The 70,277-nt window shown below is 51.6% G+C and overlaps 2 protein-coding genes across 8 annotated transcripts in view; one reads left to right on the forward strand and one right to left on the reverse strand.

Annotated features, from left to right (window-relative positions):
• Positions 1–16,718: 16,718 nt before the first annotated feature.
• On the forward strand, positions 16,719–37,459 carry CD5 (CD5 molecule). 3 transcript variants are annotated; one of them, XM_082477528.1, is made up of 11 exons: positions 16,719–16,832; positions 27,654–27,701; positions 29,441–29,752; positions 30,211–30,273; positions 30,521–30,853; positions 32,861–33,154; positions 33,822–33,947; positions 34,662–34,715; positions 35,647–35,766; positions 36,302–36,393; positions 36,836–37,459. In XM_082477528.1, exons 1-10 carry the CDS (start codon positions 16,781–16,783, stop codon positions 36,388–36,390), a joined length of 1,491 nt encoding a protein of 496 aa, XP_082333654.1. In that variant the 5' UTR covers positions 16,719–16,780; the 3' UTR covers positions 36,391–36,393; positions 36,836–37,459. The 3 variants fall into 3 exon arrangements, with proteins under 3 accessions (XP_082333654.1, XP_082333655.1, XP_082333656.1); XM_082477529.1 differs by having other exon boundaries at positions 36,994–37,459; XM_082477530.1 differs by lacking the exon at positions 34,662–34,715.
• Positions 37,460–41,984: 4,525 nt separating this feature from the next.
• The window catches only part of VPS37C (VPS37C subunit of ESCRT-I), a 29,821-nt gene continuing 1,528 nt past the window's right edge, over positions 41,985–70,277 (reverse strand). The window contains exons 1-5 of one of the 5 annotated variants that reach the window (XM_082477717.1): positions 50,714–51,444; positions 49,577–49,675; positions 45,938–46,109; positions 45,111–45,193; positions 41,985–44,310 (exon numbers count right to left, since the gene is read on the reverse strand). In XM_082477717.1, the coding sequence (XP_082333843.1) occupies positions 43,618–44,310; positions 45,111–45,193; positions 45,938–46,109; positions 49,577–49,669 (1,041 nt within the window). In that variant the 5' untranslated portion in view covers positions 49,670–49,675; positions 50,714–51,444 and the 3' untranslated portion in view covers positions 41,985–43,617. Of the gene's footprint in view, positions 44,311–45,110; positions 45,194–45,737; positions 45,918–45,937; positions 46,110–49,345; positions 49,386–49,576; positions 49,677–50,713; positions 51,445–70,277 lie in introns of those variants that run through there. The other 4 variants (XM_082477718.1, XM_082477716.1, XM_082477719.1 and 1 more) reach the window with 4 other exon arrangements.

Below are 70,277 nucleotides of genomic sequence, written 5' to 3' on the forward strand. Positions count from 1 at the left end.
GCAACACGTGTAATAAACAAAGAATTAATATCCGTGATATATAAAGAGTTTCTGTAAGTCAACCAGGAAGAGAAAGACAACCTAAAAGAAAAACAGGCAAAAAATATGAATAGATAATTAACCAATGAAGAAATACAAATATCCAGAAAACATATGAAAAAAAATGTCAACTTCCCTGACTATTAAAGAAATAAAAATTTAAAACACAATTAGATATTTTATACCTATCATACTGGTAAAACTTAAAACTATTGGTAACATCCAGCTTTGAGGAGGTGGGGGACAATCAAAGCATTCCTACCATGACAGTAATCACATCCACTGATTCAACTGTCTTAAAAGAACCACTTCGGCATCAGCAATATCTTTCAAACTTTTAAATGTTCATACACGCAAAGCGACGCGACACCTGGAAAACCATCCTAAAAGACAGTAAACACACATGCCTAAAGACGTGTTTGCTGTGCTGTCCTTATAACAGAGGGAGCAGATTAAACATTGATGAAGAGAAGGATAAATCATGGCACACATATATTTTAGACAATTGGGCAGACATTAAAGAGAATGACATAATCCACATATACTATCATGGAAAGTCACTCACAATTTATTGGGAGGTGAAAAAAGGGAAGCAATTGTACAGTATATATATATCCCATTTTGTAAATAAATAAGTAAATACAGATTCAGACCAATTCTGGAGAAGGACATCCAATGGGTGACCCACTGCAAGTCCCAGGATGTCTTCCACCGGAGCAGCTCCAGAATAGCCCAGGTCAGAGGCAGTACCAGTCTCGACACCTAGGTATACGTCCTGGCTCTGCAACCTGACGGCCAAGAGACCTCAGTCAAGTCACTAACCTCTCTGTACCTTGCATTTCCTGACCTGTAAAATACGGGCACTCATAGTACCTATACTTCATATGACTGATACAAGCACTGAGTTAATACCTATAAATATTTAAAATTGTTCCTGGCACACAGCAAGCCCTCAATAAATGTTACCCTCCTTTTAAAAAAAAAAAAATTAAGACCAAACTTTTAGCCGTGATTACATCTGGTGGAGAATGATAGAGATGAAGGAATGTTGCTTTTTAAAAAGTTTATGTTGGTGTTCTTTGAATATGTTTCAATGTATAATATTGCACATATATACTGTGTTTGTGTGTGTAATTAACAACAAAACAATGTATCCTCACAGGCCCACACACAAAGTCATTATTATTTTTATTTTAGAGATGAGAAAACTGCCCCAGGTTATATCACTTGAGACAGTCAAATGCTGTGAGCTGAGAAGGAAGTCTAGTCCCAGCTTGCCCGAACCGAAAGGCAGGTAGGACCCTTCCCCACCATGGCCCACCTGCCTTCAACCCAGAACTTGGCCATGTGAATTGCTGACTTGGCCAATGATGGCTTGGGAAGCTAGAAGTATCAAGTGATCATGCACTGTTTCTTCAAGTGCTGTATTTAACATTTCTGATCATCAAAGTACTGTAGGCAACTGGGGAAGTATAGAAATATTAAGCAGGAAAAAAAAAAGCCAACCACCCAGAGACAATTACTATTAATATTTTGGAATATTTCTTCCAATATTTTCACTGCAATTTTAAAACATAGTTGATATTACATTGTAGGTATGATTTTGTATCTTTCCTTGAAAATAACATTGTATCAGAATCCTTTTCTTACATTATTAAAATCTTTATAAACATCACAATTTAAAAATATATCAATGTTTTAAGTAGTGGTATTTTATGCTCTATTTAATTTCACCGGACTTACCCACTCCTCCCCACCCACCCACCTAATCTGCAGGCACCAAAGTGTCTCATCTGAGATAAAATGTATTGAGTACATATTCTACGCCAGGCACAGAGATGACTAAGACATACTGTACCTCATACCACACAGCAAAATTAATTCTGGGTAGATTAAAGGGCTAAAGAAAAAAAAAATCACAGAAAAGACTTGAATAAAGTTGATAAGCATATTTATCAAACCTTGGTGAGGGGGAGGACTTTCTAAGCCTAAAGCTATGGGAGAAACCACAAAAGTAAAGATTATGAGATCTGGCAACCGAACATTTTGATGCTCTGTAAACAATGAGAACAAAAAAGTAAAGGTCAGATTGCAACCTGGGGGAAATATCTGCAACAAATATGACAAAAGATTAATACCCGTAATATATAAAGAGCTCATACAAATCAATACAAAACACCCACTGAGACTCCAATACATAATCAGGGAAAGGCTTAGACTTGTGTTTTCCAATATGGTGGCCACCAGACACATGTGGCTATTTAAATTTAGATTTGAATGAATTTAGATTTAAAGACAAATAAATAAATTCAATCTAAATTTAAATCAAGCTAAAAATTCTGTTTCTCACTCAAACTAGCCACATTTCAAGGGCTCAAGGGCCACATTTGGCTGATTGGAATCCCATTAAACAGTGTAGATACAGACCATTTCTACCATCACAAAAAGTTTGATTGGAAAGGGCTTAGACCCTCCACAAAAGAAGACATACAAGTGACTAACCAACACATTTTGAAAAATTCAGCTTCATTAGGAATAAAGAGAATGCACATTAAACCAGGGTAGCATTTTATATTCATCTAATTAGAAGGAAAGCAGATGCTGCATATTGAGGAGCACAGAGTGACTGACCGACTGCAAAATAATTTGGCAACAGGAAATAAGAGCTGTAAAAACCCTTGGTCCAGTAATTCAGTTTTGGGAACAGACCCTAAAGAAATCATCAGAAATACAGAAAGAGCTTTACGCAGAAAGTTATCTATCCCTGAGTGATTTATATATTCAGAAAGAGAACCCAGCCTCTGGGAAGTGATTACACTCACTCTAACTGATAAACTATCAATAAAAATTACGTTTTTCCTAAAAGGTCTACTTGGGAAATACCTATAAGATTAGATTTTTAAAAAAAATCTTTCAAAACTGACCGGTGAGGATGACATCGACTATAAAAATACAGGGCCTATACATGCACAAAATGCTGTCAAATGTCTGAAATAAATATCACGGGATTCTTCATATTTTTTATGCTGTTCGGCAAGTTCTGAATATTTAACAATGGTCGTTTGCTGCTTTTATACAGAACTATAGAATAGAAAAGTTATTAAAATTTCGGAGGAAGAGAGATAACCTAGTGATTAAGAGCACGGACCTTGGAGCCAAAGCGGGGCCAGCTCTCCGACCTCAGACAAGGTCGCCTCAGTGTCCTCACCTGCGAAATTAACACCAGCCCTGCCTCATAAGGTGGTGAGAAAATTAAGCGAGATGTCGCCTGCAAAGAGCTGGGCGAAGTCTGAGCGCACGCAGACCATACACAAGAGCTACTGCTTTTATTAACATGGGAAATGCTTATTCACACTAGTGCAGGTCAGACCAAGACCTAGAGTCCTCTACTTAATATGCTCTCAACTGTGGAAACATGCTTTCAACATCTGCTTTTTTAGAAGTCTAAAAAGATAAAAAGAAGCTATTCCAAACTACAAGTGGTCACCTCGGGGAGATGGGATGACGAGTTTCCTTTCTTTGTTTAAAGAAGCAAGAAAATAACTTACTGTGCTTTCCAAATTTTCTCCAGTGAGCACGGAGAAAATTGTATTTCTCTTAACAATAATAAAAACGCTTTAAAAACAAAAAACAAAGCTGAAATAAATAAGCTTAACTGGGTGTGCTAAAGAGGTCAGGTTTAAGCCAGGCGGTCAGGGACACATAAGTGAAGCATTTAGCAGGGTGGCCACAGCCAGATGGCACCATGGGGATCTCAGGGTGATGAGATTATGTGGTGATTTAAATTTTTTCTATATATTTTAGGTATCTTCCGATTTTTGTACAAAGGGTAGTAAACGAGTATTATTTTTTTCTAATCCGAAAAAAGGTAGTTAAGAAAAGAAAACTAAGCTCTCTGACCTTGGGTTGGGGAGGGAAACTGGGTCAGACAGAGACAAATACTAAGGGGTAGGGGTTGAGGGTTAGGAGGAGGGCGGCACAGCAAACACGGATACCCAGAGAGGGGCACCCCACTGGGCCTGCGGGTGGGGGCTGGATGAAGAAGGCCTCCTTTCCCCTCACCCACCCAGGGATTCAGGCCCAGCACGGCAAACACACCGGGGTAACAGCAGCAGGTTACCTGGACTGGAAAGCGGTCCCTTTTGGTTTACTAAGTTTCCCATAAAATACCTGTGAATTTTTTCACTATCACAGCAAATAGGAGAGGAACTTGTGTTTCACAGTTCACGTAGCTGATAACCAATCTATCACATTTCTGTCACTTAGAGATTTTTTTCCCTCTGAAAACCTGGGAGTGGCCTTCCCCGCCTTGTCCCCATGAGTCCCCCCAAAGTGGGGCCTCTGTCATTCCAAGAGCTCCCAAACCCACAGGTCCCAGGCCACACACCTGGGGAACAAAAGAGAAACATTTAACATAGAAAAAGGGCCAGGATGTAAGGGGGAACAAACACCTTCTCCCCACATGAGGTTGGGCCATTCCTCTCTCCCAGGTCCAGCTCTGTTGTGTCTGATTCCCTCCCCTGATTTCCAAGCTCCCCAAATTCCCCAGGACCTCAGACAAAGCCTGAGAAGACTCTTTGTCAACCAGAAGGAGGGGACCGCTGGGGCTCGGTGTCAGATCTGCTCAGGCCAGCACGTTTCTGAGGCTCTGAATTTAGAATTTTGCTTGAAATGAGTGGGCTGTCGACTAGAGTGTGAGAAGCCCGTGGTGATGCAGAGCGAAGCTGTGAAAATGCAGGGGCTCTGGGGTCTGCCAGCTTATCTGTCCCCAGGCAGCAGCCATAGAGTGGGGACAAGATCCTGGGCTTGCCATTTGCGGCAACATGGATGGACCTCAAGATGATCATACTAAGTGAAGTCAGACGGAGAAGGACCAATATCATATGATATCCCTTATATGTGGAATCTAAAATAGGATACAAGTGAACTTATTTACAACACAGAAACAGACTCAGACATAGAAAACAAACTTACGGTTACCAAATGGGAAAGTGGGGGGAAGGAACAAATTAGGAGTTTGGGATTAGCAGATACACAGTACTATATATAAAATAGATAAACAACAAGGTCCTACTGTACAGCACAGGGAACTATATTCAATATCTTGTAATAAACTATAATGAAAAAGAATATGAAGAAGAACATATATATGTATGTTTGTATAACAGAATCACTTTGCTGTACACCAGAAACTAACACAACCTTGTAAATTAACTGTATTAAAAAAAAAAAAAAAAAAAGATCCAGGGCTTGCAGGGTTGCAGAGCAGTCGATGAAACGGCTGATGATGCATGGAAAGTACTAGTAAATAGGAACTCCCTCCAGCCCCTGTTCTGTTGTTGCCATGGCAACAGGGAAGGCTGAGAGCTAGGGGGATAATGGGATGAAAAGGCCAGGGACCCAGAATGGAAGTCTCAGACGCCTTTCCGCACTGGCCTTGTGGCCTGTTCCAGTCACTTGACCTGGGGGTCTCAGTCCCCTTCTCTGTACAGTGGGGTCCATGTCACCTCCAGCCCCAGCAGCCAGCACCATACCAGAGGCTCCTCATGGAAGGACTCAGGAGCCCAGGGAAATGCAGGCAAGCTGTAATCTCTGGCAGAACAATTGATCACACACAGAGCCCAAACAAAAAGCACAAAGCCCGGGTCCCCAGGCAGCGGTTTCCTGGTTTCCTCCTCCAAGGGAGAAGGTGCATTCTCTGCAGCAAAGCCCAGCAAACCAACAAAACACGAGACCACATTGCACGCCCTCGTCCTGCATCAGAGGTTCTGGGGCCTTCTGAGGTGCCAGTGAGGCACGGAGACTCAGACTAAAGGTATGTGCCGTCTCCCCCAAAAAAATGCACAAACGTGCACACATGACATCAGGCAGCTCATGGAACCCTGAAGCGGAAACTGGACCCCAAGGTCGGACTGGGTCCCACCCCAGGCTCAGGGTGCACCTAGACAGCAGCCCTGGCCATGGGCAGCCCCTGCGGAAGTAGAAACCAGGCTGGAGGCCCAGCAGCCCCAGGGATTTGTCAGGCAGGTCCTCAGTTAGGCCCCAAAGGTGCCTCTTTCAGCATCTCTCACGACTGGGGTGTCAGTGGATAACAGGATCCCCCAGAAGCAGCTCTCTGAGTGCTGTGGAGCGTCCTCAGGCTGAAAGATCCCACCTCTGTGGGATGGCTCTGCGTCCTGACCATTCTGGACCTCAAATAGGCAGGGGAAGCCCCTCTGTTCCCTGACATCCCGGCCCCAGCATCAGTCTCCAGCCCCAGCACGCGGCCACCCTCTTCAGGGATCCAGGCACTGGAGGGACACCCCGTTGAGCAGAGGACCCCTCATGAGAAATCCTCATTCATGTTTTAAATCTCCTGTGCCCTCCCCAAATCTCTTACCAGGATTTGACCTGGAACCTCTCAGTTCAACCTGTGGCCTTGGTGGCCATACCTTTAGCAGAGCCTGCAGAGGGAGGAGCTCTCAGGATTACTTAATTTTAGACTTTAGCTTTTCTGTCCCACCTCCTTGTCAGAGAAGGGAAGTCGGAAGAGAGCTCAGAGGAGAAAAGAAAGTGGAGGGAGATGGGGCAGCCCACACCTCACTGCAGAGTGGAAACCAAGGAGGGCTTCCTGGGGGAGGAAGCCTTGGGCCAGGGCCTGGCTGAGGGTGAGAATGGGAGCAAGACCAGCTCCAGCTTCCTTCCGGCCCCCACACTCCTTCCCAAGCCCCGCCCAGCCCTCACCCTGGGTGCATTGCCCCAGCATCACGTGGGCATCTGCCTCCCCAGTGTCTGTCTCATCAAGGGCCGGGGCCAGCCCTGCACACTGAGCAGACCAACCTCACAGGGACACCAAGGGCAGGCCCTGAGCGCAGTCCCCCTGAGGCAGGACCCGGCCCCCACAGACACACACAGCCCAGGCCAGCTGCTTCCCCGCGGCCCCGTCCCTCTACCTGCGCAAGTAGGGCGTGGCTTACAGGCCATGGGGACACAATTTACTTTCCTGCTTGTGAAAACCTGGCAGAGCGACCTTGTCACAGACTCAAGGGAACATCACAGTTTACATGCTGGTTCTACAGTTGGATCCAGTGTCTCACAGACACCTTCCCTTCTGGAATACTGGGGAGGGGAATGTGTTGGTTGACCCTTCCCCAGGGCCACAGGCATCCTGTGCCTCTCCTTCATCGGCAGAGTTGGGGGTAGGGGTCCTCCATGCCAGGCACTGTTCTCAGATCTGCCTGCTTTGCCTCATTTAATTGTCAGTCTAATGAGGCAGGAGCTGTTATCATTCCCATTTTACAGAGGTCACTCAGCTGGTGAGTGGCAGAGTGGCCGAGCTTTCCAGATGATAAGAAGGGGCTCTAGAAGCCCCTCTCCCCACCATGTCCCCACCATGTCCCCGCCAGGGAGGCTGCCCTAGAATCAGTCTGTCTTGAGGTTCTCAGTGACCCTCATCCCCCAGCCTCCCCACCCAGGCCTGTCCTGCAGACAGTGGATGCGGGAGCCATGGGTTCCCACCCGGCCTGACCTTTCTTGCCATGGTTCCTGGCAAAGCCCCCTAACATCTCTGGGCCTTCATGTTCCTGTGTTTCAGGCCCCAAGGCCCCAGTGCGTGCTCTAGGCCTACAAGCAGGCCTCCCCTGGTGGACAGGCCCAGTGCAGCAAGGAGGGGGTTATTCTCTTGGGCTGAGTCAGGAGCCCTGGGTCCCTGTTGGTTCCCTAACCCGCCAAGTGACTATGGGCGCGTCACTTCACCTCCCCGAAAAATGGGGCAAAGGTCACCTGTGCTGCCTTCCTCCTTGGGGTGGTTATGAGATCGGCTGCAACAATGAACATGAAAGTTCAACTCTGTGAGGAGTGACAGCCAGAAACTGTTATTGATCATCGCTCTGCGACCACAGTCCTCCCGTGGAGGGGGGCAGGGACCCTCCCCCTGTTTTTCAAATGAAATAAAGTTGAGGCTCAAAGGAAGGCAGCGTCTCACTCCAAAAAGCCAGGGACTTGTTTTGGCTTTAACTCTTTCTCAGAAGGCAGCTGGAATCCCCAGGCTATTGAGGGTCTCCACGGCCTGGCTAGCCTCCTGGATTTACCAGGCAACCGGAAGGAGGTACAAATAGTCAAGGATTTAGTATCAGAAGAGCCGAGTTCAGATCCTGATTCTGTTTCTTTTTCACCCTGTGGTGTTGGAGTCACTTCCCTTAGCATTGGTTTCCTCATTTAGAGCATGGGGACAAGCCCCCGGCCACCCAATGGGGCTGTGAGATGCTGCAGGAAAAAGTGCTTTATAAAGTGCAATACTGCAGGAGAAGCGGTAAGACTGTCCAAACCACTGACCACCCAGGCCACCTCAAGGCTGCTCTGCGATTAGGAAAGCACCTGCCTCTGTAATTGTGGGTTTGTGTGTTTCACACCCCTCCTTGGTCTCTAGCTCTTTAGAGAAAGTCCTGTCTACTCTTTTATGTGCAGGTATCTGTGGGTGGCAGCAGAGCTTCAGGGTAAAAAAAAGTGGACTTTGTACTTTTTTTCACTGTAGAATGGATGAATAGATTGTGTTACCATCACACAATGGAACCCTATACGGCAACAAAGAACAAACTCCTGCTGTACATGGTAACATGATGGATCTCCCAAGCATAATGTTGAGTGAAAAAAGCCAGACACAGAAAAGTACAAACTGTGTGATACCATTTAGATAAAGCTCAAGAACAGACAAAACCAATCTATGATGACAGAAGTCAGGATGGTGGATACCTGGGTGGGGAGGGGTGGGTGAAAACGGAAGCACAGGAGGGGGCCTTCTGGGTGCTGGTCAGGTTGTGTTTCTTGATCTGGGTGCTGGTGACATGGGTGTGTTCAGTTTGTGAAGTCGCTGAAGCTATGCATGTATCTCTGCACTATTCTGGGTGTGTCCTATATTTAAATAGAACGTTTTGTAAATTAGGCATCTGAGTTCAAGTCCGAGCTCCACCACTTGTGTATCGTGATCTCAGGCTAATGAAACTCTCAGCTTCCACTCTCTCCTCTGAAAAATAGGGATAATAATGGTCTCTGTCTCTAATGGTCCCAAATGTCAACTATTTAAATTCCACCTTCTTGGGACTTCCCTGGTGATCCAGTGGTTAAGACTCCATGTTTCCACTGCAGGGGGCACAGGTTCGATCCCTAGTTGGGGAACTAAGATCCCGCCTGCCTCATGGTGTGGCCAAAATAATAATAATAATAATAATAATAAATACATTAAATTCCACCTTCCTGATATTTACCTTATCCAAGTGCTAACTATTCATATTTTTCCCTTAAATCAACTCAGCAGTTTAAATAATCTAAAAATAACATTTTACATCACTCTCATAAATCATGGGTTTGGTGTGCTAATTATTTGTTTTCTAAAATATTAAATTAATATAAATTAAAACAAACACATAGCTATTGAGATAAAGATGTTCATCGGTAAACCACCTCAAATCATCCTCCATATCAGTGATGGTGGCATACTCAAGTTAAAAAAAAACAAGATAATGAGTACTCAGAACCCTTAGCACTGTGCAGGCCCTTGGTAAGTGGAAATCATTAACACCATCATCATCACCAACATCATCTTCATCACCTTCAAACCATCATCATCACCATCACCATTAGCACCACATACAGAGCCAATAAATACTTGCTTCCAGACCATCTCATAGGGTCAAACCAACATGGCCCTGCCCTCAACAGAGCTTAAGGAATTAAGGACAAGGAACACGTTCTGAAGTTTGGGGACCTGCTGGGATGCACATCCAGGGGAGGGCTCCATGTGGGTCTGGACCGGGTGGAGGCTCTGGGCTACACCTTCCTACCCTCCACTCCAGGCCAGAGCTGATCTGTCTCCAGATGCCTCTGCTAACCTGCCTCTTCCACCCATCGGAGGCTAACTGCACCTGGGCCCATCCCCGCATCTCTCAGGACTTGTCTCCTCATCTCTAAAACAGGACCAGTGGCCTCAACTCTTCAGAACCTCCCACCGATGGGTCCAGATCACTAGACAAACGCAAGCCATCATAGGAGAGCCCTGGACACTCAGTCAATCATCAGAAATGTGTCTTAGTATTATCTCGAATTTGCCCTCCGAGGTGTGCCTGGGCCCCTCCCTCACTGACCTGGAGTGCCCACTCACAGAATAAAAAAAACCCTGACCCTGAAAGCGGATATAAACCATTTGGGTTGTGTTCCTTTTTAAGTAAATTCAGCCAGTCAGCACTCAGATTTACTAGAACTAGGCTGGGGTGGGGAGCACTAATTCCATTTTCTAAAAGGGCTTTTGGTATTTAGAATGGCCATAGCCATTGATTCGAATAATTCTACTTAAAGGAAATAAAGATATGAAAAAAGGTGTGTGTGCAAAAATACTTATCACAGAGTTATTTTTAATAACAAAAAAAGGAGAGAGAAAGTAAACAACACAAATGTCCACTAATAGGAATTAGTTAAACAAACATCAGGACTTTTATATATTAGCTATGGCACAGCCATTTAAAAACCATGTTATATAAGTCTATGACATGGGAAGACACCCAAGATATATTTTAAGAGAAAAAGCAGGTTACAAATATATGTATATATATATATTTCTGTGTATATATGTATATGTATATGTCTTTATATATCTTATATATAGACATATACATATCTTTTACATATATATAAAATATATATCATATATGATACTAATTTTGAAAGTATAATTATTATAATTATAAATAGAAAATGAATAAAAATATATGCCCTAATATGTTAACGGTGGTCATGCTGTATGGTAAGATTGTGGGTGGTTTTACTTTTCTTTATACTCTATTATATTTGATTATTTTCAATAAACATGTTTTTTTATTATTAAGGAAAGTCATATAATAAAAATATGTCATATATAATTATACAAATAAATACATGGGACTTTTTTCTTTAAAAGATTTTCTGCAGATCCCTTTTACGTTATTTTTAAACTTATCATAAATTCATAATATACATTCTTTGCAAAAAAAAGTAAATACAGAGGTGCATAAAATAAAAACAAAAGCCCAACCCAACCTCACTCTTCCACCTCAACCAAAGCTTGTCCCCCATAATTCATCTATTATCATTATTTTGATGAATATTCAGCAAAACCTTCTTCTGTTAATGTAGAAACATTTTATCTGGCTATTCAATTCACTCATATTTTTATTTTATGAAAAAAAGATTGCAATATACAAATTGTCCTGAAATGTTGTTTTTTCACTAAGCAGAACAGCCATCTCTCCGAGTCGGTACACTGTGATCTGCGTCCTCTCTCTCGACTGTATCATATACCAGAGTAAAGTTGGGGTGAAACTGATCTGCCTTTTGCCCTGTCTTTCCATTTTTCATTATCCCTCGGTGGCCTAACACCCTTACGTATATTGACTTGCATCCTGGGGAATATAGGAGAGCTCTCTAAAAGTAACACTGAGTAGGAGCTTTTTTAAAGAAAATGCGACTTTTGCCATTTTGTCCTTCTAAACAAGGCTATGTCGATTTTTCAGGTTCTGGTGAATGGTATTCTTTAAATAATATCCTAAGCCAGAATGAGGAATCTCAGGGACCATCTCAGTGGGGAGACACTCAACCCCAGGCACAGAGCCAGTAAAGGGCTGAGACAGGACTGACACCCAGCTCCCCCAACTTCTAGACCCTTCTCACCTATAGTAACATGGTTATTGTACAAACAGGACCCAGAAGCCTTTGCCCTCAGCCTGGAAAACCAATCCTATCACCAAAGCGGCAAACTCCTACTCATTCTTCAGGTCTCAGCCTGTCACCCCCTCCAGGAAGATTTCCTTGACTTTCTCAGGGGTTGGATTGGACACATCTCCTCCTGCAAGCTTAGCCCTTCTTATGCACTGTCCCAGCTGCCTGTCGGGTGGTCTCCCCACTAGATTGGAAGCTCAGCTCTTGGCAGGGGGTGGGGGGGGTGCTGGTCAGTCCATTTCATGTGCCCATGCTCAAAGCCTCCCTGTCATTCATTCATTCATTTGTTCAAGAAAGAGCTGTGTGCCGGTGCTGGGAGAGAAGGCTTGGGTTGGAGAACAAAGGAAAGAAACAGAAGCACTTCCAAGAAGTGCTGGGACTTTAGAAATGCTGAATGTTGTCCTATCGGGCTGGAGACCCTGGTACCATGAAGCTTACTACGCTGACGACCCACTATGCGCCTTTCCCGCAGGGGTACTCGGCCAGCAACATCCCTCCAGAGAGATTCTGCTCTGCCCGTTTTACAGAAGGGATCTGAGGCTCTGAGAGAGAAGGCTTCGGCCGAGGACACACAGCTGGGTCTATCCACCTCCTAGGCCCCCATCATCTCTATTATAACACAGCAAAAATCCTCAAAGGGTAGGGGAAGCACCAGCCTGATATAAGAGAGAGAGGCCATGCTGGGAAAGGGTCGCCCACAGGCCAGGAGACCTGGGGGCTCAGTCGAAACCTCACTGTTGGTTAGCTGTGCGCCTTGGGAAATTCACCTAACCTCTCTGATCCTCAGTTACTTCATCTGAAAAATGGGCTCAGTTAACACTTGTCCTACTCTGTCTACTAGGTGGCCTCATTTTCTCAATCAAAACTTGTGCCCTGTGGTCGAACAAGTCCAATCTTACTTACAGGAGCAACAGAAGAGAAACTGTGAAGGCTGAGTCCTCGAGATGTGTGATTCGCACACGAGCCATGGGCTGTGGGATGTTTCTTGCACACCCACCATGGGGAGGCCAGCAGCAGGCCCGGTGGGGGTGGGAGTGAAAAGGGCAGTTCAGTTCATTCAAGGGCATCTGCTGGGCCTCCAGGCACATGGTCCCCATGAGGAAATATGAATAGGCCCCGGGAGGCTTAAGTGGACGGGGTCTGAGCTAACCAGCCTCACACTTGCCCAAGGGAGCAAGTGCACTAGAGTTTACAAGCCCTTCATGTCATTATAATGGAACCTTCCAGAAGCCCTGAGATGCAGGGCTCATTCCCTACCCCCATCTTAGAGAAAGAAGATAATCAGTCTCAGAAAGGGGAAATGACTTGCCCAAGGTCACCCAACTAGTCAAAATGGAAAGTCGGCATCCGGGCCCCCAAACCCTATACTCCTCACCCTGAAATGATCATCATAACAACTCTGGTTCCCAGAGCCCTTACCAGGAGCCAGGACTATGCTAAGCTCTTTACACAGGTTAACATGCTTCACCTTCAAACTGTCCCATTTCACAGATGAGTTTAGGTAACTTGCTCGAGTCCTTGACTCAAGGTTTCACCACAGGGATGTGAGACCAGTGTCATCAGATAGCAAAACCCGGCTCCTGGGAGGGGCTGGGAAAGGTGGGGGGAGGGTGCCCGGACCTGTCCCTGCAGGCTGTACGGCCACCCGGGGTTCCAGGAAAGTGCACACACTGAGCCACCTTACAGAGCCAGCATGCCCCTACCCAGGGCAACCTCTGATTCTCTGCGCTCGGCCCTTCCCCCAAAGCCCTGGCACTTGACGTCTACTCACTCAAGAGAAAGAGTCAAACCCTCCAGGTCCCAGAGCAGACAAATCCCCCACCTTCAACTCAGATGGCGATGGCGCAGCCTTGGAAGGGGGGTGTCCTAGAACAAGAGAACTGGTCTTGGGATCATCCAACCCCATGGTTTGCAGATAAGTCAGCTGAGGCTCTGAGTGGCCATATAGGGCAGAGGTGGGACCCCTCCACCACATCTGCATGCCCCTCAGCTGCCCACCCAGATCCAGAATCAGACCTTATGCCCCTCCTTTTCCCCCTCCCGGCCCCCCACTAATGATCTGATTGAGCTGGAGCAAAGCTGGGGGAGGGGTGCACTTCCTGAGGTGGGAGGTAGAGGAGAGCTGCTGCCAAGCCTGCTCCCCACCCCCGTGCCCCAACCCCCTCCAGGCTTCCAAGTACAGGTTTGCGAGGATTTAGGTCACTGAGTCATTCAACAAGCAAATATGTGCAGGGCTCTTCCCGCCCATTGCAGAGCAGAGGCACCTCCTCTGGCCACCGGGCCATCCCGGGTCTTTGGGAACCACCCCACGGATTCATCCATTCATTCAACAAACACTGAGCACCTACTAGGCACCAGTCACATTTCACCGCACCCTTCATCTCCTCCAGCTGCCCCTCCCTCCCTCCCAACCCTCAGCTCCTTCCCCTTCTCCATGCGTCCCCTGTGGCCCCTTTGCCCTGGCAGAGAGGGCAAATCCTGCGGGCGCTGGGGAGTCAGGGAGCCCAGAGGGGCCGAGGCAGCGCTGGATGACTGAGTGGCAGACACACGCAACCCCCGTGGTTACCTGGTGTGGGCCCGGGCAGCGCAGGCAGGCGCCTCTCCCGCGGAGGCCGACGAGGTACTGACACGGCCCTGAGGGGGTGCTAACCCCCTCCCCACCCCCACCCTTGGCCTCCACCCCGGCCAGGTGGCCTGGAAAACCCAGCCCCCGGCGCAGCCGACTTCCTCTTGTGTCATGGAAAGTACAGGCCCTGGGGACAGGAAACTCCCGCCAGGGATCTGGGGTCTGAGCGGGGACAGTGGGCCTGGAGGCCTGGGAGGGGTGGAAGGAGGGCTCACCGGTGGGGGTGGGGGCGGCAGGGGGCGGGGCTTGAGGAGGCAGAGGGGGCGCCAATAGGACAGCGGCTGGAGAGGGAATGGACGCTTTAGGAGTGTCGCTCCCACTGGGACGGGGGCCGGCAGCCACCCGAGGTCCTGAGCTGCTTTCAGTTTTCCAAAAACTAACAGAAAAGAGTAAAAACCATACCCTTGTCTGTAACGAAGACTCTGAGATCAAATAAAAAGCCAAATTTTTTGTTTGCTTTCTTTGCTTTTAGTAAGTGAGGGTGGAGGGTAGTGGCAAGGGTTATGGAGTGAGAGACATGTGGGTTCAAATCTTAGTTTTAACCTCCTGAGGCCAAGTACCTTACTTTCTGAGCCTCAGTCTCCTCGTCTGTGAAATGGAAAACTCCACCCACTTCCCATGGTGGTTGGGAAGAGGCCACGCCCCCCAGCTTGGATAGGTGCTCAATAAAAACCCCTTCTCCCTTCCCGGCTGCAGTTATGTAAACTGAGTGTGGTAACAGGGTCATGAAGGGCCACTTAATACACACCACTAGTGTGACCAATAAAAGCTTCCTAAACACAGGGTCTTTTTTTTTTTTGGCTACACCACGAGGTTTTCAGGATCTTAGTTCCCTGACCAGGGATAGAACAGTGAAAGCATGGAGTCCTAACCACTGGACCGCCAGGAAATTCCCAACACCGAGTCTTTAAGAGAAAAATTATCCAGAGGGTCCTCGGAGTGTAAGCAGAGTGGGGACCACGTGTCTCCATCTCTGCATCTCTGGTGCTTAGCATGGGGCAAAGGTTTGCTGGATGAACAATTGAAGGGAGGAATGAAAAGTCTGGGATTTCCAGTCACAGGATGGGAAGGATGGATGTGAGAGTGGGCGGGTTGGGAAGGGTAGGGGGAGTGGGGGGAGTAGGAAGGTGCAGGGCCGGGAGGGGCTGTCTGAGGCCTCCATGTCACCTCTGGGGAGGGGAGGAGGCGCCTCCGAATCCTGTATGAGGTGGTGGGTGCGCCTCCCCAATCACACCTGTAACAGGGCTTGATCCCAGGCCTTGATCCTTTCCTCAGGGAATGGATTCAAGCACCCCAACACCCTCCCGGCCCCGTATTAGCGGAGACTGGGGAGTGTTGGATGCTGGGAGCTGAGTGGATGCGGTTGGGTAGCTGCTGAGAAAACTTCACGGGCCCAGGGAGGGAGACCCCCAGCCCCCAGCCCTAGAGGGCCCCCAGCTGCTGGGGGAGGGGATGTGGAGATGGGGGTGGGCAGCTGGGAGGCTTGGCTCAGACCCTTACCCTCCAACTCTTCACATTCGGCTACTGTCATGTCCCCGAACCACTTCACCCCTGGCATGGCCCGGATTGCGAGAAGCCCCAAGGAGCCTGGGTCTGGGCTCCGTCTACCCTGGAGTGAGGGACCTGAGCCCAGGCCCCAGAGAGGCTGAGCCTTTCCCTGGTCAGTCGCTGGCCTCCCCCATCTGCTTTGCAGAATGCCAGGCACCCCTCCTCTTCCTCAGCAGCCCGGGGTTTATTTCAGCAACGTCGACACAGAGATCACGCCATCCACACTGAGCTCTCACACACACGCCCTGACGCAAGCCCAGGGTCCACGGAGGAGCCCGCTCCTGTGCTTGCTCGTGAAATGCCACCTGCGGGGACTCACCTCCAACTCCTACCTCATCCCGCTAGCAGAGATGGAGGGTTTGGTTTGGTTTTTCATCGCTGAGTCTGATGCAAGGACTGGGGCGGTGCCCACCACCTCCCACCTCTCACTCATCACCCCAGCACAGCTCAGAGACCTCTCGGTGGGACGTGTCCCCCGTCTCTCCCAACGCCCCCCCCCCAGGCCTCCCTCCCCTCGGCCCGGCTCAGGGCTCCCCCAGGCCGCAGCCCTGTCCCAGCATGGCGGGGTCAGGGCACTGCCCCAGGCCTAGGCACCCCGGGCAGGAAGCTGGCAGAGACCGGGGCCGCCATTCGAACTGGGGCAGTTGGTTTTACCCAGGAGGAAGTTGACAGTTTCAACTTCAAACACGATGACACAGGCCCCACACTGCCTGTTCCCTTGTCCCACCCCTGCATAAGCCTGCCCGCCCCTCCCCCTTCTCCCGGAGCGGCAGACACAGGGCCAGACACCCTCACCTACAGGGACCGAGCTTGCCGAGGCTGAGGCAGGAGGAGGCCGCGCCCATGGGGTCTCAGCATCCGCCACTGGCCGCCCTGTACCTGCTAGGGCTGCTGGGTGAGTACCCCTTCTGGGGTGTCTGCTGGGGTACCGGGGCTCAGGGTACAGAGAAGAAGATGCCAGAGTCAGATCCCCTCAGTCTGACTCAGATCCGCATGTCACCTCTCTGGAGCACCACAGAGGGTTGGGGCCACCAGGATCCCTGTCTTCTCCCCCAGCCCCAGCTCAGCTCTTGGCCCTGCTTGTCCCACCCCCAGGGCCCCACCTCTGCTTATCTCTTGCACTGTTGGGGACCTTACTGTCCCCTTCAAGGTGGAATCCATGCCAAGATCAGACCCTCAGCCTAGAAATCAAATTGTCCAGCCCTCATTCAAGGCCGGCTTCCCTCTGCAGCTACCCCCCCTCACCTCCTGAGTGTCCAGCCTTTACTTGGATGCCTCCAGGGACAGGAAACTCACCATCTCCTGGGCAGTTCTGATATGCTCTGGGCAGAGCGGGCCAGGGCAGGGTGGGGACCGGATCACAGTCGAGCAGATGGCAAAGACATACACCTTAGTCCCTAGTCACTCTGGTTTCATCCCAGAGGGGGTCTCAGCCAGGCCTGCCAGCCAGGTGTGGGTCTACTGTCACTCCAGACCCAGAGGAGGGGCTTCTGAACACTTCCCCGGGGGCCACTGTAGAACTGACTTGGGGCCTCTGGAGAGGCTGTCTGGGGATAAGGTTAGGGGTGGGTGAGTCTGGGGCCTACTGTTTGCTGGAGGGGAGACGGTGGAAAGGGCAGTCCTCCATCCCTGAGGCCTTGGGACGCTAGTTCAGGACCGGAGCCCTGCTGCTGGGGCGTCACCGACACTGGCCAGTGGGGAGGAGCCTGAGCAGGGGGGGAGGGGAGGGCGGGGGGCAGTGTACTTCGGGACCTGAGCCCTGGGGCCTAAGCCTGGCCATGTAGGACCTCAGATAGGTCCGAGCCGCTCCGGGCCGCCATCTCCTTATTTATAAAATGCAGGGGGAGTGAACTGGGTAAGATCTGACCACTTCTCAAGGCTTTGGAAGGTGTGGCAGGGTGAGAGAGGTGACTGACTCGGGACAGGAACAGGTGAGAACAGGCGGCAGCTTGCAGCTTCCCAGTTTGGAGGGAAGGGACTTGGGGACGTTGCCTGCCTAGTGGGGGGCCTCAGTCCCTCCTAGAAAACGGCTGTGTAGGTGTGAGTATGTGTGTGTGAGAGGTGTGTGTGTGTGTGTGTACGTGTGTGTGTTTTCATGGGCAAAACATGGCCTCCAAATGTAGACTTGCCTTCTCCCATGCATGTGGCGATGGCACATGTGCACACATGTTCTCATAGCTATTCTTCCATGGAGCTGCAGGAGGTACAAAGTGCCTTCTGTCCCCAGGGCAGAGGCTGATGGATGGACCCCGCTGCTTACGGGGCCCTCCTGAGGAGCTGCTGTGGCCTCCTTGGCCCTGGAGATTCCAAGGACCAGGCCCCTAAGCTCCCCACCTACCCCTCACCTGTGGCCTCTGACCCCAGCAGGGCAGGAGTCTAGCCAAGCCCCCTGGGAGTTGGGGTGGAGTCCTGCTCTGCTGGCCTCCCCCTGAACCCCATCAGTGGCGAGGCTCCTGGTAGGACTAGGCCTAATGGAGCCCAGAGTCAGGAAGCCTTGGAGGCAGTGCCTTCACCAGAGTATGGGAACCATCTGGAAGCCCAGGAGCACAGGATTCCCAGTGTGTGTGTGTGTGTGTGTGTGTGTGTGTAACTGGTGGATAACAAACATTCCTATTGTTCAGCGGGTCACAGCTTAAGAAATACTTTTAAAGCCATTTTCTTCTGAAAGCTTCACAACAGCCTAGTAAGCAGGTGGGCCCATTGTCCCCATTTTACAGCATGGAAAACTGAGATCCAGGGGGAGCAGCTAGTGAGCTGCAGAGCCCACCCCAGCCCAGTGCTCCTGCTCTCATGGAGGCTCCTCTGTACCCCTAGCCAAGAGCAAAGACACACCGAAGCCACTCCCACAAGTAGGAAAATGGCTGCAGGACAAAACCACCACCAGCAGACAGGCAGCCACCAAGGGCTGGGGACACCTAGGGCCAGGGCTGCGGCTGGGGGCAAACAGCACAGGCACCCTTCAAGACATTCCAAGTAGAGATGCTTCACTGCCAGAGCCCTGGGAACACCGCGGCCTCTTGGCTGGCCATCAAGTTTGTGCCCATGGCTTGGGGACCTTTGGTACATGAAGATGCCCACAGCCTGCTTCCCTCTGCAGCTGCCCTGAGCTCCAACCTGCCCAGGGCTCACCTGCTGAAGGTGGGGCACGGAGGCAGCCCTGATCACTGCCCAGATGCTCAGGCCCAGCCACCGGGACTCCAGAAGCTGGCACTAAGGCTTGGGAAAGTCACGGATTTAGCAGTTTGAATTCTGGTCCCCCCTTGCCAGCTGGGTGACCATGGACCCGTTCTGTAAGCTTCAGTTTCCTCTTCTGCAAAATTGGAATAATAATAGGATAATAATAGGATAGGATAATAGGATATAGGATAATAATAGGATAGGATAATAGGATAATAGGATAATAATCCTCATAGCGATAATAATAATAATAATTATAATTATAATTAATAATAGGATAATAATCCTCATAGCGATTTATAAGGATTAAATGAATCAATGAATACAGAGCTTTAATAGGAATGTTAGTTTGTTTAAGTGCTCAGTAAGCATTAATAATAATAATAAATTCATTTATTATATAAATTTATTTATTATATAATTTATCACATAAATTTATTTATTATATAAATTTATTATTATTATTATCAGAGTCAGCAAGAAGCAAGGTGAGTCAGGACCTGGTGGGGAGGACTCGAGCCTAGCCATCAGTCTTTCTCTCCCCCAATCCTCCTGCACAGGCTAGTTATTCATTCATTTATTCATCCGCATACATTTATTGAGCATCTACTATGTGTCCAGCTCTGCGTAAAACTCTGGGGATACAGCCGTGAACCACACAGGAGTCCACCCTCATGGAGGGCGCACCCGAAATATTTACAAATTTCTAAATATTGTGATCAGTGCAACGAAGGAAACAGCAATGGCTGAGACTCACTTACCAAGTTCACGTTCGAAGGGGCTCACAGTCTGAGGGGCTCCTCTCTGAGGAGGTGATGTCTCGTCTGAGACCCGAATGATGGAAGGAGCCAGCCAGGCAGAGAAAAGTGGGAGGAGTGTCCCAGGCAGAGGGGACATCTAGGGTGAAGGCAACGGGCAGGACAGGCCGAGGGGGCCTGGGCATCCACAGTAGAGGAGAGGAGAGGGGACGCCCAGTGTGAGCCCGCCATCCGGCCCGCGGCCCCAGCCTGCAGAGCTGAGGCCCCTGCTGGCTCTGGCTGCAAAGAATCAGGCCCCCAGCAACCCCGAGCTCCCAACTCCCAGCAGGTAGCAGAGGGACCTGGGGGCTCAGGGGCTGGCACTGGCCCCTCTGGTCACTCTGACCAGCGCCTACAGTTCAGAGGGGTTTCCCTGCAGTGACCAGGGGACCAGGGAGGGACTTCAACTCCACCCAACAAAATTGATTGAACACCTATTCTGTGTGCATCAATGTGGGTGCCTGTGGGTGCCTGGTGAGCATGTGTGTGTGTGTGCTGTGTGTGTACCTGCTATATGTGTGCCTGTGTTGCGTGCAGACATGTGTGAAGGCCTGTGGGGCTTTGGAGCAACGCAGATCTGTGTTCAGTTTCTGCTTGGCCACTCACAAATGACAAGAACACCCCTCTGAGACTCAGCCTTCTCATCTATAAAATGGGGATAACCACTGTGCCCCTCTCAAAGGATAATTGCTATCATTCAATCTGGTCCATTCATTCATTCAGACAGCAAGTATTTATTGAGAACCTACTATGTGCCAAGTACTGTTCTAAGTGCTGGGGACACAGCAATGAACAATCAAAATTCCTGTCCAGGTGCATCTGACATCGTAGTTGGGGTGTGATGGGGATACAGACGGAGAGAAGCTAAATCAATGATCATATGGATGTTAGGAGGTCATGAAGTGATGTGAGGTTGGGGATTGGGAGCTCGGGGGCCATGCTGTATCCCAGGAGGTTGCAGTGGGTCTCACGAGAAAATATTTGAGTAAATACATGTAGGAAATGAATGATTGCACCATGCTATGTGGGCCCGGGGAGGACGGCTGCAGGCAGAGGGGCCGTCACACACAGGCTGGTGGCGAGGCAGCTGTGGAGGCCTCCATGAGCACGGAACGTTTTCTCCAATGAACTCAAGGCACCCAGGGGCCAAGCAGAGGAGAAAGGGGGCAGAGTGACCTGGAGAGAAATGGGAACTCTCGCCTCTCCAGGTCCACAAGCCCTTATCTGGAGCCTCTGTCCAGATGCATTTGGGAACCCAGAATTTTCCAGACCGGGCAACAGGCCATAATCAAACACATTCCCACTTCTGCAGTGAAACCGAATTCGCACGCTGAAGACACAAATGCCTTCCTGCCAAATGCATCAGTAAAGACTTTTGGTTTCGGACTTTGAATTGCAGATAGGGAATCGTGGCCCTGTATCACTTCCTCTATAACTGCTACTGTCACCACCCCTGCCCTCATCATTGTTATGTACCCCTGGGGGGGCTTGACCCACACGGCTCCCACAGGGACCCTGATACTCCCTTCTCCCTGGGGCACAGCTGGGAGAGATGTGGTAGAAACAGGATAGCAGATTGGTGGCAACTGGCAGAGGCAGCAAGGGTCCCCTGTACTGCCACCGACTCCCCTCCGGAGTGAGCTCCTCCCTCTCCCCAGCCTCAGTTTCCCCCTTCTGTACCATGGGCGAGCGGGCTCTGGGGTCTCCCAGTGGTAGAGCCCCATGGGGCCCCGTCAAGTGATGGTGACGGGGTTTCTGCACCGACCCTACCACCAGCGAGCTGTGTGACCTTGGGCAAGTCACTGAGCCTCTCTGAACCTCGGTTTCTTGATCTGAAAATAGGGGTGAGCTCGGTCCCTTCTTCACAGGGCTGTGCATGGAAAGGACGAGCCCCTGTGCGGGCTTTGGGATATGTGAAGATCTGAACAGAAAGGAGGCCTTGTCCTTGTGACACTGGAGTCACGTACGGTGGCGTGAAACTCATGCAAATTCAATCAGACACACGAGGCCGCCAGGGAGAGCGTGGAATTGCAATTCAGATACGAAGGCCACTCTGCCCACAAGCTGCTCACTATCGCTCATCGGCGCAGACCCCGGGTGAGCGAGATTAGAGACCTGAATCCGCTGTTCCTTCTGCAGGCTCCAGCCCCCAGGCTCCTCCTGGCATAAGCCCAGTGTGATTTTCTACAAGTTTTGCACATAAAAAGGCTCCTGATCAAAAACCAACCACTTCATCTGGTGCTCAACCCGAGAAACGGAATTTGGGCCCTTTGTGATCTTCGTTTCCCTGAAGCCCTGATACAGATTCAGGTTAACACAGCTCCACTGATGAGAGTCGTTTCAGAAAAGCGGAGTTCTTGGCCTTCCGAGTCAGCCTCTCAGCAGAGGATGAGGGAAGGAAAATCCAGAATGCCCCCAAAAGGCAGTCGACATATTGTGTTTGCTGTAAATTGATAAGAATGTTATGGGCTGTTAAAGGGAATCACCGTTAATGGAAAAAATGGAACATCAGGCTTCCAAACCGCACTAAATCAGTCTGTCAGTTTCCTTATCCGGAAAACAGAGTGATGACAGCCCCCCTGACTGAGGCTATCGGGAAGAAATGGGGTCTCCCGTGAAAAACCCTTGGGGTCTGTGCGGGGTAAGAGGTCGCTGTCACTATTATTATCATCAGGAAAGTCCCAGCTCCTCCCTGGGACCCCGGTGCCCCCTGGACCCTCGGCAGGCCACACTCTTGCCTCCATTTCTCAGTGTGTAGGGCTGCGAGCATAGGTGCTCACGGGTCCAGGCAGGCCCGTGAGTGGGTCAGAGGTGGCATCAAGGGTACAAGCTCTGAAACCAGCAGCCTGGGCCAAGTTCTGGCTCTGCTGCAAAGTGAGACTGATAATACAGGTTCACCAACGTTCATCTGCAATTCCAAAACCCCCCCAAATTTGCAAATTTCTGGCAAACGCTTACAGGCAAATCCTGACCTGAATGAATAGGAGACTATTTATAATCTTGACACATCCCACTTAGTGTGAAAATTCATATGTTTCACTGCAGAAACCATCATGTGTTTGAAGCTGAGGCTCTCCAGATGCAGGGTGACAGTAGGGTGCCCCGAGGGCACTGGCAAACCAGGACAGAACAGGCTGCCCTGGGGGCTCATGGGATGCAGCCCCGCGTGGCCAGAGCATATTGTTTTTCAAAAACATCTGGATCTTGGGATTTTTTTTTAAAAAAAGAAAAGTAAGGGACTTCCCTGGAGGTCCCGTGATTAAGACTCTGTGCTTCTACTGCAGGGGGGCTCAGGTTTGATCCCTGGTTGGGGAACTAAGATCCCGCAGGCGGCGCAGTACGGCCAAAAAAAGAAGAGAAACAAAACAGAAAGAAACCTTTCAAAACAATGGGCTCCAGAAAAAAAAATTATAACACTGAGCAAATAAAACTCATCTGTGGCCTGATGTGGCCTGACGTGGCCCAGAGTATTGCTGTACAGGGAGCCAAAGAGAGAAGCATCCAGAATGTGGGGGGATGCAAGAGGAGAGGGGAGGGAGGGGTTGAGCACGTAAATGTCTCAGAGCCTCTTTCAGGAATTCATTTACTCCTCACTGAGACCTCGTCAGGGCAGGCAGAGTCAAAATGGTTAAATCTCTGCAAAGGCAGAGATGAGGAGAGGGTCTCGGGGAGAGTGAAAAAGACTTCCTACTGTCTCTCTGGATTTTTGGCCCTGATCTTTCCCTGGCTTGGCCAGTCTAAGCCCTAAGTAGTGGGGCCTCCAAGGAAAGGTTGGCAGGGGAGGGAAGGGGCCTGGCCCCAGCTGCTCGGCATGTGGTGTTGGGTGAGAGACTGGGGAATGGCAGGATGCTCTGTGCCTCCCATCCCTCTTGGTATCGAGGGTCCCCAGGCTTCTGTTTGCAGTTTCTGCAGCAGCAAAGCCTTGGGCCTCGGGGCTGCACGCAGGGGCCGGGCTAAGCTGTAGCCAGGGAGGGGGTCAGAGGGACCCCGAGCACAGCCAGCAGGGTTCAGGGGAACCCTGATCTGATCCCTGTGAGAAGCAGCTAAAAGAATGAAAGTAAGTTGTGGACAATCAAAACGTGAACGGATCCCCGGCCAGACAGGAAGAAGCAGCACCCAGGAAGGCTCCCAGTCAGTCACACGTCTCACGTGCCCACGCCTGCCTGCCTGCCTGCCGCTGAGCCACGTCAGGAGCTGAAGATTAGAGATCATGGAAGTTTGAACCGAAAGGAAGGTGAGGGAGGGTGAACTCTAACTTCCTGACTTTACAGACGAGGAGACCAAGCCCAGAGAGGTTGAGTGACTTGCCAAGATCACACAGCAAGTTCATGGAAAGTCTTCCCACAGTATGTTTCACTGACTGAAGGGAATCACAAGTTCACTCTCCTTCATCAGGTTTGCGCGGCGGGAACATGCAGGAATTGGTGAAACACGGAGCAGGCCGTGGCAGCCTTCCCTCTGAAGGGAAGGGAGGCAGCTCGGCCCGGCGGTCAAAAGCACAGACTGTGTGCCAGATGGCCTGGCTTGGAGTCCTGGGCCCACTCTTCATCGGTTGCTTAGCAAGTTAGTTAATCTCTCTGTTCCCTCATCTATAAAATGGAGATCAAAATAATAGTGCCAACTTCACAGAGCTGTGGTGAGGTTTGAGAGAGTTAATGTATAAAAATGCCTAGGAGAAAGTACGACGATAAAAGTGTTGATGATGGTAATGGTGGTGGTGGTGGTGGTGATGGTGGTGATGGTGATAGTGATGGCGATGGTGACAGTGATGGTGACGATGGTGATAGTGATGGTGTTGATGATGGTGACGGTGACAGTGACGGTGACAGTACCGGTGGTGGTGGTGGTGTTGATGATGGTGACGGTGACTGTGTTGATGATGGTGATGGTGACAGTACCGGTGTTGGTGATGGTGTTGATGATGGTGACGGTGACTGTGTTGATGGTGATGATGATGTGACAGTGATGGTGATGGCGATGATGGTGGCAGTGGTGATGGTGACAGTGACTGTGTTGATGGTTGTGATGGTGATGGTGGTGATGGCGATGGTGGTGGTGACAGTGACGGTGATGGAGGGACAAGACAAGAAATGCTGCTCACCTGAGGCCAGTCAGGCTCCCAGAGGGAGGCGAAGCCCTGGAATGCGTAGATGCCTTTTCCCCACAGAGCATTTTCTTTTTTAGAATTTTTCTTGGTTCTCATGTTGTGCAGTCTTTCCTGAGAATGTTCTCTGGCTGTTCTGTGTGAGATCTACAGGGATGGTCAGGCCCAGTCCCTGTCCCCAGGGGCTTCAGGGTCTGGGGACTCCAGCACCAGGGTCAGGGTCAAGGTCATGTTCATTTCTGCTCATTTGTTCATTTGTTCATTCCCTGAATTTGACACTTTGGAGGCCCAACTGGATGGCAGAAAGCAGAGAGATGGGTTTGGAAGGCATACTCGTGGTTCAAATCCAGGCCCTGCCAGTTGCTGGCGGTGTTACCCGGGACAGGGCACTTGCCTCTCCCGACAGCTATATTGTGAACATATTCAACTGAAATTGTGGGGCCGTGTGGAAGATGAACGATATCTGTAAGGACCCCTCGCCCAGTGCTGAGTATACAGTAGGCGTTCAATAATTGGTAGCTGCTGTTAACGGACGTTGACTGTGGTGACTTTGGAACTGTGAAGATCCCGGGTGGGAAAGGGAGGTGGCGAGACCTGTGATCTGGCTCTCCAAGCGTCCAGACAGGGATGCCTGCCCCTGGGAAAACTCCCCAGCAGGCAGCTTGCAGTCCTGCCCACCACTGCCCCGGGCCCAGCCAGCTCCACAACCAGCAACACCAGCTCTGAGCACTGAACGCTGGCCAGGAAGGCACTGGGCTGTCTTTTGCATAGATTATTTCATCTCATCCTCACAACATCGCTATGAAGCTGGTCCTTTTCTTGCTCCCATACTGCAGACCATGAAACTGAGGCTCACAGGGGCTAAGGAAGAGGCAGAGCTGGTACTCAGACCCAGAGAAAGGCATCAGTGCCAGAAAACCTATCCTGCAACATTCAGCACCAAAGGGTGGATCTTTGGGTCCCCTATCCCCATAAGTGCCCTCAGGGTTTAGCCAAAGAAATGAATCCCTAAAGGTGTACAGCCCCATTCATGTTGGGAACTGGGACGGAGGGAGGTAGGAGTGAAAGGTCAGGGGTGAGAGTTGAGGGCAGGACAAAGGGCCCCCTGTCTCCTCTCTCACCAAGCTAGCCGGGCATCTCCACCATGTCCTCCTGAGGCTGCCCTGCCCATTGCAATAGATCAGATGGTTGACAGCTGGTCAACCCCCTCCCAACCCAGGCCAGAGCTCTGGCCTCTGCTCTGGACCCGACATGCCCTCTGTGTGAGAAATACCTTCCCCTTCCAAGGCCCAGGACTCCCGGGGCAACCATGGCGGGCTCTTGCCAAGATGGAAGAAACTTACCATAGGCCACAACTTAATTACAAGGAGTCTTAGTTGGAGGGAGAGGGCAGGCTGGTGGGGCATGACTCCCCTTAAAATTCTACCACCAGCTTCAGAACACTCAGGCAAAAAAGGGACTTTTTACACCCAGCAACAATTTCTCAAAAGAAACTTAAACACAGCCATTTACTATATAAAGTACTCACCCTGACCGATGCTGTCCCCAGCTCCCAACTGAGAAGCAAGCCCTGGGGCAGATGGAAACCAAACACTTGCTCCACGACTGATAAAGCCGGGCAGCGAACATGGAGGGTGGGCTCTGAGGCCATACAGGCGTGCCACCCAACCCATCTCCACTCAGATCAAACCTCTGCCCCAGCCACACATGAGCCGGCCACAGACAACGAGCCACTTTGATACCCCTCCGCCCCTGCTCCACAGTCAGACGAGGCTGGGAGGAGGCGGGACTGCCCAATGGCCCACATTCCTATTGAAGGGGCCCAGGCAGGAGCCAGGACAGAGGGGAGGCCAGTTCCCCCCAGACCCGAGTCCACTGGGCTCCTTCACCAACTGACCGTGTGATCTTGGGCAAGCCCCTCTGCCTCCCTGAGCTCTGATTTCCTCCTCTAGAACTGGGAGCTGTTAAAGAGAAATTGCTATCATTCTTAACCTGCCTTGGGAATTCTAGAAAGTAACAAATGTTCTGGGTTCCCATTCTGGCTCATTTCTCAGCTCTCTAGAACTATGACGTTCAAACTCTTTTTGATTGAAAGCAACACTCAGGATGTTTTTATATTGCCACCCAACACACACAAAGTGAGGCTTATCCTCACAAAACACGATGCATTCTGACATTCTCTATTCTAGTCCATTTCAGTTTTTTAAAAACTGATGGTTGTGTTACTACATGATTTTTTAAAAATTGGTGGTTGCAATGCTGCATATTACTACAGAGAGAGAGCACGAGGAAATTTTGGGGGGTGATGGGACTGTAGTACGCCTTGATGGTTACGGTGATTATGCAGATCTGTGTATGTGTTCATATTCACAGAATTGTGCACTAAAAGAAAATGGAATTTACTGCATGTTCATTTAAAAAGTAAAGTTTTAACACAAGAAGGAAAATTGATGGTTGCAACCCACTAAACTGGTTTCACGACCCGCCTAAGGGTTGCCATCTGTAGTATGAAAATCCCTGCCCCTGAAGCCCACGACAATGGCTGGAGGCAAAAGGGCCATTGATCAGGCTGTGAGTAGAGGTGAGGCGAAGCAGAAGAGACACTTCCCTTCCTGACCCTCTTCTCTCCTTTCTGCAGTCACTTCCTGCCTCAGAGGCCTCAGAGGGTTCAACTTAGAGGACCAAGGTAAGGAAGAGTCACGTGGAGAGGGGGGCGTGGAACGATTCCACCAGGCTCTAGGGGGACCTGCCATCCCTCCGTCGGAGCGAATCCCACCTTACAGAGAGAGAGAGAGAGGGAGCAGCCCACACCCCCTACACATGCACACATGCATGCACGCACGCTTAAGAGGCCCATTTGCAGATAGATGCCCTAGATGGCTGGCTGTAAAGCACCCCACAAATGCTAGGTGTCATGCTAATTATTATTATGGCCCACTCACCAGGCACAGAAAAGATACTGGCCATAAATGCACCTTGCAAAGTCCTTTTCCTGCCCCATCCTGCCAGATGCTCCCTGGCCAGAGACATTTGCAGCTGGGGCTGCAGAGAGAGGCTGCACCAGATTGTAAAGTGTGTGAAATGTCTTGCCTTAGAGGTTGGACTTTAATCCTAGAGGCTAGTGTTTCCCAAACAGGGTTCCACAGAACTCGTTGGACGAAGGGTAGGCAACACTACATCACCCACTGCAGACTCCTGACAGAGGACACTGGCCTAGTAAAGGCTCTGAGAAGTCCTGCAATGAGGAACTCTGTTAAGCATTTTCAGATTCAGCAGTTCCCAGACTCACTTCACCACAGACCTCTCTTTTTCACATTTCCTGAGATAACATCATGCTGAATTTATTTGGTGATAAATGTGGCGAGAGGATCTCATGAAGCTACCAGGCAACCAGAAGGGGCCACAGAGGGCTTGGTAGGCCCTGGGCGGGGACCTGGAAGCCTGCAATGGCATCCTAGCTCCAAACTCTAGCAAGATCGTTCCTGCTGTACAATCCCACTTATGTAACATTTGAGAACAGGCAGAACTCATCTCTAGTGACAGAAAGCAGATCAGTGGTTGCCTGAGGCTGGATTCAGGGAAATCAACTGTGAAGAGGCATGAGGGAACTTCCAGGTAATGGGCATGTTCTCTGTCTAGAGCATGGCGGGGGCTACAGGTGTGTATACATTTGTCAAATCCTATTGAACAAGTGCCCTTAAAATGAGTGCATGTCCCTGTATGTAAGTTGTACCTCGATAAAATTGATTTTAAAAGTTAGAGACAAGGGGGGAAGGGGGAGAGAGAGGGATGGACCGGGAGTTTAGGGTTGGTAGATGCAGACTGTTACATTTAGAATGAATAAAGAACAAGGTCCTACTGTATAGCACAGGGAACTATATCCAGTCTCCTGGGATAAACCATCATGGAAAAGAATATTAAAAAAAAGAATGTCTGTGTATAACTGAGTCACTTTGCTGTACAGCTGAGATTGGCACAGCATGGTAAGTCAACTAGACTTCAATTAAAAAAATGAACAGAAAAAAAATAAAATAAAAGTTAGAGAGAGAGAGAAAAAAATCAGGCTCCGGGCCCTGTCTGGGGTGTATTGAAACAGAATTTCCAGGAAGGGGCGATCCTGCAGGACGCTGGGTGCTGAGAGCCCCTCGCTCACTGCTCGGAGTTCCCTGGGCTCCTAGGTCTCAAGCCCCATCCTCCTGGCCTGGTTTCAAGGGACCACCCGGATCAGGAGCTGCATCAGCCTGAGTTTCTGGAAAGTCACTGCAAGGTCGCATAGGATGAAGCTCACGGGAGGAGCAAAGCAGGCAGCCCGTGGGCAGAGAGAGCCTTGCTAGGGGTGGGGCCCAGACGGGGAAGGTGCAGGGAGGGGCCCGCATGGAGGGCCCTTTCCAGCCTGACTGCCCCCTCCACCTCTTCGACCCCTAGGGTTCACAGTGAGACTAAGCGGCTCCGGCTCGCGGTGCCAGGGCCATCTGGAGGTCAATTACAAGGACAAGTGGTACACGGTGCACAGCCAGAGCTGGGGCCTGCGCCCGTTCCACCGGGAGGACCCCGGTCAGGCCTGGAAGCTCTGCCAGAAGCTGCGATGCAGGGAGCCCTTGCTCCTCTCCCACATCCGTCACTTCAAAGGGAAGCGACCCCAGAGCCAGATCACCTGCCGCGGACAACTGGGGTCCTTCTCCAACTGCAGCGACAGCAAGGCAAACCAGGGGGACCCTCTGTCCCTGATCTGCTTAGGTGGGTAACTAGCTGGCCCCGTGGGTTCCCTGGGCCTGGGCACCAGCCCCGAGGAGGCTGCCCACGCCTGTGATCTGGGGCCTGTCCCCGATTTACAACTACCCTCTCAAAAACATACACTGGTGGGGAACTGGAGGGGGAGTACTGAGGACGTGCTGGCACCTGTCTGGGGATGGAAAAGGTCGAGGAGCTGGTTCTGCCAACGGTTAACTTCATTGTCTCCTCTTAACCTTTGTTTTCCCAACTGTAAAATGGGCCAGTACTGCCTGCCTCGCAGGAGGCTTAGACACAACATGTGGGTCAAGTGGGCTTAATGGGGCCCGCGGTACTTACATCATGAGTTCCAGGTCTTTCTCAACATGGCCGGTTGTTGCCCCCAACTCTCCCCACACCCCCTACTCTTCCCTCCTCCCTCCCAGGGTCCCGGCCCCCTCCCTAACCAGAGCATCTTTTTTCAGAGCCACTGAGGACAACACCTCTTCCCACGAGCCCCCCGCCCGTGACCACTCCGGAGCCCACAGGTAAAAGGATTCTGAGGGCCCTGGGGGTAGGGTGTCGGATTTAGCAAATAAAAACACAGGATGTTCAGTTACATTTAAATTTCAGATAAGCATGAAAGGTTGTAGCGTATGTTCCATCCAATATTTGGGACCTCACCACCTCCCAGGGCCGTCGGCCAGCCATTCACTCGTCTGTGTGTTAGAACCACAGAGCAAGAAAGGCCCTGCTGCTGGTCGTCAGCACTCAGGTCCCTCCCCACCTCCCCAGCTCCTCCCAGGCTGCAGCTGGTGGCACGACCTGGGGGCCTGCGGTGTGCAGGCCTGGTGGAGTTCTACAGCGGCAGCCTGGGTGGCACCGTCGGCATCGAGTCCCAGGACGGGATCCAGGACCTGGGGAACCTCATCTGTGCAGCCCTCCAGTGTGGTTCTTTCCTGAAGCCTCTGCCAGAGACCGAGGCAGCCAGGACACTAGATCCAGGAGAGAGCGGTCCCTTGCCAATCCGGTGGAAGATCCAGAACAGAAGATGTGCCTCCGTAGAGCAGTGCTTCAGAAAAGTTCAGCCCCAGGAGGGAGGCCAAGCTCTTGGCCTCATCTGTTCTGGTGAGTGGGACCGGGCCAAAACTCACGGGCGCCCCCATGTGGTCAGTCACCACACGTTCCTGAAAGCCCTACATGCAGCACAGGGCACTAGCGCTACGGAGAACACAAGGGACATGGACGGCTGATCATTGGCCTCTAAGAGGTAGGGTGGCCATGGGGTGGGGAGGCCACACTCACACCCAATGCCCCGGGCATCTCTGCAAAGTAACACAGAAGCCCAAATGCTCAGCTGCCACACGGGGAAGTGGCAGGACTTACAGGAGGAGGCACGGTCTGCTGGTGACTTTGGTGGACTGAGGCTTGTGTCAAGGGCCCAAGCAGGATGGAGCGCTTGGAGGGAACCAGCCTTGCAGGAGGGGAGTTTATAAATCCCAGGGACAGATGATGTTGGAACGATGGTGAGACATAGGAGGTCCTTGAGGCACAGCAGGTAGAGAAAGGCCAGAGCAGGGCCCCAGAGGGCTTCCTGCGGAGGCTCCCGAGTCACAGGCCACCAACCGGAAGAGACTGGCGATGCCGGTGTGGTTGAGGGCAGGAGCCCAGAGGCTGGTCTGTGGGATCCCCAAATGAGGATCAATGGGGAAACTGAGGGGAAAGGGACCACAGGTCAAAATAAGGATAATCACAGCATGCCTTGGGACGTAGTGGGCTCCTATCACCAAGTGGTCTAGTGAAGTCCAGACTCTAAGAAGTCATACTTCCTGAGTGCTTACATCACGTTGGGGACTAGTCAGGGCATTCCTTCATTTTCACAACAAGCTTAGAAGGTGGGTGCTATTATTTTCCCCACTTTACAGATGAGGAAGCTGAGGCTCAGAGAGGTTAAATTTCTTACTCAGTGTCATAGAGCACTAGCTGGGGTTTCCCCTCAAGCAGCATCACTCCAGAGCCTGCTGTGTAAGCCTTGGCTGCTCCAGGTGTGGTCCTGGACCAGCAGCTTCGGCTTCATCTGGCTGGTTAGGAATACAGACGCCCAGGCCCCACCCTCCACCTACTAATCAGGATCTGCCTTTCAGCAAAGTCTCAGGGATTCATGTGCACACATCTGGGAAGCGTTTGCTCTGGACCACTGGGCTATCCTGCAGGCAGGGATGCCCCCAAACCACTGGACACATGGTGTGAATGAGTAAGACGCTGCCCCCTCCAGGCAGAAGCAGCCCCCAAGGATCTCTCGGCCTGATGGGAAAACCTGGCTGGCTCTCAGGCCCACCCACCCCTCTGCTAGGAGCCCTCCTGTAGGTTACAACCTGCAAAACCATACCCAGAAGTCTTGCCTTTGAATTTTTTTTTCTAAATAGAAGATTTACTAGAGCTTTGAAGATGGATGTTGCTATAGAAACTGGCCAAAGCTGCTGAGATCACAACTCGCTCTAACCCGAGCACATGTGGGCCTCCAGGCCCAACCCTGATAAGCAGAAATGAATCAGTCTCTGTTGGACCAGGTCCTTTTATGAAAGCTGGTCCCTCCAGGCTTGAGGCCTGGGCAGCAGGATTCCTGGATTCAGTCCCACCTGCGAATCTCCAGGACTCAGAGCAGGAGGTATTTCCCATCCCTGGGCCTCAGTTTCCCCTCTCTGAAAAGCCCTCCCAGCTCTCAAGGAGCAGCAAGAGAATGAGAGGACGTTTCAAAGAGGGAAGCGGACCCAGGTGGAGCCTATTTCCCCACTCCTCTTACTGTCACCTGGGTGAGGGGCGACTCCCTGCTGGTGGTTGCTGACGGGCACTGCCACCCTGCCAGCCTCTTCACCGAACGTGCCCAAGCTGCTGCAGCTGCCCAGAGGTGCCAGGGACAGGGCTTGATGGGGAAAATGCCAGAGAGGATGCCGGAAGAAGGGAAAGGCAGAAAGGAAGGCAGTCTCACGCGGTACCCAGACCCCCGAGAGCCGGGCCCTGCCAGGGCCCCCACTTTGCCAGTGTCATGGGGTCCCAGTGGCCAGGCATGCAGTCTCGGGGCCCAGGGAGCTCCCGCCGAGCCCGCCACCTCACCGCCCATTGCTCTCCCCCCAGATTTCCAGCCCAAGGTGCAGAGCCGCCTGGTGGGGGGCAGCAGCACGTGTGAAGGCTCCGTGGAGGTGCGCCAGGGCAAGCAGTGGGACGCCCTGTGCGATAGCTCCTCAGCCAAGGGCGTGGCGAGGTGGGAGGACGTGTGCCAGGAGCAGCAGTGCGGCAACGTCAGCTCCTACCAGCTGCTGGACACCGGCGAGAAGACCTCCGGGGGGTTCTTCTGTCCCCCGGGGAAGCTGTCCCAGTGCCACCAGCTTCTGCAGAAAAAATCCCACTGCAAGAGAGTGTTTGTCACCTGTGAGTTGGGCCCAGCCCATGGTGGGTGGAGGGCAGTTCTGGATTTTCCTTCTAAGACTCAGTCAATGAGCACATGTCTGAAGAACAGGCCCCAGGAACTAAAGAGAGAGCCCTAGGAAAGGATGGAGGGATGACAAACGAGGGGAGAGGGGACAAGAGTGCTCAGACAGCAGTGAGCACGAACCATCAGTAGGAGACCGGCCGTCATTGTCAGGCAGCTAATGAATGACAGAACCCTCATTCCGTCTTCTGCTCTTCCAGATGGAAAATAGGAAAGCAAGGGAGAGGGGTACATATCTGCTACATTCATGGTAATTGACTAACACAGAAAAGAGAGAGATGAATGGATGGATGGCTATTTGTATATGATGGCAAGGTGATCACTCACAAGTAACTGGAAAATGGTGGAAACGTAAAGAGTTGGTCACAGGAGGGGCAAATGATAGCCGGATGATCAACTGTTAGATAGTAAATGGTGGATAAATGAACGGGTAGCAGAGAATTTCAGAGATGGGTGGAGAGACAGCAGATAGAAAACTGCCTTCTGCACATGCTGGTGAATTACTGGGGGAAGTCAGCCAGCCAGCCAGCCAGCCGGGAGCTTGCCGCTGAACGGACAGTTCTGATGCCTCCCAGGCTGGGACTGACCTAGCTCTGCCTCCTGCAGGCCAGAACTCAAGCCCAGCGGGCCTGGCTGCGGGTACGGTGACAAGCATCATCCTGGCCCTCGTGCTCGCGGTAGTGCTGCTGGTCGTGTGTGGCCCTCTCGCCTACAAGAAGCTGGTGAAGAAATGTAGGTGTAGGTGCCCCGAACCTCCTCCCTTTCAAGGCCCTGCGTGGGGAGACTGGACGGGTTGCCCACGAGCCCCACAGGGGAGGGTTCCCGCCTCCAGAAAGCCGGCTGGGAGCACCTCTGCTTCACCACCCAGCCCTGCCCCTCTCCTGCCCCCCGGCCTTTCTCCGCACCAAGTAACAAACAGAAAAGTCAGGAAAATCACTGATTCGCCCACATCCAGAGCCCAGCTGGGACCCACTCCAGCCCAAAGGGAGGGTACGAGCATTCTTTAGACTGTGGTGGGTCCAGAGGGTCTGACCCCAGAAGACACATGTCCCAGGCCGGCTCCACCACCTAGCAGCTAATCGAGCCACTTCCTCTCTGAGCTCTGGTTTCCTCATACAACAAATGGGCGGCCGCAGACCTTGTGAACGTAATGGGTATCATCCTGGCCTTGCAGAACTCGGGAGGAAATCATTCAGAGATAAGGGTGTGAGATTAGAGAGGCTGCCCACTGCCAGAGGTGGGCAGTGATGGCTGGGTCCCTGGTGTCCTCCCAGGTCTTAATTCTGGTTCTAAACACCCCACGGTGGTTTCTCCTGGAGAACCGGCCCTTCAGCATGCACCTGTCGCCTCCTCCCTCCTTCCCTGTCTCTCGCTCCCCTTGCCCCCTCCTATCTCAACCCCCTCCTCCACCCCCACCCCGATGTGCCTTTCCTGTCTGTCTCCCAGTCCGCCAGAAGAAGCAGCGCCAGTGGATTGGCCCGACGGGAATGAACCAGAACAGTAAGTAGCCCCGGAGGCGGGATCCTCCCTCGGCCCAGGCCAGTAGCCACGGCACTCAGGAAGGAGGAGCAGGGTCACGGGTCACTGCCGACCATGGACAGAGCCAGTGGCTGCTTGAGGCCTCTGAGCTCCACTGTGCTCGTCTAAGGTGTGACTGTGGCGACAGGTGTTAACGGGTGGTACTCAGAGAAGAGGACCCCGTGATCAAAGAGACTTGGAAATCAGTGAGTTAAGCAGAGCTAGACACGGTTCTTTACTTCAGGACTTGTCAGAACTTTCATGGGCATTTTTGCGTGGTTCATCTCCAAAGCAGACATATGTTAAGAAGGGTTGTCCAAGCTAGATTTATCATGGAATGCCTTTATCATGCAACAACTTTACAAGGCCAGTTTTAAGACATTTTGATGCAGCCGGCCCTGTCCCCACCCCTGGTCTCCATCCTCTCTCCTTCTGGCCACAGCCAGAGCCCCCTTTGTGGGTAGAACCACAGCCCACCTCCTGCCTCTACTCCACCTTCTCCCCCACTTTATGTGTCAAGGGCCAATTCCTTCAAGAAGGCTCTGTGTTGTCAAGTCTTTCTTACAGTATAAAGACCCTCAGTTCCAGGAGGGCAGGGACCATATCTGCCCTATCACTCGTGTTCCAATTCCCTGCTTGATGAATGTTTGATAACTGACTGACTGTCTGACTGATGGCCTGCCCGCCGGTCAGCTTGCCAGCCAACCCAAAGCTGCTCTAAAAGTCTGAGCCCTGCTAGAACGAACCTCCCCGGGAAGAAAGGGGAAAAGGGATGCACTGAAGGAGGTCAGGGGGCCCTTGGCCCCCACCCACACGTTACACAACGGGAACAGGAAATTCCAGTTGGGCCCTCGTTGGGGAGGAGGAGGACAGAGCATCATGTCTAATGATTCTATCTCCCACATCTGCTCAGTGTCTTTCCATCGCAACCACACGGTGACTGTCCGGTCCCAGGCTGAGAACCCCACGGCCTCCCACCTGGAGAACGAATACAGTCAGCCTCCCAGGAACTCCCAAATCTCAGCTTTTCCAGGTAAGCAGCAGCTGGCGCTCCTAGGAATGACGGCAGGGGCCGAGCAGAGGGTCACATGATTGCCTGGAGAAAGAAGGGAGGCCGAGCAGGGGGCAGAGGATCAAACGGCCCCTTTGACAGCCGGTCACGGCAGGGTATGGACGGGATACAGCGTTAACGGGCCACTCGGCTAGAGAGAAGAATGTGCCAGGATATCATTAACCCCAGCACTGCTGTGACCTAAAGGACCTGTTTCTCAATAAATGAGGCCCCTCGGATCCCTTGGAGGCAGAACAGAGCATCCATCAGTGGCCCGCAGAGCCCTGTATCGAATGCTCCCTGACTGGCGCCGACAATTAAGCCGCAGGGCGCCTGGCGTTCAGCATCATTAGAGGACACTCGCCGATTTGATCACAACAGTTTCAGGGCTGTTGAGCCACCAGCTCAGAAAGCCTCTGTGATCTTCCAGCTCCCGCAGGGCTCTTGGCTCTGAGGGGCTCTCTCTGTGTAGCCTGGAGGGATAACCCCGCTCAAATGGCCTCCTTTCTTTCCACAGCTCTGGAAGGGGCCCTGCATCGTGTCTCCGCCCAGCCCGATAACTCCTCTGACAGTGACTATGATCTGCACGGGGCTCAGAGGCTGTAAAAGGTGAGCCTGGCCCCCGGCAGAGCGCTGGGGATAAGCGCCAGCCACCTGGCTCCTCACCTCTGCTCACCCTGCCCATCCGTGACCTGGGTGGGGGGCTGGGGGATGAGCATCTAGACTCTTGTAAAGGAAAAGAGTAAGCATCAGCAATTTAGGCGACGGGAGCCGATTTGGCCATTTGAGCAGAGGGGTCATGGACCTTAAACTCCATCTCAGAAGACTACATAAAAGAGCCCCTAAGGGCAGGGGAAGTTTAAGAGGTACAAACTACTATGTATAAAAGAAATAAGCTAGGAGGATGTATTGTACAGCACAGGGAATATAGCCAGTATTTTATAATAACTATAAATGGAGTATAATCTATAAACATTTTGAATCACTATGTTGTACACCTGAAACTAACATAATATTGTAAATCAACTATACCTCGATTTTTTTTAAAAAGCACCCCTGAGAGTATCCTGATGGACTTACACCAGCAGGAAGGAGAAGCCGCTCTCCCCTGACGTTGGGCTGGGGGCTTGGGGTCTGTCCCCCACCTCCCTGAACCATCTCCAGAGTATGAGGCTTCCTCCGCCGACACACTTCCTTCTCACCACACAGAACCGCGACCCAGGAACAAACATCAGGAGCCAGACCTTTTGTCCTGAGAATGCTCTGCAGTCACTGCTTGGAAAACAACGTCCAGGTCCTTGTCTGGCAGGACCATGGAAGTGACTTTCCAACATATCCTACTGCCCTGCAGAGGCAGGCCAGCTCGGACATCTCTCCACATCTTCACCAGCCCAGGCGAAGACCCCAACGCAGCTCAGCTGGCCCCCCTCCAGGTGTGGAAGCTGCGAAAGGGCAGAGCCCCGAAGCAAGCATCCCTCCCAAGCAGAGACTCACGGGGTCCAGACCCAGGCAGCCCCCTCCCCCGTCTGTGGGACTCAGCTCTCTTCTCCAGCTCTGACTCATGAGGACCCACAAGGATGCTCACACCTTGGGGGTGGTGGGAGGCAAGGGCTGATTTCTCTCGTGCATGTTTAATATGTTCTTTGTAAATAATGATTTTTCTGCTTCCTGAGAACTAGAGTGCCCGGCCTCCTCAATCCAGGGTCCGCCCCTGTGGATCCCTCTGGGGGTGCCACTGGGAAGGGGCACCTACCAGGGGGCGAGGGGCTCTGCAGCCTCACGGTCAGAGGGTGCAGCCCTGACACAGGACCGCCTAGCACAGCACAGCACAGCAGCCAGCACGTGTGGCTGCCCAACCCAGAGCCTCATCGCCAGCCCTCCCTCTGTGCCCCCTCCCCTCGCAGCCCCTCACCTGACCGAGAGCAGGGACCACCGGCTGCCAAGTCCAAAGGGCACCAGTGCCACCTCAGGGCCCTGCACAAAGTGGGTACCTAGTAAATCCTAGCCGATTTGGGATTTGGGTTCACACAGCTGTTAAAAGTCCAAAGCTCAAGTCGTTTCAGCCAATCAGTTAACCTTCTAACCTGAGAGTAAGAGACCAGGACTGGACATTCCCGTGGGTTAAGTAATTCCCTTAACTGAAATAGTCCCCTCGACTCCCCGGCAAGCCTGGACACATACCTAATCCTGCAGTGCCTGGGTTTCCTTAACGACGAGCCAGAGGAGGACATCTGACTCGCAACTTAAGGGTCTAGTGAAGGGAGAGGACCGGCCGGGCCTCACTGTGCCCTGAGAAGGCATCTCGGGGCTGGGGCCTTTCTCCACTCGATTTGGCCCCACATCCACTGGGAGATATCAATGGTCCGAGCCACGGAAGCAGCTCTGGAAGAGCAAGGAAGCTCCTAGAAGGATATGGTGGGGACGAGGGGGTGCTCACAGAATCGCGGAGCTGCAGTGGCACAAGCACGCCAGAAGAGCCTGGCCAGCCCTCTGCCCCCACTGACACCCTCCAACCGACCTCTCACCCACCCCCTGCTCAGGACTCGGTCCCGAGAGAGCCCGGGGTGTGGCCCTGCCCCTGACCATGCAGGGGATCCGGAGACAGGGACACCTAGTCACCTGGGTACCAGGAGTCACCTGGCAGAGATTCCTATACTGAAGGGGCTCCTCAAAAGGGAACTTGGAGGCTGCTCTCAGGGAGGGGCAAAGGGCCCGAGGCACCAAATGTCTCTCACCGGCCCCTTTCCGGATAAAAGCTCTTTAATCTCTAGTCTGGCCACCATTCAGTGGCCTCACAGCCACCACGGCCTACTTAAAAACACACCACCCCAAAAAAAAGAGCTGCGTTGAGCAGAAAGTCTCTCTACAAAACTGTTTTGCAAGTGGTGGTGGGCTTGGGTGATGCATTTCCAAAAAGATGTTTGGTTAAGCAACTGAATAGGAACTACCTCAGCCTCAGAGGCACCTTTGTCGAGTTCCAGCCTCGGTGGGCAGACACAGCCCACAGGCCGCTGGTCGGCGCCGCTCCTCTGATGACCAACTGCACGGTCTCCCTGAGCCGCAGAGGATGCCCTGCTGTGACCTGGGCCCACCCCGGGGCCACGTTCCAGCCTGCGGCCCCCAACCCCTCCACCCCCAGCCCAGAGCAGAGCAGAGGATACACCCTCTACCTCAGCCAGAGAGGGCAGCACTCATCTGCCCCGGCCCACTCCCCTAAATCATGCTGCCTCCCTGCCCCTCACGGGCAACCTGATCCTAGCACATTCTCTGCACATTAAGTCAAGGAAACTGGGGACCCCGAAAGGAAAGCTCCCTCGCACTACCAAGGACCGGGTCTAGCTTCAAACCCGTCATGCCGCTAGGGTCTGGGGGTAGCGAGTGGCACTGAAAGGGCATCTCAAACGGCCTCGCTGTAGCTCAGTGTCCTTCTCACCGCGCTAGGAATCTCTGTGAGGCTCTGAACTCGACACTTAGGGTCTGTCCCCGTGCAGCCCACACGGCAGCAAGAAGCCCACTGCGGTCTGGCAGAGGACGCCCAGTGATTTCATGTGGCGGGGGCAGGACAGGGAGGAAGGGGTGCGGAGGGCCTGGGGAGAGGGAGAGGGAAGAGCAGCAGGGGTGGCACGCCCTGAGTGCCCAGCTAGAGCAGCTCTCCGCCGAGCCGCTTAGGAAGTGCTGCTTCCCCTCTTCGGCCCCTGGTACCCCCGACCACCACTCTGGGACCAACCCAAAGCACCGACTTGATTGTGCCCCCTCCCCCAGCCCGTGAGATTTTCAGCTTCTTCCTACAAAGCCCAGGGGTCTCCTAGCTCTCCCTGGTGTCCTGCGTCCTCAGCCCCTGATACGCTTGCAAGGCAAGGTCAGAGTTCAGGAGGGGGCAAAGGGCAGTAACCCTTTGACCGGAGTTCAGGGGGATTCGCAGCATAGATTACCCAAGCTTTTCTCAGGACTGTGGCCTCTTGAAGCCTGATGATTTCTGGTACGACAGTGGCATCTCAGAGGATCCCCTGCAGCCAGATCAGAGCGGGTGCAAGTCTTGTCCCCACCTCCCCAGGCTGAGTGACCCGCTGAACTACCCACCCTGCAGTCTCCTCCCCTTGTTTAAAACTTGGGGGTTGAAGGGCTGCTGAGAGGATGCACATCAAAGGTTAATACAAGGTGCAGCCCCGCTGAGTATTCAATGCTGGTGATTCTCAGCATCTCTGGGCATCAGCCACAGGCAGCCTGCCCTCGTCACCTTGCAGGGAAGGAAACGGAAGGGCCGACTCAGGGGTCCATTAGAAACCTGGTCTCCTGACTCCCCTGAAGCTGCCCTTCCTGCTGAAAGAAGAAGACGCCCTCCCAGGCCTCAGGATGAGCAGCTGAGCTCAGGGGGAGCTGGAGAGGGAGGCAGGCTGGGTAAGGCAGAAAACCGCTTGGCTCCACAGCCAGTTTAGCAGCCTGCTGCCCCTCTATCCGCGTTTAGAAACCGGGTGCGAAGATTCGAACCCAAGCTGGGGGTCCTTCCTGGACAAGCTGACAGTCCTGGCCAGCCCAGCAGGTGGCAAGAATGGGGCCCCACCTGTGCTCCGCTGAGGCTCGCATGCCCCCTAGTGGGGCTCTGTGGCCTTGCACCGCCCAAGCTCTCCAGCCAGGACAAGGCAAATGTGCAGGCTCCAGCGCGAAAATGCCTCAGATGGAAAAAAAGCGGGGCAAAAGTGGAAAGGGAAATGCTGTCAGAGCCAGGCCCCGGGGGTGAAGGGGCAGGGGAGGGCAGCAGCTCAAGAGACAATATTCAGAAAGATGGGGCTTTGTGAACATGAACCAAAGAGGCCTTTCAGCAGAGCATGATCCTGAAGGCTACGAAGAAATCGCAAGACAAAGAACGTTGCCCACCATCCAGCTCTGCAAGGATCAAGTCATTAGCCAGTGAAGTCGCTGACGGACAGTGCACCCTGAAATGCATTCAGGATGAAAAAACAAAAAGGCACTTGTGCTTTGGAAAAACAAGCTCCTGAGATAGAGATACCTCAGGAAAAAATTTTAATGAAGCCAGATTCTTGCACCTTCCCATGCATAGAAAAGCACTAAAATCATTAACTGAGATATCTGATCCTCGCGACTAGCAGTCATTTTCTACCAAGAGGTGTGCTTGACTGCATACACTCCCAGGCCAAAATCGTATCTATACCGGCTTCTCAGAGCCACTGAGTGGCTGTTTCCTCGGCAATAGTCCATATATAGTAAGGCCCCTCCATAAAACTGAAACCCACAGCTCTCGCACTGTGCGTTTTTCTTTCAGTTGACAGTTTTGGTGACCACAAAGGGAGCCAGAGCAGACTTCTCTCCTTCACCTGAACTCTCCAAGGATCTGGAGCCCTGGTACCAACGAGGGCCCCTTGTGCCTTCTGCCCCTTCAGTGACTCCAGACGACTGGGTGAGTCTCTCCTGAGTCTCAGAGCTCCCATCTTGGTTGGCAATCCTGAGTTCCATTCGGTAGTAGATAAAAAAGGTAGCTGACTTCTCAGTTGAAAGATACAGAGAAAGTGCTCGGTTGAAAGACACTCAGAAAACTATCCAGTTGAAAGACACCGGGAAGGTTCTGACTGGGTGATTAGGTAGGAGGCTGGCCTGACGTCTTTCATCAAATTGGCAATTTAACAGGGTTTGTCAGGACAAAAGCGAAGATACCAGATGAGAGCTTTCGGCTCCAAAAACGGACACGGCTCTCACCGGCCAGTTACGACTTTCTCAGGCGACTGAGAAATTTACGGAAGCGGTGAAGGCGAATCCTCATACCGTGCAGCAGTCCCATAGGGAAACCCACTCATTAATTTTAAAAACTAGCTCATCCAGGGACCCACACATAGGGATTGGCCATCCAGGGCTCTGTGTGCCCATAGTGGTTTTAGACTGCCAGAGGGAGAAACGGGGACACATAGAAGAGCTGAAACGACCTCGGGTGACACCTAGAGGTGCCTGATTGCACCTATTCCCTAGCCAAAATCATGTATATACTGGCTTCTCCCCCTAACTCCTTGGAGCAGCTTCTCAGAGCTACTGAGAGGTTGTTCCCCAGGCGGTAGTCCGCAGTAAGGTCTCCAAATAAAACTGAAATCCACAAGTCTTACGTTGTGCATTTTTCTTTCAGTCGACAAAATCAATGTCCCCGCTGGCAGCCATGTCTTCACTTCTCAAATTCACTGGAACCACAACACTACTTTTAACTCATCAAAGTTTATTATGGCAATTAATTATATAATACAAACATACCGGCGATCGTTCATCCAGTTCAGAAGCACTCGAACCAGGAGAGTCCATTAGTGATTTCTCTGTATAAATAACTTATGAGAAGCAAGCACAGCTGGTCAGGGACCGACAGGGCTAATCGAGCATCTCATCGCACGCACCCACTGATGGCACGCAGGCCGGGGAGGGGGGCAGGCACCAGAAGGTCGAGTTTCCTCATTGGGCCCCAGCACCCCAGGCCCACCAGATGCTGGGTACTTGAGTAGTGGACAATTCAAGGCACATATGACTTCCTAACAGATAGCAGCTCCAGAGTCTGCCCTTGAGACCTGGTTCACATCTGCAGCAACCAAGGTAATGCTTTATTCATCACACCCCCCGCTTTGGTCTATTGTCACTTTTATTACTGAATGTGCTGAAAATCCCCAATGTGCTGGGGGCTGCACGTGGCTCGGAGTCACAATCCCTGCGCTTTACATTCTGAAGACAAGAGAGATGCAAAGAAATGCTCCGACATAGTGATGGCGTTTTACAAAGCACCACGTGGGAAGTAACTGTTAGGATATCTTTTGATGTCTCTCTTAGGAGGGCTTTTGGGGGTGGGGAAGAGTTACATCAGGCAGCCAAAGGAAGGGGATGAAGTGAGGGCTGCTGTGAATGAGATTCAAGGCACTGAAGGAGTGGACAGATAGGGTGGGCCTCAGAAGTCAACCAGAAGCAGGGCACTCCAGACAAGAGGTGGCTGGGGAGGTGACTCGGCCCTGCACTCCTGAATGAGCTCCTGATGTGGCCACAGTCTCCTGGGCCAGAACTGCCCCCTCTCCTCCAGCCAGAGGCTCCAAGGTAGCCCCCGGATCCTCCAACCAGGGCAAGCAAGGTCTGGGGTCCGCCTCCACAATCCCCGGCCTGCTCACCGCGCTGGCTCTGCTGCTGTCGTTCAAACCAGCACACAGGACAAGCTTAACTGACATCAGCCTATCAGAGTTCAATTATGGTTTTACGTGACTTAAAAATCATTATTTTTCCTAACTCTGTTCTCTCCCCCTGATCCAACCCTGCCATGGTGCGTGGGGCAGGCCATCCTTGAATGGACCCAAGAGACACAGAGCGCTACATCCCTTAGCGTGGGTACCACGGTCGAACATGCCAAATCCCAGAGGAGAGGGAGGGGGTGAGCAGGGGCCAGCCAGCCAGCCCGTCACCGAGATAACTCCACGTTTGGTTCAGACGTCCGTGAGTGAGTGCAGCCACAAGATGTCCACAAACGCATGCAGCCGGGCACCCCAACCGGGCGCCCACAGAGAGGACCGAGCTCCCTGCCTGGTGAGAACCAGGAAAGCCAAAGCCAGTCACCAAAACCAGGCGCGCCCTTCCCCCAGGAGGCCAGCAAGCACTGGGACCGTCTGGCACAGCCAAGCCAGCCACACTGCCTGGTGCCTTGCCAGGCCTGTGTGCTCCCAGCCAGGTCCCTCCAGGCCCCCATGCAGGACACAAGTCCACGGGGAGCCAACTCCACTTCCAGTTGAACCTCGAATCTCAGCAGGGGGTGGGCCAAAGGTTGTGGTACAGGTGGAAGTAGGGAAGGGCCAAGGGCCAGGACGGTGCCTAATACCCAGGCCAGGCAGGACCCTGAGGCAGTGGAAACCCATAGGGAGGGGCAGGCCCAGGGGGATAGGGCGACTGAAGGGGGCCTGAGGGCTGGGGCTGCGTTGGGTACGGAGGTTTTCCTCCTGTTGAGAGGTAGGGGGGCTGTTGAGGATAACCAGGACCGAGGGCCCGGCCCCCCGCCACGGGGTACCCAGGGCCGGAGACACCAGCGGGGGCCACGGGATAGGCCGGCCGGGGCGGCGTGCTCCTCTGTGGGGACCAGGAGTAGCCTGCGGCAGCCCTGGGTCCTGGCTGGGCCGACGGGTACGGGGGACCCAAAGGCCCACTGTAGGAAAAAGAGGGCTGGGACACCACAGGGAATGGGGCCGGCGGGAGCGCCCCCTGGGCGGTGGGGCCCACGGGCAAGCCTGGAGAGGGGCTGTAGGGCAACGGGTAGGGAGGGACCGCCACCGGTGGCTGCTGATCTTCCGCGACAGGCGGCGTCGCCTGGGGGCCCGGGAGAGATGGGGGAGGCGGGCGGGGAGGAGGGGCGTCCCCAGCCAGCTCCAGGGAGGCCCTGGGCTTCCTCATCGCATCCTGGAGCTTCTCCACGCGCACCCGGCGCAGATGGGACAGCATCCTCATGGAGGAGAAGTTCTCCAGAAACGTGTCCAAGGGCACCTCGCCCTCCAGGAACTTCTCAGCCATGGCCTGGAAGACATAAGCTCCAGTGGCAACAGGGGTCTGCCGGGATCGAGGCCACCTGAATACCCCCAGGTCAGAGGTCAGCTGCGGCCCTCCCACCCCAGCCAGGCTCAGGAGCTGCCTGTCTTCTCTGGCCCGCCCCGCTTTGGGAATTTCTCTCTATGGCCCTTCTCACTGCTGATATATTATACAAGCGCGTGTTTATTTACTCTGTCTCCCTCACCAGGACATCAGCTCCCAGAGGGCGGGGACCACCTGTCATGGCCACCGCCGCCCCCACCCCGGCATCGGGCCAGGCTCACAGCAGCTGCTGCACGGTCTGTCGACTGGCCACATGAACACTGGCCCCCTGGTCACTAGCACAGCCCAGCCCAGGGGCTGTGGGACCTGGGAGCATCTTCCACCCAGAGCATGGACATGTGGAGAGAGCCAGTCTGCCCACAGAGAGTGAAGAGAGGCCCAGAGGGAAGCAGAAGAGAGAGACCTGGCAGCCCCAGGAGAGGGGAGGGGCTGGGGGCCTGGCTTCAGCCCTCGAGGGCTCCTACTGCACTGCCCTCCCACCCAGGCCTGCCAGCTGCCCCGCAGCTGTGCTGTCTGTCGCCCATTTCTGCTTCAGCCAATGATGTTAGGTTCCTGTTCTCTGCCTCCAAAAGGGCCTCCACTGGGACCCCGGTGGAGATGCCATTCACCGCTGCTGTTGACTAAAGCCCTGGTCGCACGCCCTGCAGACACTGGTACTCAGGACAAGGGCTCCTGCTCCAGGGGCCAAGTATTCAAGGAAGAGGGGGTGTCAACGGCCATCTCACCTCAGACTCTTCTTCAATCTTCATGCTTTCTATCTTCAGAAGGTCCAACAAGGCCCCTAGCTGCGGTGCTGAAGAAAATTTCTCTGGAAGGAAGGGCAGAAAGGTTGACATTTCAAAAGTGCCTCTGGATTCCGTGGTGGCGGCCAAGGTTTCTGCAAGGCTCTCCGAGAGTCCTGTGTGCTGGGGGCCCAGCCACCGCCCTGGGGTCCGCAGCGGAGTCCCTTCTGGTCGGTTCCCTTCCTGAGCAGAGAGGAGCTCAGCTGAGCCCATCCACGCCAGCCCAGGAAGCAAGAGACCTCAGGCTTCGGAGCCCACCCACCCCCACCCCCCAATCCTGTTCTTCCTCTCGGGGAGTCACTTCATCTGCCTGAGCGTCAAGTCCCCCACCTTCAGGACCAGGACAGCCCACCTTCACAGACAGCAGGCTGGGACACAGAGAGCCCGGGCCAGCTCCACAAATCACCAGAGCGGCGCTGGCCGAGTGGCCAGCAGCAGCTCAGGACGCATGCTCTCTGCATTCAAATCCCAACTCCGCCTCTGCGTAGCTGTGAGGCCCTAGCCACGTTCCTGCGTCTCCCTGAGCCTCACTCCTCTCAACTATGACGTGAGAATGACGACAGTACCTACCCTTAGATGGCTGTTAAAGCACTTAGCCAGGGCCAGGGACGTGGTGACCCACAGTAACTGCCGGCCCCTTCCCGTCCTGGGGAGGGAGAGGGGATCTGTCCTTCCACGTGACTCCAGCAGCACCCCCAGCCCCAGCGGGAATGGGGACCCCGAGTGGGCAGAGGCGCCCCCAGCGCACACTCCAGGGGCCGGCCGCCTACCCAGCTTCGCCTTCTGCTCCTGGCACCGCTCCACCAGCTTCCGGAGCTCCTGGTACTTGTCTGAGAGGTTCGAGCGGCTGATCTCCAGGGGACCCTGGAACTCCAGGTTCTGCTCGGCCAGGCTCCGGTTGGTGGCCAGTGCCATCTCCCGCTCCAGCTGCAGGTCCTGGACCTACAGAGCAGGACACTTGACCGTGAGACCCGCCACACCACCACTCAGCTCACGGGGGGCTGGACCTGGGGCTTCCGGGACCCGTCACTCACCATGGGGGAGTGGGGCGACACTCAGCCCCCAACTAGAGTCAGACGGACCCAGGTTCAAACTCTGGGCAAAGCGCTCCAAACCAGACACCTCACCGAATCCTTAACCCCACAGCCTACGTGGTGGATGCACACAAAGGGCCACGTGACGAGCGGGAGGAGACCCCCCGTGGGCTGGGCAGAGCTCCAGGGAGGGGGGCGGAGAAAGTCAGAGCCTTCCTAGGAGGGAAGGGACCAAGTCCCAACCACTTGTCCCCGGGATTCAGAGTCAAGAGACCTCCTCGGAGGTGCACTGATGTGGCCCAGACCAGACCACAGGCCAGACACGCAACGAAGCCCCCAAATAAAGTTAGTGTGAGCAGTGAGAATGCCAGGGCCAGCCCGTGACACCGACTCCAGAGAGACCCGTCCCTGCCTCCTCCACAGGTGTGTCCTACAGAGAAGCTGCCCAGATGAGCTAACAGACAGGCCCCCAAGAACTGCAGGGGAGGCCCCAGGACCAGCTGAGGACTCCCACCAGCACAGGCGACCCGTGGCCCCTGAGGCTCTGATGCCAACCTTTGCACCTGGATGTGCCCCACTGAAAGCATGCCCCCAAGCTGAGCAGCACTTTCCCCGCGGCCAGGTCCTTTGTTGTCACCAGCCGGTGAGGCGGCAGCCTCGGGAACCCTTCCCAGACCCGCTCTGACCTGAAGCCCTGTCCATTTGTCGGGGAGTCCTCTTTACTGACAGGAGGGCAGAGAGTCAGACCCACACCCCTGAGGGAACGGGGACACCAGCAGCACCAGTGGCACCAACACCCACAGCAGGGCTCAGGGCACAGCTTGGCAAGACCAGCTTCCACGCGGGAGCCACTGGGCAGCTTCTCCACCACGGTCGGCACGTGGCGAGCCAAGCCTGACTGTCTCGTCCCCAATCAGACGCAGGAAGGCCACGGGCATCCTGGAGGAGGGGGCTTCCGGGGGCTGCCATCCTGCCGGTCCCCAGCCACAGGGCCTCGGGCCCTCTGCTCTGTGGTGGGCCTGCAGCCTGCTCTCCATGCTCCAGACTGCAAGGAGAGACGCCACGGCTACCAGAAGTCATGGGGCCTGGCCACGGCCTCTCAGGTCTGCCCCACACCTGGGCTGTCTGCCTTGCTGCCACCAATACCCTCTGGAGCCACTGAGCAAGCACCCTGACTCAGGGACGCCCGCACTGCGGAGTTCCAGTCTCCCTTTCATCAGCCATGAGAGCTTTTCTTTTCTTATGCGTCTGACACAGAGCGGGGGGCCTGAAGGCCTCTGCTCAGCTGCCCCCCTACGGGGCCCCAGATCCTCAGCGGACATGTCCTCTGTATACCTCCGCTGCCTTTTCCCTGGATCTTAACCAGTAAATCTATGCCGTGTCACTTTCCCCTAAACCTGGTCCTACCCGTTTCTGCCCCCTTTCCCCAGAGCCTCCCCCAAATCTTTCTCCATTAGGGGTTCACTATGAAGCCCTTGACCCCTATTATAATAGGTCAATAAGACAGTTCAAGCACCCCACCAGAAGACCCCAGTATTCACACTCTTCCACGTGGAGAGAGGTCCCCTACTCTTCTCTCCAAGCAAAGTCCGCTCCCCAAACTCAGAGAGCTCCCATCTCTCCTCACAATCCCATGGCGACTCAATTACCATCTTATAGCCCGTGGTAGGAACCTAGTCCGAGGGGCTTTGAAAGTCTACGGAGTTCGCCCTCCTTCATTTTTCCCTTGATCTCATGAGCGTTCTTCCCCTCAGAGAATACACATCGATTAGTCAGGCCCGGCTGCACACCACAAAACTCAACTTGCCTTTTGCCCAAGGTGTTGTTTCTGCCTACGTCTTCCGTCATTCTGCACTTCGCCACACCTTCCATCAGCCTGTCTAGCTCGGAAGTCAACAAATTCTATATAATTATGTAATTCGGTCAGTTGCTATGAAGTTTTCTGCATGTGAGAGCAGGCCTTGGAGTTCCCAGCACACTGTGCTCGTGGCAGATTCGAGAAGCACTTGGTGCTTACCGCGTGTTAGACAAGGGGGTGAAGGCCAGCATCGAGCCAGCCCAGAGCCGGACCCCGGCTGAGCTCACGGCCTCACCCACCCGGAGAGGCGGCCTTGGAGCTTAACCAAGACGAGCCTTGCTCACACCCTCGCTGGACGAGCTTGGGGCAGCAGGTCGTACCACATCCACGCCCTGTGCTCCGTGCCCTCCAGCCCCAGCAAAGGCTGCTCCTGGCGGGGAGAGGGGCGGTGGGAGCGGCCAGAGCACCAGTCGGGAAGGAGCAAGGACCACGTCCGGGCTGCACAAGCCCTCACGGAGCGGGAAGTGGTCCGCGTGGCCAGGAGAAGCTGGATGGCGAGGCTTCCCTTTTTTGGGGTCAGATACTATGAATGTGCAGAAGAGACACACCATGCCCATTCATCAGGAAAAATGGAAACACATTCCAAAGGCCAACCAACGAGCTCGGCATTATTTGTGTCTGTGTCTCCCAAGCATCGGGGGCGGGAGGCGGCAGTGTGCGGAGCTGCGGACAGGCTGCGGCCACTCAAGGAGTGACCATGGGCACGTCCAGCTCTGCGGCCGCATCTGGTCACCTGACCTTTCCGACCTCGCAGGGGAGTCACGGGGTCAAGGCGACGGAAAGGGTGGGGAGAGCCCTTTATAAAGTGTAAAGCTCTGCACGTTCAGAAGGGTTGTTTTATTCCCGTGAGGACCATGATTAGGAACTGAGACGGTCAGGTGTCTGTTACGATAGGGAAGGGGTTAAGCAGGAGACAAGCCTAATCCCAGCCCCAGAACGGCTCCTCCCGGAGATGCAGGGCCAGAATCCAGGCTGCAGCAACAGTGGGGGCGGCTCCTGGGGCATGCGGGTCCCCAAAGGCACCAGGCGCCAGAGTTGGCGCGGGGGCCCTGGACTTCCTGGCACTGCGCCCCCGGAACTCCCAGAGGGCCCAGGAACTAGACTGAGACCCCAGGGGCTCCTCTGCCTGGCCAGGGTGAAGGCCACAGAACAGGCAGATAAGCTCGGCCCAAACCCCCAACAAGCCAGTGTCCTTAAGAAGGGCCTCAGGGGTGGGACGAATTGGGAGATTGGGACTGACGTATACACACCACTATGTATAAAATAGATAACTAATGAGCACCTACTGTATATCACAGGGAATTCTACTCAGTGCTTTGTGGTGACCTAAACGGGAAGGAAATCCAAAAAAGATGGGATATATGTCTATGTATAGCTGATTCACTTTGCTGTACAGCAGAAACTAACACAACACTGTAAAGCAACTATACCCCAATAAAAATTAATAAAATTAAATTAAAAAAAGAAGGGCCTCAGTCCCATCTGCTATCCTTGGCCCCACGACAGCCTTCCTCTACCTCAGGGAAGTCTTGGGCCAGCCGGTCGATGGCCGCCGGGTCATTCTGCATCTCCTCCAGCTCCTCCAGGGTCTTGTCTTTCAGGGTCTCCATCTTTCCCTGGGAGCACAGAACGACACTGAAGTGAGGAAGGGACTGCTCAGGGGGAAGGGACCCCCAAGCCCATATTCATCATCTGTCAAAGGACCAACTGGAGTTTCCCAACGATGCCTCCACTCCACAGGGAGGACCAAGGAGGGTCAGAGTCCGGCCACCCTGACCATCCCCGTCCCCAGGGAGACCAAGAAGCCGCTCCTCCACCCAAACCATGAACAGCAGGCCACACGGAGGCACTGGGCAGTCAGAGGCAAAACCATGGTTCCTGGCGGTGCCAGATGAAGCTCTCCAAGGAGCAGACAGGAAAGGCAGGAGGAGGGAGGCTGACAGCCAGGGACAGAGACTAAACTTGGCCCAAGGCCGCCTGTGAGCCCTGATGCCAGCACACACTCTGGGAGGTGTCCATTTCTGCCTGAACCCTAAATACACCCACCCTCCACATGGGGGCTTTGCTGGCTTTAACATCACAGGCTCAGGAGCCTCCCTGCCGGTTATGTTTAGCGCGAACCAACCACCTTCGGTTTCCCTCAAGCATTCTCTGCAACAGCCATCCACTCCACGTGCCACAAAAACAGACTGTCAGGACTTCCCTGGTGGCGCAGTGGTTAAGAATCCGCCTGCCAACGCAGGGGACACGGGTTCGAGCCCTGGTCCGGGAAGATCCCACATGCTGCGGAGCAACTAAGCCCGTGCACCACAACTACTGAGCCTGCGCTCTAGAGCCCACGAGCCACAACTACTGAAGCCCGCGTGCCACAAGTACTGAAGCCCGCGCACCTAGAGCCTCTGCTCCACAACAACAGAAGCCACCACAATGAGAAGCCCGCGCACTGCAACGAAGAGTAGCCCCCGCTCGCCACAACTAGAGAAAGGCCCGCGCACGGCGATGAAGACCCGATGCAGCCAAAAATAAATAAATAAATTTATTTTAAAAAAACCCAAAAAAACAGACTATCACATGCGTGCCCTCGTCAGAGAAGGACAAAAAAATCACCACCAAGTTGGCCCTACAGCCACCAGAAGGAAAAGAAATCGACCAACCTGAATGGGACGCCTGCTTTGACAGAAGACCTGGTTTCAGCGGTCCTCTCCCTGTCGCTCGGCCCAGAGGAACATCGATGTCTGTGTGACACAGGGGTCACAGCCAGGCCCCAGGACGGAGCCCCAGCGAGAAGAGGAAGCACCAGGACTTGCTTCCCTTCTGCTGACAGGATCCTCTCCTCTCATCTGTTTTTACCTTTTCTAGATGTGTGTTTTATAGTGCTCATTTCTCATTACAGAGGCTCTGTCAATCTTCCAAAGATTCCAACACTACAGAACCCCAGAGCCCCCCACCCCTGGCGCCAGGGCTCAGCGGGAGTGACGACTGGGCCGAGGGGCCACTGTGGAATCGAGGCCCAGGGTTATGGCTGTGCAGCCAGAGGTGACCTCCAGGCCTGCTTCCTCGTCTGGACTAGTAAGGGAAGGCATCTCCCAGAGCGGCAGAAAGATGAAGGAGAAACCAATAAACAGAGACCACACGACCCCATTTGTCAGGAAGGCCCGGGTTTACCCCTCATGTCCCGGTGTAGCTATAAAAGGTGCCCCTTTTCATGCTCAAAAGTGTCCCAGGACTTCCCTGGCGGTCCAGTGGTTAAGACTCCTCGCTTCCACTGCTGGGGCTGTGAGTTCAATCCCTGGTTGGGGAACTAAGATCCCACCTACCGCACGGCATAGCCAAAAAAAAAATAAAAAGTGTCCCGGTTTAGACAACAAATTCCATGGTCACCCTACTGATAAAGGGCTACCCAAACAGGGTCACCCCCACTTTCTGTTACCTACTGAGGGTTGAATGTCGCCCCCAAACTCCAAGACAAGGAATGCCAAGCTTCGATGGGCACCTAAACCTGGGGGGACACTTGCTGAGAAAGCAGGTGCCCCAGCCCCACCCTCAGAGCCCTGTGTCGTAGGCCAGGGTCGGGCCCAGAAATCCAGAAGCTCTCCCAGAGATGCTGATGCAGCTGATGCGGGGCCAGATTCTGAGAAGGACGACAGCTCGTTGCTAGCCATGTGAAACGGAGGCCACTGGTTACTGAGCCTCGCAGCGTGAGTTTTACACGCGCTGTTTCTCCTACTCCTGCAAGGGGGCAGCACCGTCCCACTGGCAGGTGGGGATCAGAAAGGTTACAAATGGCAGAGTTAAAATTCTGCACTCTGTCTACACCTCACCCTGCTGCTCCCAAAACCCTTGGGCTAAAGGTTGGGGCAGAGGCACAGCAGACCGCAGGGGCCTGGGGAAGGAGCAGAAATGGGGAGGCCCACCCTATTACACTGCAAACCCAGTGAGTCCACCACAAGCTGGACACGCAAGAGGAACGGAGAAACATTCTGAAGATCTGGAACATCAGGTGCCTGGACTCGATCAGACTCACCTCTGAGTCCTGGGCCCTGCCACTTGCCATTGTGGGGCCCTGCACAGTGGACCCACCCTGAGCCTCAGGCTCCTCAACTGTAAAATGGGTTCATGCCACGGTCAACACAGGCAAAGCTCTGGCCAGCGTGAGGCCTGGCCTAGAACAAATGCTGGCAAAAGGCTCCAACACCACAGAAGTCACTTATTTGTTACTGAGGCCTCCAACACAGCCCAAACTTGCTGGGCCTCAACGGCACCCATCCTGGCTCCACCCAGAGCGGGACCTGCCACAGAAGGGTGTCTGCTCTTTCCCACAGTCAGGGCTGAGCACAGAGATACCCCTGGACTGAGGATGGAAGCTCCAGGGTGGGAAGCTGGCTGGCCACACACAAACGGCACCGTCAGCAGTGCCATCCGCGAGGGCCCCGGGAGGTCCAGACGTGCCCACCACACACCCAGTGGGAGAGCCCCACGTAGAGCCGCAGCTCGCCAGGATGGGCCCCAACTCTCCCCAACCACTTATCACATCCGTGCTCAATGAGACCACCTTTAAGGCAGCGCAGCCTCAAGAGCCAATGGCACACCTTCTGGTCTCAGGACACCTGTCACTCCTAACATTACGGAGGACCCCAAAGAGTTTCCATTTCTGTGCATTTTAGCTATTGATATACGTATCGAAATTAAAAGTGAGAGATGTTTAAAACACAATCCGAAAGCACACACACTAGCCATCAGAAGGATGTCGTGTCGTGAACCCTCTGAAAACTCCCCTGTGTACTCATTTGAGAAAGAGAGTAAAACGGAAAATAACGTCTTAGGTTGTGGAAACTGTTCTGACCTCATAGGTGGCCAGACAGGGTCTCAGAGATACCCCCCCAGGGGTCCCTGGAACACACTTTGAGAACCACTGGCCTAGATGTTAGGAGAATGGACTCTGGAGCCAGACTGCCTGGATTTGAAGCCTGGTTCTGCCCCTTACTAGGTGTGTTATTTAATCTGTTTGTGCCTCAGTTTCTCCACCTGTAAAACGGCAGTACCTGGAACGTAGTGAGCACTACGTAGGTCTTTGCCGTTACCAGGACCCTCAAACCCACGTTACACAGCGAGTCTCGCTATTATCCAACCTCACAGACGAGGCTCTGAGAGGTGCCCAAGGTCACCAGGCCAGGAAGTGGCAGTGCCTTAACTAGTCCAGGAAGCTTCTCACCTTCCTTCCTTCCTTTCCTTCTTTCCAGTTTTATTGAGATGTAATTGCCACACACCACAGTATAAGTTTACGGTGTGCAGCGTAATGATTTGACTTACATCCATCGTGAAATGATGACCATGATAAGTTTAGGGAACAGCCATCATCTTCTACAGATACAAAATTTTTAAAATAGGAAAAAAATTTGTGTGTATGATGAGAACTCTTAGGATTTTCTCTCAACAACTTTCATATATAACATACAGTGCTAATTACACTTATCATGTTGCCTCTATAAATTACATTTTTATAAGTAAAAACCTATAAAATTGTTATAAATTATATTTATCATGATCTATTTATCATCCCTAGTACTTACTTATCTTATAATGGCAAGTCTGTGCTTTGTGTCTGCCTTCATCCAATTCCCCCTCCCCCACCCCCCTGCCTCTAGTGACCACGAATCTCTTTTTCTATGAGTTTATTTGTATGTTTCTTTGTTTCTGAATATAATTGACCTACAACCCTGTTAGTCCTATTACACAACATGGTCATTCGTTTCCGTGCATTTCAAAAAGATCGACAGGGTAAGTCTAGTTACGCTCAGTCACCGTACAAAGATATTACTTAGTTATTGACTATATTCCCCACACTGTACATCTTATACTCGTTGACTCATTTATTTTGCAACTGCAGGTCTGTACCTCTTCGTCTCCCTCACCTATTTCTCTCCTCCCCGCAACACACCCCTGCCTCTGGTAACCACCTGTTTGTTCTCTGTATCTACGTCTCTGTTTCTGTTTTGTTATGCTTGTTCATTTGTTTTTTAGATTCCACACATAAGTGAAATCATACAGTACTTGTCTTTCTCTGCCTGACTTATTTCACCTAGCATAATAATTTAACTAATTTAATTTTTAATGAAGTTTTCCTTTTTACTAAGCTACCTGTGTCCAGCTAGTTTAGCATCTGTCATCCTCTTGCCCCTTCCTCTCTGAGGGCACTCAGGTGGGTGTAGCCTCATCTGACAGAGGAAAACCAGAGACCCCGGAGAGGAAGGGATTTGTCAACGAGTCCCTGCAGAGGCAGGATGAGAATCGGGGGCTCAATCCCCCTGTGCCGTTTCTACCGAGTCTCTGCCAGGACCCCACACGCACTACCCTTGAGGAGCCTACGGCCTGACATTGAGCGCCTCCAGATGAGGCCACCACAGTGTCCAGACTGACCAGCAGGACGTGGGGGCTACAGTCTGGAGAGGACAGCCCAAGCTCTGCCACCTGCACGGGGAGATCCATACGACAAGCACACCCGCCACAACGTCAGGCTTCGAGCAGACAAGGAGAGCCGCGCTGCATGCAGGCCGAGGCAGGGTCTACGCTGGGCCTCTCAGCCCAGAAGGCCCAGGGAGCTCATCTGACTGCACAGGAGGTGCTGATGTAGGACCCACCCTGCAGCCCCCTGAGGGGCCTGGCTTCCCTGACGGGCTTGCCTTCACAAGCCACTTTCCCCCCCTCAAAAGGGAAATGTTTTGATTAAAGTCACCAAAACAAAATCTTTATAACTTTCAAGTATTTTACAACATACTGAACTGTTGTACTAATGGGGCTCACCAAAGGGTAGTACTGACGCCCCTGTGCGTCCGGTGTGCACGTCCACCCTTCTTGAACTTGTAGTGCACGTGGGCGTTCGCAGGTGAGTCTGTGAAGACAAAGCTGCCAAGCCTTCCCCCTGGGCCTCAGGGTCCCAGGTCACACAAAGTCCCTGATGTTGCTAAAACCTGTGTGAGGCCGCTGATTCCACAAGGACAGGGGCAGCGGCAAGGACGTAACTCATCAAAGTCTGGTAATAAGTCACTGTAGATATTTAGCAAGAAAGGGGACTGTCCTGTGTTCAGCAAAGAATGGTGGCCAATCAAGAAATAAATAAGCAAGGGAGCACCCCAGGCGATTCCAGGGTGTGCTGAGGTGTGTGAGCCCCGTACCACTACACACGGCCCCGAGATGCCTTCCCCTCCAACCACCGGCCCAAATGATAACGTTCCTCTGCCAGCTGAAGCCCCACACCCGGTTCTGTTTGATGGCTTTAAACTCCTCGTGGTGGGACCTCCCTGGTGGTCCAGTGGTTAAGAATCGGTCTTGCAATGCAGGGGATGACAGTTCGATCCCTGGTCCGGGAACTGAGATCCCACAATGCCGCAGGGCAACTAAGCCCACGCGCCACAATGAAAGATCCCACGAGCCGCAACGAAGACCCAACACAGCCAAAAAATAAATAAATACATAAATATTTTTTTTAAAAAAAAAAGAAAGAAAGAGAAGAAACTGTTGTTTACAAAAAAATAAACTCCTCGTGGCAAAAAATCCCTGAAACATCTATCTACCTGGTGATCTGGATAATCACATGTCTTTTAGACAGCAAGAACTCACCCCAAACGGGCAAGGAATGAAACCCACAGCTCCCCTAATTAGACCACGATCTCCCTGGATCAGGCCCCCGGGCCAGGGAAGAGGATTCCATTCTGCTGGTATGCGCCAAAGCCTTGAACCTGGCATTCCTCCACCCTTCTGGGATGACTATCTCTGCCATTCCCTGATTGGGAAAGAGGGCTACTCTCAAACACAGAAAGAAGAAAGACCATCTCAGCCCTGTGGTCATAAAAAGCCTCTCTCCTGTGTCAATTCCCTTTCATTGCAGACTTCAAAGCAGGCCATACATGTTTGAAATGCCTCAAGAACTTCAGGTATGAAACACCTTCATTTCATGCAGGTCATTAGAATGAACTCTCAAGATCAGCCTGCATATTCCGAAGTCCTCAACACTACTGGAAGCGGACTCTTTCCATATAGCGAGTTTTCAGGTGAAATGTACTCGGCCATAGTGGGATGTGGGCTGTAGTGCTTTTCTTCTTATTCCACCTTTTCTGGTTTCTAACTCAACATCCCTCTATGATGCCCATTTCACAGGAGGTGAAATTAAGGTAGAGTGGCATGTAACTTGCCTATAGAGACAAGAGAGGGGGCACCAGAGCTAGGAGCCCTGACCTGGCCCACTGCTCCTTCCACCAGGCTCTGCCCACCCAGCCGCCTCCACTCACACTGCTCCACGAGAGGCTGCTGGCATGTGCAAGAGCCACACGTCCCCATTTCTTCTGGAATAGGTGTGCTCAGGATCCCATGCCCAAACGTGCCCCACTCAATTTTCCTTACTTGTCAAATGGGACCCTGATGGTCCCACAGCTCAAAGCCCTTTGCAAACTCTCCCATTAATTTATATGATCAGCCTAGTAAGTAAAGTGAACACAGGGCATAATCACCCCTACTTCAGAGATGAAATGAAAGTCAGAGAGAAACAGTAAGGGTATTTATTGCCCAAGGTCCTATAAACGGCTGTATTGCCCAAGGTCCTGCAAACTCTTGAGGTCGAACCACCAGAGGCCAGCGTCCCTTCCCATCTCCGGTATTTTGATTTCACAAACGACACAGGGGAGCGATGAGGGTAGAGTTTAGGTATAAGGTCGTCCAAGATGCAGAGATTACAAGCCCGTGCAAGTCACCGATCACCTGGGCCCCCCTCGGTGCCTGCCTCCCGGGTGGAGGTGGCTCACATCTGTGCCCGCTGACAACATCTCAGGCCCGAGGAGCGGGCAAGTTCCATCTACGAGATTTATCACAGCACTGTCCACCCCTGGAAGTTACCGGTGCCTTTCTTTCAGAAGTCCACAGATATCACCTGATTCTGGGTCACCCAAGGATGAGGCTTGAGGCTGAGAGCAACAAGCACTTCTCATAATTTGAAAAACAGGTTGGGAGGCTGGGGGCGGTGAGAACAGGACAATATTCTGCCCAAGGCCCATAAAGCAGGTGCCCCCAAAGTCTGGGCATCTGTTGCCGTCAGTGTTCTGCTTCTGGATCATCCAAGGTGGCAGAAAAAATCCAAACCAGAGCTTCTCAAAGTGGCCACGACCAGCAGGGATGCCACCAAGTAGAGAGAACTGGGGGGTTACTGCGAAGCTATTGAGGGACGCAGAGTCCATACGCTTTTGTTTCTGGAGGCCTGACAAGTCCAACGACCTCAGCCCTGGGCACTCACGCCCTGAGCTGGAATCCCTCCCAGTTACCACGGCGCCCAGGAGGATGATGGGTACTTCTTGGGTGGTACCCGGGGTCTGCCCCAGGGGAGAAGAGTCAAAGTGAGGAGAGGCAAGCTCCTTGAAGGCAAGGAGAATTCTCGTTCACCTTTGTATTTCCAGGGCCCGGCAGAGGCCGGCACACAGACGGCGCAGGGCAATGCCTGCAGAGAAACAGCCAGAGGCAGGGAGAGCGCCAGGCAGTCAGCTGGTGGGCGAGACACAGGGATACGAGGACGGGGCTGCTTCTACTTTTTCAGCCTTCATTCATTTCTTCCTGCTTCACTGAATAAACATTTAATGAGCAATTACTATACGCCAAGAACAAGGCAAGGCCCCAGATAAAGGCAGGAAGGATAAATAGGAGCAGAGGGATGGAAATAAATATTTACTGACTTCTTACTATGCGCCAGACACAGCCTTATGTAAAAACTGATGCTGGGGCTTCCCTGGTGGCGCAGTGGTTGAGAGTCTGCCTGCCGATGCAGGGGACACGGGTTCGGGCCCTGGTCCGGGAAGATCCCACATGCCACGGAGCAACTGGGCCCGTGAGCCACAATTACTGAGCCTGCGCGTCTGGAGCCTGTGCTCCGCAACAAGAGAGGCCGCAACAGTGAGAGGCCCGCGCACCGCGATAAAGAGTGGCCCCCACTTGCCACAACTGGAGAAAGCCCTCGCACAGAAACGAAGACCCAACACAGCCAAAAATAAATAAATAAATAAAATAGGTTGCAGTTTCTTTAAAAAAAAAAAAAAAAACTGATGCTAATTCTCTAGGAACTCAGTTTGGTTTTAAAAAATGAAACACTTCACAACAAATCACGGTGAATCCAGGTGACAGCAGAGTGAGAAGTGGGGAGGGGGTCAGCTCTGAGGGCTGGGGGCGTGAGAAGCCCACAGGTCCTCGTCGCTGGAGCCATTCGTGCTGGGACAGGAATCAGAAGGTCAGGGGCAGGCGACAGCCGGGCCGTCGCGGGAGCTACTGCAGATGCTCAAGGCCGGAGACGGGGTGAGGAGGGCTGAGAAGGGGGAGGCAGCTGCACGGCATTCACAGGTATAGAGACAACAGCTCTTTGCGGGGCGACACCACCAACTCTAAGGAGATCAGACCGGGACCAAGGTGGGAAACGGGCAGGCGTTAATCTGCGTTCCCTCCACCAAGAAGAGAAAATGCATCACCGTTTCCTCACTAACAACCCCTGGGAAAAAAACTTTCTTTTCTTTTTTTTTTTTTTATTAATTTTTACTGGTGTATAGTTGCTTTACAATGTTGTTAGTTTCTGCTGTACAGCAAAGCGAATCAGTTATACGTATACATATAGCCCCTCTTTTTTAGATCTCCTTCCCATTTCTTTTTCTTTTCCTTTCCTTCTTTCTTTCTTTCCTTCTTTCTCTTCTTGTTTCTTTTCTTTCTTCCTTCCTTCCTTTCTTTTGTCTCCTCTGCAGCTTTCACCTCCACAGAGGTCACAAACCCAGATGCCTACACAGGCCAGGCAGGCATGTCAGACACCGTGTCTCCTGAAAGCACAGGCTCCAGCCCAGCTCAGGCACCTCCTGCAGGTAGGAGGGTGGGTCCAGCGTTGCCAGACCTGCCCGGTCTCCAAGGGAGGCTAGAAATCCAGATCACTGTGACATCTCCCCACTTTTAAATTTCAGTAACCAATTCAAAGTTGTAACAAACACAGGGTGGGCTGTGGTTTGTCACCTGAAATCAACACCATACCCTCCAAGAGAGACACATGCCAGGAGGAGAGATTCCACAGGAGGGGTGGGGAGAGGGGAGGGGGTAGGTGACAGACATTTCTCAGGTGTCCTGGAGCCCACCTTCTGTCACAGAGCACTGTGCGGGGGTTGACATAGCTAGAGCAGCGCCAGCCAGAACCAAGGAGGCAGTTTCCAGGTGCAGCCCCTGGGCCTTGGGAAGCCACACACCACTGGGAGGGGACGCAAAGTCTCCAGCCACTGGCCCCTGCTGCTTGCGTCTCTTGGCCTCGACTTCTTTCCACTACTCTCTATCTTGACGAAATCGAGCTCCGCATACCTCGGACACGGCGAACACGATCTAGTGGAAGATAGCGAGGCCCAGAGGCGACTACACTACCCCTAGTGGATCCAGGCCAGAGCGATGCCGTTCCTCACCACTCCCCGAGGGGGAGGCTGCAGAATGTCCCGGTGGGGAGAGGATGCTGGCGAGCCCTCACCTCAGGACAGCCCCCCAGATCTGGCCTCAACAGGTGGAAAAGAAAGCAAGGTACTGATGGCTCTTGCTCAACAGGGATCTCTCCCGGGACTGTTCAGCTCAACAACAAATAGTTTCAACTGATATCAGATCCTATGCAAGGATAAACTCAGGAAAAAAAAAAAGTAAAGACTGAAAGCAAAACGCAGCATTTTCTAGGTGTGAGGGTGTTCAGATCAGAGTTAAGGTGTGCCAGTCCTAGAGATGCCTTGCAGCGCCCCTTGCCCCTTGCTTCTGCCTAAACAATTAGTGCCAGCTCTCTCCTGGCTGGGTGCAGAGTAGAAACACACAGAATTTGAGGACTGATGCCCTGGGTTTGCGTTTTGGCTCCTCAGCTTTTTAGCTGTGTGACCTTGATCAAGTCCCTTAACTTCAGTTTCCTCATCGGGAAAATGGGCACCATGATGATAATCCCACCTTGGGGATCGCATGTGTGCCTGGGATGAGCAAACAGCTCTGAGAGGGCTTTGCAAGCTCCTGCGCCCTAAACAAGTATTAATTATTCTGCCTCCTGGAGGGGGGCGGCAATCCGATGATTAGAAGCAACTCCTGACACCCCCAGGGCTCAATATTGAGTCATGTAAAATGACCGCTACCACTGAACCATGACACAGAACTGCGACTGAGCCAGGCGCTTCCGTTTTCCTGACTCCACCAGGAGCTAAAGCACTGGCTCCAATTACACCCCTCCTCTCCGTTACCAGCCAACCTTTCCTTGCCAGCTACTTCAAGCCTGAAATCACACTGCAAGGAGAGTTGCAAAGGCCTTTGGTTTCTTGTAAGTTTCCCACATCTCCCTATGGTAGCATAAGAAGCTGTTACCATAGCAACCTGCACAGTTCAATCTGCACATGTTATACGGAACTGGCCCCATCCCACCCCTCTTGTCAGAAACACCTGTGGTTGCCTTAGAAACCTTTCTAAGCCTGCTGCTTAATGAGGAAATACATGTTGACCTGATCTATTTTTCTTTTCCCAGGATGATTCCAGCCACGCGATCAAGTAACCAGGCCTTCAGTCACCTAACTTCCCACAGGAGTTGATAAAAGCAAACCAACCATCATGTGCTTCTCACCTGGCCCAAAACACCATTGAATTAATCTACCCCAACAATCTGAAAAGTTGGTGTGTATGCTCCAGAAGGGAGACTTTTTTAGTTTTCATTCTTTCTAAGGAATTTCTGGGGTTGGGATTGGAGTTGGAGCTCCCTCCATAGCCCCCAATGCTGAACAGTTAAGACAGTGTGAAAAGCAGTGGAAAGAGTTCAGGGCTTGAGAGCCCAATATTCTGGATTCAAACCCCAGCTTGACCTTTTACTAGCTACATGACCTTGGGCAAGTTATTCAGCCTCCTAATTCTGCTTCTTATTGGTAGAATGGGACTAACTCTACCAACCTCATGGGCTGGTTATGAGGACTTAACAAGAAATAAACACGAAACCTTCTGGAGGTGCTAGGAAAACCACCAAGCAAGCGCTAGGTAGCATCAATTCATACATTCTCACACCTTTTTAAAACCTACTGCTGTAAAATGCTGCCTCACAACCCTGCCAGGCACCCAGTTAGGCTCGTGGGGGAGGACTCTGAAAGAACAGGTCCCAGAGGGAAGCAGAGGGTGTGGCTTTCTGAAACCGGCTCCAGACCAATCTGAACAAAGGTCCACAAATATAAGGGGGCCCATCTACGGGAGGGATGTACAATCTCTCAGGACAAGGTTTTTGCAAGGAAAGTATCACCTTTACATTGATATTTACATGAGCAAATCCTCCACCTGACACCTCTTTTCCCAGAGGCAGGCCCCCGAATGACAAGACCCAGGAATGACGAGCCGCTTACTGGGCCAAGTGCAGGGGGCACTCGCATCACCTTTTTTCTCCTCAAACTAGACTCCCCTCCCAACCTCCACTTCCATCAGCACCCTCAAGCTTCTCACCCTAACTTCTACCTCTCCAGGCCATCTCCCTCACCTCTGATGTCCACCACCAGGTCTTATCTAGTCGTTGTTCCAATGTCTTTTAGGTGCATCCATCCCGGCCCTTCCACAAACTCCAAGTGGGTCTTCCCACCTCTAATATGCCAGGCACCTCTGGATTCATTTTTTTTTTAAACACTGCTTCCAACGCCCTCCAACCTTCCCTGAAGCTAGCCATCTCTTCCCTCCCTCCCTCCCTCTTCTGCTTATCTCCCCCCACCCTGACCCTCCAGCCGGGAGCCACCTAAGCACAGCCTGCCATGCTGTCAGGACGTGCCGCCGCCATCCTCTTTTCCCACTTGCCTGGTGTGCCCACTCCTGTTGTTTTCCGAAACTTTTTCAAACCCCCAGCGCACGGAACAGATCACAGAGGCCATGCTCTGGGCGAAGGCGTAGAGGGACAGCCCTACTCTCCCAGCTCAGTCTTCCCCTTGACCTCAAGGGGGCCCCCGAGGCACCTTGCCAGAAGGCAGCTGGAAAACCACTGCCCTAACCCCTCACCTCTGCTAATCCCAACACTCCCCGCCCCATCCCCTGCCCAAGCCCCCCTCCTCCAGCAGTGATGCCTCACCAGCAGGGCAAAGAGGGAGGGAAGGAGGGCTCTGCGTAGTAAATGCTATGTGTACTCACAGAGCACAGGGCAGGACGAGTCTTTGGGAGACGAAGCAAGAAAGGGCAGAGGCAGCTTACTTAATCTCTCCATACATCGGTCTCTTCAGTAACAGAGGACTTTTATAAGGATGAAATGAGTTAGTGCCCAGGAAGTCTAATGCCCGGCTCTCAGGCTGGGCTCAATAAAGGGTCATGATTCTCATCACCGTGGCTAAGCTCACACACTCAGCCCATTCCTACCTCTGCAACTCAAGCCCTTCCCACGTGGACACTAAGGAGAGAAAACTTAAGATTCCTCCAGAGACCACATCAGTCAACAGAGCGACGGAACTCAGATGGCTGGATATAACTCAGATCAACAGCATTCAGCTTCAATCAAGACGATGGCCAAGGAACAGGTCATCTAACAAGCAGCCTGTTCCTGAAACTTCCTGACAGTAAAACACAACCCAGCCACTTAGAGAAGCCTCCTCATTGTCTGGTCCCTGGCTCTGACTTAAAAAGAAAACCATCCTAAGCTTCTTCCCATTGAACTTCCATTTGTTTCTCCTCCATCCCAACTGTTCAGATGACTCAGAAGGGATCTCACACTGCAGCTGCCAGTCCTCCACCCCACCCCACACTTTCTAATCTGCAGATCAAGCTGACCAAATAGGTTCAACCATCTTTAAGGAAGGATCAAGATTAAGGTCAAGCCAAAGACACACTCAGGACAAATAACAGGAGTCTGTATGGGGTCACTCAAGCGTGTCTGTTCAAAGTCCGAGGTGATGAGACTCTATTTCCTCACTGATCTGGGGCCATCCTAGGCTAGTATAAAGCGGGGCAGCTCCGGACCCTACCCCTGCCAGCAATGTCTGACCCTACGAACTTCTGGCTCCAGCAGAGGCAGGCAGGTGTGTTGGGGGCAACAGTGCAGCCACAGAAAAAGAGAAACCAGGCCCGAGCCGCCTCCAATCTACTCTGGACTCAGGCAGGAATCTGTACAAAGGCTATCGTCAAACAGGCTAGAGGTGGCAATGCCGTACCAGCGGCCGCACTCAGCTCTGGACTCGTGTCCATCCTGGTGCAGAACGTCCACCACAAGCCAGCCTCTCCAGCAGCTGCCTGCCTGGTTCTAGCAGACTCAGCCCTCGCCAGCCCTCTTCCACATCCCCCAGTAATCTCCGGAGAACACAGTCGATCAGAGCTCTTGCAACCTGCTGAAAACTTTTTTTTAAAAAACCCGATGTTTGGGACTTCACTGGTGGTCCAGTGGTTAAGAATCCACCTTCCAATGCAGGGGACATGGGTTCAATTCCTGGTCGGGGAACTAAGATCCCACATGCCGCCGGGCAACCAAGCCCACGCACCACAACTGAGCTCACATGCCTCAACTACAGAGCCTATGCGCTCTGGAGCCCACGCACCACAACAAGAGAGGAGCCCACGCACCCCAACGAAGAGCCCGTGCCGCAACGAAAGATCTCATGTGCCGCAACTAAGACCTGATGAAGCCAAAAAAACAAAAACAAAAACAAACCAGTGTTTAGGATCACGTTCAAAATCTTGTGCTCCTTGGCTTGGCCTACAAGGCCCTGCACCAGCAGACCCCGAGCCTCTCCTTCCGGCTAGACCTCCCTCCTCTCCCCCATAGGCTGCGGCCTTCATCCTGACTCTCTGTTCTACCTATTCCCAGAACAAACAACATGCTTCCAATCACCTGATAAATATTCCACATCTATAAAGATCAATACAACAAGGATCCTGCCCTCTGGGAGTTCCCAGCTCTGCTGCCCTGCCTTTGCTCTTATTCCCTCTGCCTAAAATTTCTTTCCTACACCTTCTCTAGTTTGAAAATGCCTGCTGATCCTTCACTGTCAGCTCTCTGGGAAGCATTCCTTGCTCCTTCTCCCAAAGACTTCGTCCTGCCCTCCCATCGTGCCCTGTAAATACCACGCAGCAATTACTACGTAGGAATCAGCATGTTTCTTCAGCAAGACTGGGAGCTCTCCAAGGGCCCAGTGCACGTCTCACTCACGTCTGCATCCCAGCACCGAGGTCAATGCCTAGCACACACAAGGCGCTCAGCAAGTGCTGACTGCACGGGAACCTCCCCTTTTTGGCAAACTTAGAGGAACAGGGACCAGATTTACTCTCCTGCCTCAAACAACTACAAATGAGAAAAGATAAATGAAACAACAGTTTTCAGATACTGGATATCTGTCAGCAGAGGATGGATTCCTGGGTGGGAGCAGGGGATGGGAGCGGGGAGCAAATGAGGTGAGCTCTACAATTGCCCCAACTTACTGCCTAGAGAGAGTTTTCAGGCCATGGCACAGGGAGGAGGTACCCAGGCAGAGCCTGACAGTCTCCCCAAGTTGGGAAGAGAGAGTTGGGAATCTAGGGAGGCCAAGGTAGCCAGAGTTCACAGGGTCAAATACCAGAGAGGAGAGAGCTACACCATGAACTCTGGAAATCTGCAGGGGGTCCCCCTCCAGTTTTCTGCTGAGTGTTTACAGTACTGGTCAGGATTAGAGGGAACAATCCTTGGGCCTCAAACTGAGCCAAGACTAATCTATGTCCCCACTCACCAGAGTGGAAATACTTCCTAACTCACAGGACATCAGTAGAGCACTGAAAAGGGTAGTGCCTTGGTAGTGGGTAAAATTAACCCTGGTCTAAAGGCTGGTCTGGTCCCAGCTAACAAAGCTTAACAGTGAGGCATCAAAGGATCAAACTGTTTCCAAGTAACTTAACAGTGTCCCAAAACAATGCCAAGAATATTTATAAAAATGCAAAAATATTCAGCACCCAACAGTAAAATTCGCAACATCTGACATCCAATCAAAAATTACCAGACATACGAAGAAGCAAGAAAATATGATCCATAATGAGGAAAAAAATCAATCAGTAAAACAGACTCAAAAATACAGATAACAAAATTAGCAGAGAAGGACACTAAAATGGTTACTACAACCATATTCTATATATTCAAGATGCTAAAGAAGATTGAGAATGTTGAGACATGGAAAATATAAAAAAGACCCAAATCAAACTTCTAGAAATGGAAACTACAAATGTCTGAGATAAAAAGTATACCAGGTGGAAATAACAACAGATTAGACACTAAAGAAGAAAAGATCAGTGAACTTAAAGAAAGAGCAATAGAAACTACGCAAAACAAACCACAAATTAAAAAAAAAAAAAAAAAGATGGGGGAAAAAATAAATTGAGAATCAGAGAGCTGTGGAACAACTTTAAGCATCCTAAAATACACGTAACTGGAGTCCCCAAAGAAGAGAGAAAGAAGAGAATAGAGAAAATACCTGACGAATTACTAGCTGAAAAGTTTTCAAATTTGATGAAAGTTTTAAACCCACAGATCCAAAAACTCTATTAACCCAAGCACAAGAAATGTGAAAACTACACCAAGGCATATCATAATTAAATTGTTTAAAACCAGTAATAAAAGAAATGTAGCCGTAAGGAAAAAAGACACATAAGAATAGAAGAAAAAAAAAATAAGAACAACAGCAGATTACTCATAGAACAATGTAAGACAGAAGACACTGGAACCACATCTTAGAATTCTGAAAGAAAAATAACTGACTTAGAATTCTATACCCAGGAAAAATATCTTTCAAAAACAAAGACAAAATAAAGACTTTCTCAGACATTCAAAAGCTAAAAGAATTCATTACCAACAGACCAGCAGAATAAGAAATGTTTTTTAAAAGTCCTCAAGTCAGAAGGACTGTAAAACGAAGTGGAAGTCTGAATCTACAGAGAGGAATAAAGAGCACTGGAAATGATAAACATGTAATATATATTAAAAAGTAAATATAAAAGAGCTTTTCCTTTCTTTTTAACCTCTTTACAAAATAATTCACTGTTTAAAGCAAAAACAGTAATAATGTATTGTGGGATTTATAACACACATAGAAGTGAAACGTGTGACAACAACAGCATAAAGGCCAGGAGGGAGGAAATGAGAGTATACTATTGTTAGTGTAAAGTGATGTACAAGATCACTTGATGATAGATTGTGACAGGTTAAAGATGCATACTATGTGGGAGGGAGACGCAAGAGGGAGGAGATATGGGGATATATGTATATATATAGCAGATTCACTTTTTTATATAGCAGAAACTAACACACCACTGTAAAGCAATTATACTCCAATACAGACGTTAAAAAAAAAAGAATTCCCCTCCTGCCTGAAGTGATCAAGAATAGCGGCCGATATTATATATAAAATAGATAATTTTAATTAAAAATGCTTTATTGCTAAAAAAATGCTAACCTTCATCTGAGCTTTCAGTGAATCATAATCTTTTGCAGTAGTAACATCAAAAATCACTGATCACAGGTCACCATGACAAATATAATAAAAATGGAAAACTTTGAAATATTGCGAGAACTACCGAAATATGACACAGAGACGTGAAGTGAGTGAGCAAATGCTGTTGGAAAAGTGGCGCCAACAGATCTGTTTGATGTGGGATTGCCACAGACCTTTAATTTATTAAAAAAAAACCCAGTATCTGCAAAGCGCAGTAAAGTGAAGCACAATAAAGTGAAAAAAAAAAAAAAGATGTGTACTACGAATCTTAAAGCAACCACTCTTTTTCTTTTTCTTTTCTTGTTCTTTTTATTTTTTTGGCTGCACCACACAGCTTGCCAGATCTTAGTTCCCCGACCAGGGATTGAACCTGAGTCACGGTAGTGAAGAGTCACGGCAGTGAAAGTGCCAAGTCCTAACCACTGGACCGCCAGGGAATTCCCAAGCAACCACTTTTTAAAAAAAAAACAACAGTTAGTTACAGCTAATAAACTAACAAAGGAAATAAAATGGAATCATAAAAACTGCTCAATCCCAGGGAGGTCAGGAAAAAAGGGACATGGGAAGAAAGAGCATGGAACAGAGTGAAAACAAGCAGCAAGATGATAACCCAGCTAGAGTCGTTAACCCTTCAGGCGCAAACCTGGGTAGGAGACGTAACCTGGGCCCCAGATGCAAGCAGATCCCCCAGACGCTGCGCTCTAAAGCGGAGATGGAGCCCACCAGGGCCCAGTGCCCAGCACCCCATGTGTCTCAGATTCAAGGCCTGCCCCTCAGGCAACTGCACCCACCGAGGAACCTCTGACAGGATGTCTACCCAACAAGTAGACTCAGAGCACATCTTGGACTCAGAGCACAGCTGTCAGAGGGAATTGCAAGGGAAACAGCCCAAGTGACATGCTCATGTTAAATTAAAACATATGATCTGGAGCAAGATGGCAGAGTAGAAGGACCTTGAGAGTTAAACCCAACTACACTAATAATCACATTAAATGTAAATGGTCTAAACATCCCAATTAAAAGGCAGAATTTTTAAGACTGGATTTCACAAAATGCAAAACTCATGTATATGCTGCCTACAAGAAACCCACTTTAAAAATAAAGACACAAATAGTCCAAAAGTAAAAGGATGTAAAGAGATATACCACATTAATTTTTTAAAATCCCTATCAATTTTTTTAATTGTGGTAAAACATAAAATTTACCATTTTAAACATTTTAAGTGCACAGTTCTGTGACATTAAATACATTCACACTGTTGTACAACCATCACCACCATCTACCTCCAGAACTTTTTCATTATCCCAGACTGAAACTTTGTACCCATTAAACATTAACTTCCATTCCTCCCTTCCCCCAGCCTTGGGCAACCATCATTCTTCCTGTCTCTGTAAATTTAACTACTCTAGGGACCTTATATAAGAGGAATCATGCAATATTTATGCTTTTGTGACTGACTTGTTTCACTTAGCATTATTTCTTCAAGTTTCATCTATGTTGTCAAAAATTTCCTTCCTTTTTAAAGCTGAATAATACTCTATCGTATGCATGTATCACATTTTGTTTATCCATTCATCCGTCAGTGGACCCTTGGGTTGCTCCTACCTTTTGGTTACTGTGAATAATGCTGCCAGAAACATTGGTGTACAAATATCTGTTTGAGTCTCTGCTTATACTTCTTTAGGGTATACACCCAGAATTGGAATTGCTAGATCATACGGTAATTCTATCTTTAATTTTTTGAAGAATTGCCATACTGTTTTCCACAGCAACTGCACACTTTACATTCCCACCAGTAATGTAAATAAGGGTTCCAATTTCTCCACATCTTTGCCAATACTTCTGGTGTTTTTTGTTTTTTTTTAACAATAGTTATTCTAATGGGTGTGAAGTGGTATTTCATTGTCATTTTGGTTCACATTTCCCTAATGACTAGTGATGTTGAGTATCTTCATGTGCTTACTGGCCATCTGTATAGCTTCTTTGGAGAAATGTCTATTCAAGTCCTTTGCCCACTTTAATCAGGTTGTTTGTTTTTTCACTGTTGAGTTGTAGGAATTCTTCAAATATTCTGGATATCAATCCATTAGCACTAAATTGTTTTTAAGTTGGATTGGCTATATTATAACAAGACAAAGTAGATTTCAGAGCAAAGAATACTATCAGGCATTAAAAGGGTCATTTCATGATAAAGGAGGTCAATTCATCAAAAGAACATAACACCCCAAAATGTTTATGTATGGAACAGTAAATTAAAACGATTCAAAGCATACAAAGTACATCCTCTGTTTACAAAGAGATTAAATTAGAAATCAATGTTCACTGGACAGAGGAAGAATAAAGTAACAGCATAATGCTGACTTTGCCTCTTTCACTACTTCTAATTCTGTCCAGGAGGGAGCAGATAAATTAGCAGTACTTAACATGTCTTCAACGCTAGGCATTAACTGACCTGGGTTACCTGTTTGACTTCCATGGTTCAGTGTCCCCTCTCCTCCCCTGTCTGGCCCATCCTAAGCCCCAGGGACTCCACTTGTCAGCTCCAGCTAAATCACAATAAACAAAGCTGTTTGGTATTTGCTCAAGCCTTTGACATAAACCAGTGAAAGGGGAGAGAAACGCAGTGGAGGAAACACCTGTTAAATAAACATGCCTTTAAAGCTCCCAAAACCTCACAGACCTTTGCCTTTACAGAGATCTCTCTGTCAAGGGGCAACTATCCAGGAACGAACTGGAACCTTCTGAAAACTCCAGACTCTGAGGAGAAACTAAAAGAATTTCCGAACAGAGATCCAATCGGATTAAAACAAGGTCTTTGCTGACCTGATTAGGTCAGTCTGGAAAAACCCTACTAGGACTGGCCAACAGTGTTCAAGAGATGATTCATACAGCTAGCGACCCCAATGCCCTTTTTTTTTTTTTTTTAAGACACCAAGTGTACTTGAACATTTGTTTTTGTTTTTTTAATTAATTTATTTATTTTTGGCTGTGTTGGGTCTTCATTTCTGTGCGAGGGCTTTCTCTAGTTGTGGCAAGCGGGGGCCACTCTTCATCGCGGTGCGCGGGCCTCTCACTATTGCGGCCTCTCTTGTTGCGGAGCACAGGCTCCAGACGCGCAGGCTCAGTAGTTGTGGCTCACGGGCCCAGTTGCTCCGCGGCATGTGGGATCTTCCCAGACCAGGGCTCAAACCCGTGTCCCCTGCATTGGCAGGCAGACTCTCAACCACTGCGCCACCAGGGAAGCCCCCAATGCCCTTTTAACGGCAGATTAGCAAATTACACAGCAATAAGCAAAAAAATAACAAGAAGCCTTAGAAATAATTTCACTTCCAAGCTCAGCAAATCTACAAACTCCTTAAGGCAGTGCTTCCCAAACTTGCCTTACAGTAAGAATCACCCAGTGCAAGTGTTAAAAATACAAATTCCTGGGTCCCTCTCCAGAATCTAAGCAAGAATATCCAGAGATGAGGCTCTGTATCTCTAACAAGCATCACAGATGATTCTTAACATCCAGCAGATACATTAGCTTGGAAATAAGACGGACGGGTTAAAAATCCCAACTTGGCCATTTACTGGCTGTAGCACCCTACCTAACATCTCTATTACCCACTTACTTCATCTGCAAAATGGGCTCACCATCTACCTTGAGTGTTCCCAGAATCCAGTATGTTCACAAAGCCCCCAGAACACTGCCAATAGCACATGGCAGCCAAGCAAGAAGTCAGAGCTTTTGCTACCTTAAAAACAAACAAAC

Source organism: Balaenoptera physalus (genome assembly GCF_965194825.1).
Source record: "Balaenoptera physalus genome assembly, chromosome: 10".
NCBI lineage: Eukaryota > Metazoa > Chordata > Mammalia > Artiodactyla > Balaenopteridae > Balaenoptera > Balaenoptera physalus.

Excerpts from the sequence above, each read along its gene's own strand:
- CD5 (XM_082477528.1), top strand. The coding sequence starts at position 16,781 with ATGGGGTCTCAGCATCCGCCACTGGCCGCCCTGTACCTGCTAGGGCTG. Across the intron at positions 30,854-32,860 it reads TCTTGGCCTCATCTGTTCTG|ATTTCCAGCCCAAGGTGCAG; the intron begins GTGAGTGGGACC and ends CTCTCCCCCCAG. Across the intron at positions 33,155-33,821 it reads CAAGAGAGTGTTTGTCACCT|GCCAGAACTCAAGCCCAGCG; the intron begins GTGAGTTGGGCC and ends TGCCTCCTGCAG.